This window comes from Atractosteus spatula, chromosome 27 (assembly GCF_055471065.1).
Source record: "Atractosteus spatula isolate fAtrSpa1 chromosome 27, fAtrSpa1.hap1, whole genome shotgun sequence".
Lineage (NCBI taxonomy): Eukaryota > Metazoa > Chordata > Actinopteri > Semionotiformes > Lepisosteidae > Atractosteus > Atractosteus spatula.
Genome location: NC_142732.1, coordinates 9,501,825 through 9,563,246, shown reverse-complemented (window position 1 = coordinate 9,563,246; position 61,422 = coordinate 9,501,825). Strand labels below are relative to the sequence as shown.

Genomic DNA, 61,422 nt, shown 5'->3' with positions numbered 1-61,422 from the left:
GCAGTCGATGGGGTATTAGGAAAATGTGTGAATAATAAAATAAGCGGAAAAACCAGTATTATATTTTGGGAAGCACTAAAAAACACCTATGAAGCGTTAGTGATTAAGACTTAAAATTGATGTTCTATTCACTCATTTAAAGTAAAACTGTGACGAACAGATTGAGGATGATTAAAACAAGGGTTTGGAAGTATCCCAGCCTCCCTGAGACCCCATTCCAAACTTGAAGCAGGATAAGGATAGAGTAGATCAGAGCCACGTCACCAAGGAGCTCCTGATGAGAGGAATGCAGTGACAGCAGGTGGGATACCCAGACACTCCAACACCGGGAATGATAATGTGCGATCATTTTCTCGTCTGAACATTGTGCATCACAATATAATCCCAAACCTCTCCTCATCTTCCATTCCTTAGGGAACATGGCAACCTTATGTTCTTCAATGGGTGCCACTACTTAGTACTACTATTACTTATTATAATAATTCCTCACACTTATACAGCGCTTTTCTGGACACTCCACTCAAAGCGCTTTACAGGTAATGGGGATCCCCTCCACCACCACCAGTGTGCAGCCCCACCTGGATGATGCACCAGTACTCTCCCCACACACCAGCTCTCAGTGGGGAGGAGAGCAGACTGATGAAGCCAGTTCAGAGATGGGGATTATTAGGAGGCCATGATTGGTAAAGGCCAGGGGGAAATTTGGCCAGGACACTGGGGTAACACCCCTACTCTTTTCAGAAACACCCTTGGATTTTTAATGACCACAGAGAGTCAGGACCTCGGTTTTACGTCTCATCCGAAGGACGGCGCCTGTTTACAGTATAGTGTCCCCGTCACTATACAGGGGCATTAGGACCCACATGGACTGCAGGGTGAGCACCCCCTGCTGGACCCACTAACACCTCTTCCAGCAGGGTAAACCAAAACTTTTTTCTCTTTAACCTCTCCTTAGTTTTTCCCAGGAGGTCTCCCATCCAGGTACTGACCAGACTCACACCTGCTGAGCTCCAGTGGGCTGCCAGCTGGGAGTTGCAGGGTGACATGCCTGCAGGCTACTATCCGTAAACCATAACAGAAATAAACTATAACAGACCACAAACCTTAACAGAAATACAGAGTGAACAAAGACAGAGCAAGGAGAAGGAGTAGCGAGTCTCTTTCTTAAAATCTTCCTCGCTTAGTTTCAGTGGTGCCAGAAAGGGACAGAAAGAACCCAGGTGACTCCTCAGCCAAACTGTTTAGTTTCAGACAGAGCCTTCCAGAGCCCTGTCACCACCATCAGCCCTGCACGTCCCAGGTCACGGTAGATGCATTCATCCCCTGCTTTACACAAGTGGTTCAAAAGTCAATATTGACTCTTGCTGTGGCCCCTACATCTGCCCGGCACTTTGTTTTCAGGAGCACAGTTATTTACTTTCCTAGCACAGAGCATTCAAGGCAGCACAACACTGTAACCCCTCTAGGATCAGGCAGGAGGTCAAGCAAACCCAATCTGGTGCCCAGTGCACATTACCCATGACTCCTTTTCAATGATCCTCCTGGACGTCAACAATGGAGAAATGTTTCGAGAGCTATCAAGACAAATGTGTAAAATGTACACCATTCCTGCTGTGTTTTGTTCTATTTGTTTTTACAATGATTTTAAACATTTTGGTGTGAGGGGACACCTACTGTACAGTGTCTAAGAGTATGAATGAACTCTATATAAGAGTACAAATTATTTTATGCATTGTGATGGGAGTCCGCTGTGATAGTTGTTTGCTCCCTCACTGCAGGATGAAGGGAAACCCTGGATTATTTGCTACTAAAGCAAAGGTCAATGATTAAACAGCCTTCACTGAGAGTAATACAATAACCATCATTTTTCTTTTGAGTTTTCAGTTTGAGCTAAACTTTGAAATCCTTTTGAGCACACAGTATTGATTAACACCTGGTCAAATGTTTTAGTATTTTTCCGAAAGGCACTTGGGAAAAATGTTCTGTTTTCTCAGATGCTTGGGTGCTTGCCTTCAAACGATCTTCAATACTCCTACAATGTTGAGTCTCATTTTTCAAGGCATGTGGAAAAAAGCACATAAGATCCCAGTTGAAGGCAAACTATGAAAAGCTTCTGATGTAGCTTAGCTACAGCAACAGTTTCAAAGGAGAAACCTGGGCTTTTGCTGCCACTTGCTTGAATTGATTTGATCTTTCCTCACAACACCACCTTAAAAATAATGATAACGGATTAACGTTGGTCTGCAGGCTTGATTACATTTTTTTTAAAGCAGAATTTCCATTTCCTCCAAAAAACAACAGGAGCACCTTGTGATTCACCATTTTATAGTTTACAGACAACAAAAAACATTGTTCTCCAGAAAAGCGGCTCGTTTGGTTCAAAACACTGTGACGCCCGCAATCGGTTAGTTGGGAGGTGATTAATGTGAAAAATAGAGAATCTCTTACTGTTTCACAGTAATCATGAATGGATGTAAAAGTACAGTTCCAATCATTCTATCATTTTGCTAGACACAACAGCCAGTTTTGGTCTGGTGATGGTAGTAATAATAATAATAATAATAATAATTGCTTACACTTATATAGCAGTTTTCTGGACCCTCCACTCAAAGCGCTTTACAGGTAATGGGGTCTCCCCTCCACCACCACAAATGTGCAGCATCCACCTGGATGATAGTGGTGTTCTTCAGGTTGCTCTCAAGTAGGTGAACCAGTAAAGGTATTACAGTAGGTCACAGTTAGAGTCTTATGCTCTTAAAGAGCTGCATCATTAGTCCTCCAATACGTGCCAAGACTGCTGCAGTGCTTGTAGTGTGTAAAGTGGCAAAGGGCCACGATTGTCCTTTTTGGAGGAGGGTGAACACAGTTCTCATCTTTCCCAATGGTGTTATCCCAAATTTATTGACAATTACTAATTGCAAATTCTAACTTTAAAAAGTCTTATAAAACTCCTACAGCAACATCACAGATCAAAATATAAAAAACAATATTTGAAAAACAAACGTTTTAAAATCAAGATTGATTTTACACTACAGTGCCTATAAAAAGTATTCACCGCCTTGGACTTCTGTTTTTTATTTTTAATTAATTGAGTAAAATGTCTGGATTTTTATCCACTTTGACATTATAGAGTACTTTGTGTTGATGAGTGGCAAAAATTCTCAGTTAAATATATCATGGTTTCACACTGTAACACAATAAAATGTGAAAAAGTCCAAGGGGGGTGAATACTTTTTATAGGCCCAGTATGTCATTGTGACGCACTGCCCCAGTGTCATTAAACTCAGTTCAAGGAAGTATGCCTTAGTGTAACATGGTGAGTGACAGCCTAACCTACAGAACTGGCTTGACATCCTCAACAAGCATTTTGCACTTACTTTGACCAGGAAGGTTACTCCTTCCTGGTGCTGCTGATATGTAACCATGCAACTTTCAAGCCTAAGCACACCCTGAATCTCAGTGAGATCACAATCAGCCCAATGCTACAGGATAACCCTGGACAGAAACAACGCTCTCATTTCCCTGCGCACCACAGCCACACTGTTTAACTGCAGTTACAGGGTGAGACCAACCCTGGTCCTGGAGAGCCACAGACTGGAAGACTGTCTAGATTTAACTAGGCAATTTCTACACCCTTTGCACATTTTTATTCTGTCCATCTAAGAAGATCATATGCTCAACTGAGCAGTTCAGACATCATCTGAAATGAAAATGCCCCAGTGCTCTCAAAGGCCACAGTTGACCATTCCCGTCTTAACTAAAAAAAAATGAACGTATCACATTAATCGAAATTCACATGTTTTCCTAGTCCATAAGGACTGGTGATTTCAGAGTGGCACTATGAGATCCATTGGACTGTGGCTCTTCAGGACCAGGGATGCACTTTTGTCATGAAAAGCTTCAGGACCACTATTTAATAATGGTACAATTTAGAAAAACAAACTAAACTGGAACTGAAATTAATTTCTGAGCATCATCATGAGAGTTCTAATGACTAAGGACATAACAAAGGCTACAAACAATGGGGAGCTATTTAGCCCAACCGGCTCATGTGAAATAATGATGACATGCATCATTTACCCTGGTGGTCTACAGAGTACCATATACCAGTACTGCATGAACATTTATTGTATTAATTTTGCAAACGTGACAGTGATAGTGTCAGTAACTCCATCTCTTTAGCAGCAAATACAGGTAAGTCGGAAAACACTTTTTTTTTTCTATCCGTACAAAAACACTATGGCAGAGCTGGACAAATGTTGTGACAACAAAGCTGTCTTGAAACACACTGTCAGGCAACAGCCTTGCATAATCTAACAGAGGCAGTTCATAAGGATATTTTCTTGGTCCTCAAGTCGGGATCTCTCTGGTTAGGAATGAGAGAACGAGTCAGCTCTGTACTCACTAAGATGGTCTGAAGGATCATCTGGGAGTACTCTCATCCAGAAATGCTGAAAGAAGGACAGAGTTATGATGAATTACTATGATAAATTAAATGTTGTCTCCAATGGAAGGATGCTATTTCAAATGCCCTTCTAATACAACAAGAACACAAACAAGATCTATAGTTACAAGTCAGTCAATGCAAGGAAACTGTTGTTTGCTGTAAGAATGCTTCAAAATACCTTTGAGTGAGGTGTTTTATATGACTGAGAGATCAGGCACTGGCTCTGAATAATGAAGAATGCATCTGTATCACACAAGACTTGTACCCCACATGAGCCCCTGCTAGAGGAAGAATGAAGAATGAAGTCTCTCACAGCAAGTTCCCTCTAGAGAGTCAAAGGGCAGGAAACACAACTGAGCTGTGTACTGCACTGCCAGAAGGATTATACATTTCTCTCTTACTGATTAGATTTTCCTTGTTTAATCTTTACGAAAGCTTTGGCTATTTTAAACGGGGGGGGGGGGATTTAATCCAGCCCTCATTTTGATGTACTGTCTATTGCAGGAGAAAAAAGCAGATGAGGAAGTATTGACTTGCCCTCGTTCTTTTCACACAGTCACATGCAAACACCCGAGAGGACTGTGATTTATCACAGACACACAGCCTTTCTGTATCCTGGCCCTTCTGAAACAGTACACATCTGTGTGTGCGCGTGGGACAGCACGCAGAACAGGGTAGACTAACACAGCAAGTGCTTGCAGCACAGCACCTGAGTGCAAGGGCTGAGAAATCATTACCCACTACAGAAAAAAACGTTAATTATGTACACAAAATTTTAAAAGATGATGCAACAGAGCGTCTTTTTTCTCCAAAACATCAAAGGCTCCCTCTTAGCTCAAAGCTGACATTTGTCTTTTGTAGGAGAGGAACAGCAAACCTGGATGAAAGGAGACCTCCCACTGTAGGCACTCATTCTGCCTTCTGTTTTAAGTGTCCAGGGACTGAGCGGAGGCTAGCCAGTGATGACTGTAGTGCGGTTTGTTTCTTCATGTTGTTGGTTGACCCCCTCCAGTTCCTTATGAGCTAAATAGTTGAACAGGAGCCCTGCTGCTCAGTTTATTGCTTCTTCAGAAGTTAATTAGTATTTTTAATGGAGGACCTGAGGCTGCTGGACAAAGGGACTGGCAAAGATGGGACACTAACGGCAGACCTGGACAGCAGCAACGAGTCAATCATTTAAAGTCATATGTTTAGTAGAAATTAGCTTTCCCCTTTTTTACCCTTTGTTACAAAAATACGATGTACTTTCTTACAGCTTTCCTATTGCATACTGCTAGATGAACACTCACTGCCAGAACACAAAGGCCTGTAGAACATTGTTGAACAAATTACTCAGAGTTTTCCTAGTTTTGCACTGACTCCTCTATTTTCTTTCGCAAAACTTTTTTTTTATTAAAGCAATCTACTAAAAACATACCCTCAGAAACAGCAACAACATCAAAGCTGGAAGTTTTCTCAACTCAATTTCACCCAGCCTCAAGCAGACATCATTAGCATCATTAAATGGAAATGGAAATTTTAAAATCCTTACTCCTCCCCACCCCCGGCCACCAAACACAAAACCTGGTGGATGGCAAAATGCAACCTTATGAATCCTCCCCAATAATATGAGAAAGATTCTTACGTTTGACGGCTAGCAGGGTGTTGCCATGACAACAGGCCACTGATGTCACCACGTAGGGATGGGCCTCATCAAGCTGCACCAGTTTGGGAATCCCAGAATCCTCTTCTTTTCTTCCTAGCCTGCCCCGGGCTCCTTTCCCCCAGGTGTACACCTCCCCCTCTGCAGAGAACACCCCAGAAAATGAGAAGGCTGTTTTTGCACCATTTAAATATCAGTGTTTATGTTTTCCCCCTTCTAACTTATTAATTAATAATGTCAGACCAGATAAACAGGATCTGAGGAAAACTAAAAGCTCTTTTAAAGGTTTCTTGTCAACTGCTGAATGAATTTGTTCCACAGACAAAAGTGGCAGCTTTAAGACTCAAGCCTCCATCTTAAGTGTTTTACAGTGTTTGCCATTCTAACTGCAGCCTGTAAGGCTGTTTGTCTTTTATTAGTCTATTTAATGAGGTTGTTTTTTTAGTGCACAGAAAGTATGTGTAAGGTCTCTTTTTTAGGAATGGTGCATTGTTCACTGTTTAGAATCCATCATCCTGAACCAACCATAAGGCTGTGAGGAATTCAAATAAGACACAAGCAGTCAAGCAATGAACACTGTATCCATAGTCCTGACAAAGGATTTGGAATGCTGTAACTGCTCCAATTGCCACCACAGATGGTATAGCTTTAGTTACTAGCAGCAGGTCCAAAATATGAGTAAATTAAATTAATTCAATCTAAAACTGCCTCTGTAATTACAGTAATGCGATCCCAAACCTATAATCAACAGCAGCAACACAGCCATGCCAACAATTCCAATGCAATAAAAATACTAACAACTATTGTAAAGATCTGTATCTGACTCAGAGTAGAACTGGAACGCCAGCAGTGGAGAATGCTATGCTTTGATATGCGGGACATGTGGGTTTTTTTTTTCCTGTAATGTAAATATACGACTACAACGCTGAATTAGAATGAGACTGAATTCATACTTGCCATATCAGGGCTTTGATTTACTCAAGTTCTTCCTTGATCCTGCTGCTAAAGAGCACGCCAGTAGCAATGGTTTAGTCAGAACACAGACGTGCAATGGAAGAGGCCAGTTTAGCTAGGCGTGTTGTACGCTCTCCTACAGCTCCAGTGGATACTTCAGTGCCGGCACCACTGTACCTGCTCCAATGACCACGGTAAAGGCATCTCCGCATGCTGCCATGGTGATGCCCTGCAGCCCCGGCACTAGGTATGGCACACGGCTGTTCCTGCGGGTACTGCAGCCCAGCTGGCCGTGCTGGTTACTGCCGAAGGTGAAGCACTGGCCCTTGTCTGTGAAACACGCAGAGAGGAACAGACTGGGCGTTTACAGGCAAACCCCAGTGGGCTATATAGAGTGTATTCCTTAACACAGTTCAAGCAGGGAGCTGCGTCAGCACGCGTAGGCTGCAAAGGAACAAGTCAAGGTTTATTCCCTGCTGAAAAGAGAAGAAAAGAAACACAACATTTCGGCTGTGGAGCCACACCCGAAGAAGGCTCCACAGCCGAAATGTTGTGTTTCTTTTCTTCTCTTTTCAGCAGGGAATAAACCTTGACTTGTTCCTTTCCTAAACAAAGGCCTGCTGAACAGACACTTTAATACACCTAATTTTAGGTTCCAGTTTCCAGCTTTTCTCCCACTGGAGGACATTACGTTAAAGGCTATTCTTTTGTGCTAGTCTGAACATCAGCAGCTTGTCTGGGTGTACATGCTGTCACACAAAGGTCACGCCTTTTCCGAAATGCGTATGAACGTCTCTCACCTGTGATGGCAGCAGAATGGGCTGTTCCGATGCTGACCTGAACAATTTTCTCCGCGTTAAAGGGAGCCGACTGGACGGGGGTGAAGACGTGCACTTCTTCGACCTGACCGGCAGGGGACGGCTCTTCCGCGCCGTCTATCTTGTCCAACCCCAGTTTGTTAAACCTGAACACGCAGGGCAGACAGTTTTATTGTTATTCAGTAAGGAGAAACCAACCAACTCTTTTTCAGAGGGCCGAAAAAAATTGAACCAGAGAGGCCAGCCTAGTAAATTAAATTAAAATGAACAGCAATTGAAAAGCTCATTTTAGAAAACATAAAAAAAAACATACGTCATCTCCACTGTCTGTGTAAGAAGAAATTGCGGTAGCAATGGGTTTAATTAATAGAATACCTAACTATAACATGTCGTTCACAGCTGCTTGTTTTTTAAATTAAATCCATGAGGGCTGGTTCAGAATTGAGCTATGCCAAAAGGGTTTTCATAAAGTACACGAAATTCACAAAGCCCTTTACACTGCAGTGCCGTTAGCTTTCCCTAAGGACGCCCTGAAGACAGCAACAGTCAGAGCCCCTGTGTAAAATACTCGTCGTGTGGCTATAAACTGTAAAGATGTGTTGTTAAGTTGGGTGTGTTCTGTTTTCTAGTTAAAGATGCTGACAGTGGGATCTAAACAAATACTGCCAAAAACATGCTGCTTGAGGGAAGCAGGAAGTTGAAATGCCACAGGAATGTCTGTGGCGTTCCCACCCCTATGCCCACCTCACTGAACTCTGTTCGCTGGCAGCACGCGGTGCTCCTGCCATTACTGGGCAAGACGTCAACCGCTTTTCTGGTTAAGGATCCGAGTGGCAGGGATGACACAGAGTGTGTCTGTGTGTCACGGCATGGGAATGCAACCTTACAGGATCAGACTTCCGAGGCACAAATTCACGACTTAATCCAGGATTTTCAGAACAATCTACTTCGATGCAAGGCAGCGTTTTGTTTTTTTTACCAGCAGAGCTCCCACAATCACGTACGTGAGATTAAATAGTTTCCCCTTTACCTAACCCAACAATTACAGTGGGTTTTCAAAAGGTGAGATCTAAAAAATGTATGTTTTAGATTTACAATTTTATTTCTTAATTCTATGAGCTGCCATAAACTATGTATCACTGCTGCTATTCCCTCTTGGTGGGTTTGTACAGTGCCCCTGGAGCAGTTGGGGTTAAGGGCCTTGCTCAGGGGCCCAACAGAGTAGGATTCCTCTGCCTGCTGTGGGACTCAAACCGGCAACCTTCCCGCCACAGGCACAGATCCTGTGATCCACCACTCCGCCCTGGCAGAGATGGCAGAATATGGCAGAAGTACAAAACTGTCCCATATTTCCAAGACGGGTATAATCCTCCAAGGCTTCCCCACAATTGCCTGAACAGGGTACCCAAGGTACTGAATGTTCCCTGCTTCGGCATCTGCTTTGTTCTGGACTTGGTGTCACAGCCCAGAAAGCACAGCACCTCCTGAAACGGCATGGCTGTGCAGGAGATCGCTGGGATGGTGACGTGTGACACGCGGGGCAGGATGTGGACCCACCTGTTGCTGCCGCAGGCCAGGATGTGGTGCCGCGTGCTGATGATCATGGAGCAGTCGACGCCGCAGAGCACCCTGTGAGCCTCAAACTCCGGGGGCACAAGCACCTGTTGCGGGGAATTGTGGGAATCCTGCGTGCCCAGGCCGAGGCGGCCTTCCAGGCAGAGAGAGAGGCGAAGATGAAGAGGAGGATAAATAAAGACTTGATGAGACAGCACAGTGATGAGAACACACTTACCATAGTTCTGAGCTTAAACATTTCTTTAAAAAAACAAGTCCTAAACATCAAAAAAATAAACTGGGAACTTGCCCACAGGGATACTAGATCATCTTTCAGAAAGACGTGACACTTTCTTACTTCAATGCTTTTGTCGTGTTCGAGGAAGACATGTTGAATGACGAGAGAAACAGATTTACAGCAGCGTCGAGACTCGGCAAAAAATCGGGCCACGTATTGTATAAGATGAAGGGAAAGCCAAACGGAACAGAAAAAGTACAAGAAGTTTGAAAAAACAACAACAGAAGATTTAGAAAAAAGGCGCGATTACCGTTGTCCCCTCTTCCCCAAGCGAACACCTCCCGCTCGTTAGTCACAGCGAGGACATGGGAAGCCCCGCACGACACCTGGACCAGCTCGTATCCCAGCAGCGCCTCCACTATCTTAGGCTGGAGACACACAGAACAGCACAGGCATGGACAGCGGTGCGATTGGGCATGTAGGGTGAGTCCTCCCATCTGACACCACACAGTACGGACACCTTAGCAGGAAGTCACTCTGGGGCAAATGTTGCGCCACAGAAGGCCTGGATAACTCCGATAACAGTGTCACGAGACAAGCTCATTTGTAGCCCCTGTTTTCTTACCACACTTGATTCTTATACCACAAGGGTTCAGGAGCTCTCTGCTCGAATTTAAACCCGAACGGCGAAGGTGCTGCCGTACAAGCTGTTACTTACCTGTGCGACGTCATTGAAGTTCCCATGTCCGAGACAGCCATTGCTCCCACTTCCGAAGGTCATGACGATGCCCCTGTCTGGCCAAGGACCAAGAAGAAACAAGTTAAGACACGCCCCATCCACCTTATCATTGTTACGGCACTATCTGCTGTCAAAGCCAAGAGCCTCAGTTCAGACAAATGAGTAACAGCCTCATTTCCAGCACATTAAGAGACAATGCAACTACTGTACCAGCTATGATAAGAGATTTTAACTCCTCAGCTGCCTTTGCTGATGAGCTACTGATAGCCACCCCCAGGCAAACAAAAGTATCAGGTCAGCATTGTTCTAACGAAACAATACCTAAATAAAAGACAATGGTGAATGTCACTGATGGAAAACTAGGCAGGTTAGCAGCTAATCGGATTGTGCAAACCCACTCTGGCCGGTCTTTATCCTGCTGCATGAAACCCTGAGAAGCAGCTGCACTATTATTTATTATAATTATTATGTAACCTAAATTTGTAACTTTAATTTTTTTTATTTTTACCCCAAAAGCCAGCAACTACTGCAGCACGCTGTATTGTTGTGCATTTGATAAATAAACTTTGACTGATTGGTTGATTGGTCACTTGCCTGTCATGCAGGTAGCGAAGAGATCCCCGCAGGACACAGACTTGATGGTGACCCCAGACTGGCCCTCCAGGAAGCGGGAGATGAACTGGGGCTGCAGCTGCTCCACGGAGCCAGGCAAGGTTGGCTCCCCGGACCCCACAGAGGGAGCCTGAAGACCAGGGGCAGCTGGTCAGAGCAGCCATCACAGCACCAAAAACCTTCTTATCTAAGAGGGCCTTTATTTAAGTGGTCCGCTATCCAGACTGTATATACAATAAAGCTGATTCCGATTCCGATTCCGATTCCGATTCCGATTCTTAATATGGATTAAAATCATCACAGGGTGGAGTCCCCCTTCCTTTTCGACAAGCCCCAGCAGGCATGGAACGGCACGCGACTCTCACCTCCCAGGTGATGAGGCGGCCGGACTTGGTGACGCCCATCTTCTGCGTCCGTCCCAGCGACACCTGCAGCACCTCGGTGTTGAGCATGGGCAGGCGGAGGGGCGTGGCGATGCCGCTGCCCCAGGTGTACACCGAGGACAGGGGAGGGGGGTGCACCGCCTTCCCAGTGCTAGAGCTGAGCAGCGCACCTGGGGGGCCGGGACACAGTGAGGACAGGAGACCTCAAGGACATTCGCCACAGTACATCGGGACAGTGTTCCCATGGTCTCACCCTGCTTTCAGCCTGCATTTACACTCAAGCAGCTGGTTTCCTGAGGCTGGTAACACACAGTATCATACATCTGTACCATTTATGTGTTTCCCATGATTTCCTGTTTCCCTACTGTTCATTTTCACAGGTTTAATTCAATAGACTTCATTGACAGAATCTGTTAACATATTTGAACATTTGTTCATTGCATCCAGCGCTATGTAAACTCCTGTGTTGCAGTGTGTAGAACTATGTTGCTTACTACAATTGGTCCTACTGACCATCTTTCTGCTCATATACTGTATATAGCAAAAAGATATAATGCCCTGTGTTGTGATCATTTGAAGTCCTGAAAGTCGCTGTGATCCAAGCTCATTACTGTGGGCTGTGCTGACCTCTGGACCGGCTTCTGGGCACTCGTCCTCCGGGCCGCCCGTGGGCACCTGCCGGGACTGTGGACAGGGGCTTCTCAATCCTGGAAGACAGCACTTGCAGTAGTGATACGGCCACAGGCAGGACACTGTCTTCACAGAGTATTTCCTCCCCTAATTGGTCTTAATACAGCAGTTTCCAGTCTGCAATCAACGGTGTTTTTATATTCTCCATAGTAACTGCAAGGTTGCGACTCTCCTGGACCAGAAGTGAGGATCACTGATCTAATAGGGCCTACTGGGGACTAAAGTTAGCTTTCTGATTCTGATTTTGTAATTCCATACAACATCACTGTGTAGTTCTCTTCTTAGGAAAAGAGGTATAAAGTGTAAAAACGGATATATTATTAGTATGTCCCAGGGTGTCCAGATGCACAGGCTATTTCTGTTTTCTTTCATTCTCAACATGCAGGGGACCTGAAACAATACAAATGTTTGTAAACTACTACGTATTATTGTTTGCTACCTCCACCAAACAATGCATGCAGGTCTCTCTCTATTCATGCAAGTCCCTTGACCCAAAGGAAACAAAGTGTGATCACGAGCCAGAATAACATATGAAATAATCTCGGAATGTTCTGCTGTGTACTTATACTTAATCCACATTTGTGCATCTAATCCTCCTTACTTCCGAGTGCACAGTCTTCGTCATGCAGGCACAACATTATTGAAAGCGCGTATAGGAATCCCAAAAGAAGGGACTTCAGAAAACACAGTGAAGATTCAACAAGAAGCATCCTGGCATTGGCAGAAGGAAAAGGCCCAGCACCATCCCTCGTTCCGCCCATCAGCTCGGCGCCCCGCCCACCTCGGCGACGCCCCACCCACCTCCGCATCCGGACGTTGCCGATGTCCGTGTGGAGGTTGAGCAGCGGGCGGATGCAGATGGGCTGGGCCATGATCTCGTTCAGCTGCGGCCGCTTGGACGGGTCCAGGTTGAGCATGTTCAGGATGAGCTGGCGCAGCTCGGGGCTGTACCGGTCCGAGATCGGAGCAAAGGTGCCGCTCATGATCTTCAGAACCAGGGCGGGCAAGTTCTGAGGAGAAAACGATGTGGTTACAAGCACCTGACAGACCACAGTAAGAATAACAATTATAACAGGGATTCAGATCAGTGCATGTGAGACACCATTTCTCATTGATCTACAATATATACAGTAGCTACGCAGCTATGCTGTGGGATCCTCTGTAGCAATGCTTACATCAGAAACAAATGCCATGGAAGAGCAGTAAGTAAGCAGCAAGCACCTCCAGAAAAGGCCCAGACAAATTTCCTCACTCTTATTTTAAATGTCACATCTACACGTGAGAAGAGGCTCTATGTGTAAATGCATGCCATGCTATTCCCCAAGTCACACTGAACTGAACTCCATCACTTCAACAAACTAATGGAGCAAAAAAAAAAACTACAAGTCTCTCCAATGAATTTATAAAGGGCAGTCTCTGGCACAGTGCTTCACAAGCAATACTACAGAAGAATTAGCACAAGACCAAAAAAAATCTTTCAAAGTCCTGGGCTTCAGTGGACTACACTGCAGCTATGCAACTCAAGCTGTATGTGTGGCCAGCAGTACAGTACAGTTCGTTAGACACCTGTAAACTAAACTACAAGGAGGTAGGTGGTAGATGAGATGAATATTTGTCATAACAGACCCAAGATCCAATATAATAAGTACAGCTCTTCTATCGCACCACACCAGGAGCATAAAGAGATTAAAATGGGGGCTATATGGGGAAAAGATTAAGTAAGTTCATACCGCAGCCTCAAAAGCCCTCTTTAGACTGGCCAGCTCGTACAGCACACATCCCAGGGCCCAGATGTCACTCTTCTGGTTGTAGGGTTTCCCTTCACACAGCTCGGGAGAAATGTAGCAGGGAGTCCCGACAACCTGTGGAAACCCAATCACAAAAGATAAGAAGAAAAAAAGATGACAATTTTCAGAATTTTATGAATGCAAATGATGTACTCTGCACGGCAGTAATAGTAGTGTCGAATCAATTTTGGTATTTTTGCCTCAGATCTTTTACATTGAGCTTTTAGAAAGGTGATGCAACACAGAAACGTTTATTACAAAATAGCTTTTGTAAGGGCAGAGCTGCTCTGAGTTGAGTCAATGTAAGTAAGTCATTCAACAACCATGTAAAAATAGAAAATGCAAGGTCAGAAGAGTCAAAATCTTTTTTGGGGTGGAGGCAATGTGGCAATAAATACCTAAGTGGTTTGCTCAAATTCTAATAAGAGCTAAACAAGCAGACAAATATGAAAACTGTCATGTTGTGGAAGTTTGTGTGTTTTCTTTTATTTGTATGAGAGAGGGGTTAAAGAGAAAAAAGTTTTGGTTTATCGAAAGGGATAGCATCCATAATACTTTGGCGTTAACTCGCCTGGCTGAGGAGGATCAGGGGTGTTTCAACCCCCCTCACTTGCGAGGAATGAGCCAGGGAGCTGCTTCATGAGAAAGCAGATGCATGCAGAGTATTTACATATAGGAGAGCAGAAGTGCAACATCAGAATATGACCTCCTCCTAGACCTCTAATAAATAACACCATTAATGATTTCTTTTGCTCTTTTTTTTATTAGCGGCACAGCCAACGGGTGTCGGACAGCCGCCCAGCACTCTGCAGGAATGCTCACAGTGTAGGCTTTGCTCTTGCTGACAAGGATCTTGGAGATGCCGAAGTCTCCGATCTTCACGATCATCTGGTGCTTGTCCAGCAGGATGTTCTGCGTCTTGAGGTCGCGGTGCAGGATGAGCTTGTTGTGCACATGGTGGAGCGCGAGGAGGATCTGGACGAAGAAGTGCAGGATGGTGTCCTCGTCCAGCAGGGAGTTACAGCGCTTCTGGATGAAGTCCGCCAGGGTGCCGCCTGGAGAGAACCAGAAAAACATATGGGAAGTATCCACCTCTGTCTGCTGTCCAGCTGTACCTGTGACTACTGTCCAGCTCCACCTCTGTCTGCTGTCAGACATGCTGGAGTGAAGGAGTGAAGGAGTGTGAAGGTGTGTGGATGTGTGTGGATGTGTGTGAAGTTGTGTGAAGGTGAGTGAAGGTGAGTGAAGGTGAGTGAAGGTGAGTGAAGGTGAGTGGATGTGTGTGGATGTGTGTGGATGTGTGTGGATGTGTGTGGATGTGTGTGAAGGTGTGTGGATGTGTGTGAAGGTGTGTTGATGTGTGTGAAGGTGTGTGAAGGTGTGTGAAGGTGTGTGGATGTGTGTGAAGGTGTGTGGATGTGTGTGGATGTGTGTGGATGTGTGTGAAGGTGTGTGAAGGTGTGTGAAGGTGTGTGAAGGTGTGTGGATGTGTGTGGATGTGTGTGAAGGTGTGTGAAGGTGTGTGGATGTGTGTGAAGGTGTGTGGATGTGTGTGAAGTTGTGTGAAGGTGAGTGAAGGTGTCCTCACTGCACAGGGACAGAACCTCCTGCCTCAGCCGGCAGCCGGTGCTCACCTGGGGCGTACTCCATGGCAATCATCAGGGCCTTGTCCTCCAGGAAGTTCTCGTAGTACTCGATGATGTTGGGGTGGCTGAGCAGTTTGAGGACCTGGCACTCGTTCTGGGCAGCCAGGCGCTCGTCCCGGGTCATCTGCTCCACGGGGATCTCCTTCAGGATCACCAGGTTCTGATCGCTCTTCCTCCGGCACAGGTGGACAATACTGTCATAGCAGGAAAGGGAGAGAACTGGTTACATTCCTGCTCTGGACAACTACACATCAATTACAGGAATCATTATTAGAACCATTACAATTCACTGTAATCTACTACAAGTATCTAATCTGGGGACAAGTAACAATGGCGATCTAAAAGTTTAACGAATCACATCACGCTTACTAAGTTATATTGCATTGACAGCGAAAAGCAATACTTACAATAATAAGCAGAATAATGTGAGCTTCAGTAACAACTATTTAAAATATATTATATTTTGCATAAAGTATTTTATAAAGTTACTGCATACAATGCAATTCGTAGTCACAATTAAGATGCCCCCAAGGGGTGGAAAAGACCTCGTGCCGTCGTCATGGTAATTAATCAGACGACGCCGGGGGGCCAACTTCCGGTGTTCACAAAGTTTTACCAGCCCTGTTACTTCTTACCAGACTTTTCAGAACAAAAAGAAGAAATATATATTTTGCACGGTTTTCTTTTCTGCCACCGACGGGAAAATAAACGGCGTTGCCGACCACAGTTAAACATCACAGCACCCACAATGCGCCTTTGAGTGTTAGTCACTGTAAAAACATTTTTAATCCTATGTTGTAGCCGGGAAAAAAAAAAAAACTTTTAAATACAGGCCGTTGCCTTCTGGCGGCGAGGAGATGAAATAATGCGCATTCTACCCCTCAGGAATCCCAGACCGCCCCCATCTTGCCCAGTTTGACTGAATTTGCAAAGTTTTGAAAATGTAAAACGAGAGATGATGAAATTTTAAAACAAGTTTGCTCTCAAGTGAGTTCAAATAAACGCATAGAAAGCCGCCGTCCAATGTTTACAAGTATATATAGAATTTTTATTACCCAAAAGCTCCTCTCCCCACTACTTTAATTTTTTCATACTTCTCCATCGCAGGACTGTCGGCGCCTGACAAACATCCAGCCCGTCTCTAGGCAACACTTCCTGCCTCGCTACAGGAAAACCGCTGGGACAAACATCTGGACAGAGAAAGTGCAAAGAAAAACGTGTTTTTTTTAATTCCGTCTTTCGCCCTGTCGAGTTTGTAACACGCTAGAAAAAAACTACAACACGGATGCAGTCATCTTAGTTTAGGTCTACTTTTCGGGTAGTATCGGGAACAATCAAAATGATTATTTCAAAGTTTTATAATGCCTGGAAGAATAAGGCACCTTTTTCTGAAGAACCAAAACAGCAGATACACATTATACAGAGCAGCAGCGGAGAGTCTAACAACCAGCAAATCTAAAAGTGAGATAAAATAACGATAATTGTGACTTTGTCTAGTGTCTTTCACGACGCTTCATCTTGAGGTAGATTACAACAAAACAAAGCAAATGCAAAGCCACTAGAAACCCGTGGCTGAACAATTGAAAACGATAAAATTAAACAGAACTAAAAGCTAGAGCACAAAAGCAAGTTTCAAGAGGGGATGAATACTTGCAAGAGCCAGTATAGGCTGGGAGATCAGTCCACAGCCTCAGAACAACAGGAAGCACAGTAGCTCTGTCTCCCGGAATCTCTCCCAGAATTTGGGGCCTAGTTTTGGGAGCTGAAAGATGCCCATAATCCAGGAATCACAACTGACGTGTTATTGAGAGATAACAGCTCACCAGTGTGGACAGGAGCCAAACCACCCTAGCCCTTTCAGGAGAGCAGCAAGCATCTTGAATTTTATCCAGAACTTCCCAGTGCGCGGAAACGAAAACAGGAGATATGCTCCACTATTTTCCTTTTACTCCAGAAGATCTGAGCAGCTGAGTTGTGAACAGATTGCATTGTGTCAAGGATGTGTTTGGATACACTATAATGTAGCCTAGAAAAGACACATGTGAGCATGATAATTACATTTATTCTAAGGCACTGCTGTGGAACCTCTGTACTGATTCCTGTGGTTTGCCCCACAGTGCAGTGGTCAACAGCAATGAGAAAACTGTATTTACCTCACCCTGCAGCTCACAGCTGGCAGCCCACTGAAGCCCAGCAGGTGTGTGTCTGGTCAGTACCTGGAAGGGAGACCTATTGGGAAAAACTAAGGTTGCTGCTGGAAGAGGTGTTGTTGGAGCCAGCAGGTGCAGCTCACTTTGTGGTCTGTGTGGGTCCTAATGCCCCAGTATAGTGACGGGGACACTATACTGTAAAAAGACACAGTTCTTTGGATGAAACATAAAACCAAGGTCCTGACTCTCCTTGGTCGTTAAAAATCCCAGGGCATTTCTCGAAAAGAGTAGGGGTGTTTCCCCGGCATCCCGGCCAAATCTCCCCCTGGCCTTTACCAATCATGGCCTCCTAATAATCCCCATCTCTGAACTGGCTTCATCACTCTGCTCTCCTCCCCACTGAGAGCTGGTGTGTGGGGAGTGTACTGGTGCACTATGGCTGCAGTCGCTCTATTGACTCAACATGTTTATTCTGTCAACGGGTTGCATGTATGTGGGACATTATTGCAGTCCAGCTGCTCCACTCATTCTCCTGTACATGCAGTGTTGTGTGTCAATGCCCAGAGGGGCTGGGGAAGGCTGTCTGGAGGGGCGCCCGATGTCTCTTATTAAAGTTCCCCATCAGGAATCTAATCATTCCTTCTGCTCTCACCACACTTGCATTAGTTACCCCAGCGTCTGCATTCTGACTCTGCTTCACTGCTCCCTGCTGGGACAGACTCCTGAATTACCCCAGTTAAGCACTGTCAGGGGTGATGGAGAGAGCAGGACCTTCTGGCAGTAAGCTTCTGCCCCACCCTTCTCCCCCGGCGATCATGCTTTCCAGCACACAGCTCCTATTTACCCATCTCCCTCTGGCATGGAGCAACCATATTGTTCTCTCCTCCAGTACTGAAGGAGAGCCACCTCGTTATAAACTCCTAACAGGATTTGCGATGGTGTTAAAACAGCCCCCCCGGAGAGCTGCAATCCTCATTATAGCTTCTGATCACAGCGACAGGCACTGGGGAGAGCTGGAGACACCACTTCTCTGGGATTCCTGAATAAGGCTTTCATTCCTCAGCTTGTTCTTCTACTCTTGTCTGTCTTAGAAAAAGTTACATGTTGTTGCTTTCCAAGAGCCTCACATTCCCCGGGTTTAAGTTCAATTCAAGAAGCTTTATTGGCATGACAAATGAAAAAATCAGTGTTGCCAAAGCATATACAATGAACATCAATTCGAATGACATTTTTACCATATAGACATCATCTGACATTTACCATACAGACATACAGAGCATTATTGCAAGACATTATTGCAAGACAGCCTCACAGGAGATCACATACTGGGCTGCCAGTTCGACTGAGACTGAGTTCCCTCCTCCCTCCCTCTCCCAGTAGGATTGGGAGTTGTTGTGATTCTGGGAGTTGTGGGAATTCTGGGATTAGATTTGAAAATCTGGGGAAGAATTTGTTTGTCTAATACCAGAATATTTGTCATTTCACTGATAAGAAACGTAACATCACAGATTATGCATGTGTTTTATTGGATGCAGCACTGATTTAAAAACAGGTTACACACAGTTCATGACACCTTTTGCTTACATACTGAACTGAACAAAACTGGGGTCCACTTTAATCCTACCATAACAGGAGCACGAATTGCTTCAGCTTGTTACAGACCGTTCTACAGCCTGGGATGGCAAGCATTTAAACCATTTCTTGTCCTTCTGACCTCCTGCTACTCCAATTACTCCAATCAATAACATGAGGAAGTCAATATCAGTCTGCTAATTTTATCTGTTCAACACTCCATCTGATTGAAGCTATTGATATCCACACTTGTATAATGTTTTCTTAGTTGCCTGATTAACATAACGGAAAAAAAAACATAGATCAAACATCTGATATCAGGCTTTGTTAAAAGGCCTCTTCTCTCGGCTCGTGATCCAAGCAGCTGGGGGAGTGATGCAATAACCTCCCGTCTAATTTGCATCCTGCCTGTTCCTGACTGCTGAGGCCAGGGCTGCCTGCAGAGCCCCAAACCACCCTCCTCACGTTGCTCGTTAGCACAGACGATGTGCGAAAGACCCTGATCAAGATGTCAGACTGGGTCTTTGGGTGCAGTTGGTAACTCCCTGATCTCTCACACTCTCTCTCTCACACACTGTGGAAGGTTTAAGCCACAAATGCCTGACAAGGAGACTTCTGCCAAGACCAGACGGCTGTGCTACACTGTGTGCGCCTTTCACACCTACAGGAGCTGCTGTGTTTTTGAACTCATGCCTGGATGTAAAACTTCTCTAAGCTGCAGGGAAAAAAAAAATCAGGTTCCTGAAGGAGAGGGTATCAGCTGAAAAACACAACCGCCAAATCTCTTTTACTGTCCTGCGGGCGTCTGCAATTAAGCTCGTGGTCACACACAACCCCACTCATCAGGGCAATGTTCTGCTCATAAAAAAGGCAAAATATGATCGATGTGAAATGATTTGCTCAGCTCTCCCACCTAATCTTTTCTAATGGTCAGTGCTGCTTAGAGACTGGCATGAACAGGGCAGATTACAGTGCTTGTTTTGCAAAACACAGTATGCTATTAGACCACTGGTATCAGCACCATTAATCAGGCTAAAACCAATGGACCAGTAAGCTTACCTCTTCACAGGGATTTATTCTGGCTCTATTCCCCCAGGCTCCCTGTGTAATTGCATTGCTGTAAGGTAAGAACAGCTTGGTAAGTAAAACAAAATACATGCGATAGCCTTACATGCACTAACTGCACAGCCAGAGGAGACACACACAGCAATCAAGTATTTTCTATTATTCCAGGCTTCTGCAGCCTGGTTTTCCCAGGAGAAAGACGCTCTGAGAAATGTGCCACAGGTTGATGTTGATTGTCCACAACTAGCAAAACCTTCTGCATAAAATCTCCTGTCCTGATTCAGGAATAAGCACACCAGTACTGAGCAGATCACGTATTTATTAGCAGCCGTGCATCAACGTCCCACACGCTTGGGTGAAGCGCTTAAGACTTTTCTGTAATCACAGTTTTTTACATTTTGCATTTGCAGGTGCAGAATTTAAAAAAACAAGTCCAACATGGGCTACTTTTCTGCTAAGAATCTAACACCCCATTCATTTCCCAGCAGTACTTTCATTTTCTGCTTGCCATCTTTAAAAATAGTCCACTCACTCAACTGCTTCAGAGACGGAGAAAGTGCACCAGCCCAGAATCTCAATCTGTCAGCTTGTGTTGACCACCTGCCACTGGGGGACAGCCTCCCTCTGGCTGTACAAGGACGAGAATTGATCTCGGCGCTGTAAAACCTTGACTGCAGGCTGTTGGAAGCAGCTGTGACAGGAGACAGACATACCCTGTGAGTGCTCCTTAACAGGGAGAGGAAAAGGTTTTAATGAATTTTGTGCCACTCTCCCGAGCCCTGGAATGGGTTGAACAAGGAGCATTGAAGGGAAAAATAAAGCAGACACATCTTTGAAAACCTTTTTTTGTAATCAGAGATTACAAAAGAGGAAAAATAAAGGGGCCCACTCATCGGAAATGCATTTTTACATCTACCTTGGCTTCCTGGTTACTTTTCTCTGTTTTGTATGTAAGGTCACGTCAGGCTCTGACTGCATCCATTCCACGGGCTGAAAAACAGAAACAAAGAATTGAAGTATTGGGAAAGGAGACTCTCCCCACTCAAGTCAGTGGGGTCCCCTGAAAAAGGACCCCAATATCTGATAACCCCCCAACCCCTCATGTCATGCAGAGGTCAGGGACAGGATCATGAAAGACAGTCAGACGAAGAAGGTTTTCCTTGCTTTGAATGCAGTGGGGCCTGACAGCTGGGCTGGTCTCCTTGATGAACTACAAACTACGACAGATCTATTAACTTACGTGTTTCCTCTCACTTCGGACCTGAGTTGTGGAAACGGGGGAGCGTGAGGGGTGGTCTGAGTTGCGCCCATTAGCGCCGTCACAGAGCAGAGTAGACACCCTTGCAAATAAACAGGCAGACAGGACCAACAGATAAATACCTCCTTAAAAAAACATCCTTTCTCCAGATTTTCATTTATTAGGGTTCTGTGCGTAAACCTTCACAAGCCTGCATGAATAAATAAGAAAATGAAGCACTCACAAGTGAAAACTTTAAGGTTTATAGTGTGTATCACAAGCATGAATTATGTGTACAAATATTAATTAGCTCTTGTTTTTTAGAGAGGGCAAAACCATATAGAGAAACGTCTAATTCCACAGCTTACATATATAAAAAACACAGCTGTGTAAAATAGCAGATCCTTTAAAGCATAGATCCTTTAAAACAATTCTTTCAGCAGATTTTCACTTATTAGTTAGTTAGCAGCTTTGCTCCCTTATTATGACACAATTCCTTTTAGACAACATCACCCCCCCTCAGCATGAAACAACAGAAGGTAACTAATATCCAAACCCATTATAGACAGACCAGGATCATCCTGAACCTGAAACATAAGGACAAAGGAACCCTTTTCTCTCTTGCAGTTCATGCTGGCTAAGGTCAGACCATCATCTCAGTGTTATGGATGCTCTGATCCCTAAACGTGCTTTGTCTGTTGCACACAAGAGATGATACCTGAATGCTGGGAAAATGATTACTAAACATCAAAGTTCTGATGCCCAACTTTCAGCTAAGATCTACTACCGCTCTCTGCCCACAGCGTCTGTGGCATCAAACATTTGTTGACGGCTTCAGACGAGAGTTTTGTCTGTAGACCTCTTTGGGCGAACAAGCCAAGTGATGGCTCTGGCAAAGGTCACTGGGCAAACAGACATACTGGGCCTTGGTGTCCTTGTCTCGGCCTGGCCAGAGTGACCACTCTGCGCCTGAACCTTGGAAAAACCCGTCGACGTCAGCAAAGCCTCAGACAGATGGAACCAGGCTGAATGCCAGAGAGGAATTTTTACCAGAGGGAACATGGGAGGTCGTTGGGGGGGGGCTGCCGTTAGCTCCAGCCTCTAGATAGAAGAGCAGGAGGCCACAGGGTGACATTGGAGCCACAGCTAAAGGCAATCTGAGTGTTAACATAAATAAAACGTTCCGCTATAAAAGGGAAAGACGTCACAGGCTGTTTTCCTTTCCAGGAGCCCTGAGCAATAAAACCAGCTAACACCATGGGATCTTCACAAGGGGTGCAAGTGGTCTAGGGACAGTGCAAAAGAGATCATGTGGCTATTTTCCCTTTGGGGTTTCTAGAAATACCCTTCTAGAAAATGTAGACAAGAAAGTAAAGTCTTGTTCTTATCTACAGGATTTTGGCCCTTTAAAAAAAGCTTGATTTTTTACTGAGGTCCTGACTCAGTATATATCACATATGACCCTGCAACACACGACTGGCAACCCACTGAAGCTCAGCAGGTGTGAGCCTGCTCAGTACCTAAATTGGAGACCTCCTGGGAAAAACTAAGGCTCCTGCCAGAAGAGGTATTAGAGGGGCCAGCAGGGGGCGCTCACCTTGTGGTCTGTGTGGGTCCTAATGCCCCAGTATAGTGACGGGGACACTACACTGTAAAGAGGCACCGTCCTTCGGGTGAGACGTAAAACCAAGGTCCTGACTCTCTGTGATCATTAAAAGTCCCAGGGTGTTTGTCAAAAAGAGTAGGGGTGTAACCATGTTGAATCATAGTGTGCCACAGCACGTGTTTCTGCACAGCTCAACCTACAGAGATGGACCTAAAAAAGCTCAAGACCTCAACTCGTCACACTGGTCTGGAAAGGCTCAGATCCAGGGCAGAGAAATAGGTGTCAGCATGTTTACTGCCTTCTGTATTTTTCTTCCTGTCTAATCATCAACCAGCCCAAAGAAGAACACACCCCCTGGCTGCACATGTGAGCTACCATCAGATTTATGAGCCATGAGACAGTTTCAGTGGTGCATTTTTTAGGCTTATCGTACAAACACAGGTTTCGATCACCAGCTTTCCCCTGAAGTGTTTCTCCGTCGTTTCCTACGTCCTGTGCCGTCACCCTGCAGAGGATTCTGTGAATTCCTGCAGGAGACAATGGGGGTTGTAGGAATGTGAACTGACCAGTCAGGGGAGTGGAGGAGGACTTGTGTTTGTGTGAGCAACACCAACTGATCCAGGTCAAGCTGTGCTCACACCAAGAGAGAAGAACACTACTGACTATTGTCTGAAACTCAGACGATCGGGGTCTGTTGACAAGAGAGGAGTCAGGTGTAAATTTTGCTAAATATGGAAACAGGACCTTCAGCATTTTTTTTGTCCTAGCTCAGGATGCTACAGGGAGCGGAGATGCTGAACAGACTTCACTATGGTAAATGCTGTATTTAGCGTCATGTAACAATATATTCCCTCCACTGGTCTATGGGTCGTGCAACCCCCTGTTCAAGTCATGAGCAAAGGCAGGTGCACGCTTTATACAAACAGCCCAGGTGCTTTTTAGAAACAGGCCACCAGTTTATTGAGCGTAGGGCGTTAGGCTGTCCATTTCATACTAGTCTGCACTGATTTCTTTTAGAAATTGTAGCTTTGTGCCTCCCACATTTGCAAAGGAACTGATAATATTTTAGGTCAGGTCTACAGTCAATGGGAATGCTTTTCCTTCCATTCTAGGCATGATGTTAGTAAACCACTCTCTCACTTCACCTAATCTGCTGTGCTGGAGGGCTCCTTGTCCACAATGGTGGAGAAGGAGAAGTCCCTAGGTGCTCTTGGATCCTTGGTGATGAAATTCATCAAGTGTAAATCTTCCTCTACAGAACACAAGGTAGAAAAACTTAATATTGGATACCTCAAGAGTGGCTTATGGGGCGGAGCGGTAGCTTTGTGGCAAAGGATCTATGCCCGTGACTAGAAGGGTGTGGGTTCAAATCCTGCAGCTGGCTGAGGAATCCTCTTCTGTTGGGCCCCTGAGCAAGGCCCTTAACCCCAACTGCTCCAGGGGAGCTGTACAATGGCTGACCCTGTGCTCTGACCCCAAGCTTCTCTCCCTGTCTGTGTGTCTCATGGAGAGCAAGCTGGGGTCTGTGTAAAGATGAATTCCTAATGCAAGAAATGTAATATGGCCAAGAAAGTGATCCTATCACACTCTCATTGAGAAGTAAATGAATTGTGCACAAAGTTTTACTTACTCAGGACATGAGCTGGACTGTTTTTCTGTCCCAAAGTGACAACAAGAAAGCACGCAGTATCTGTTGTCAGTGCTTTGTGTATAGGAGGCTGTGCTTTTGTCGAATCAATGTGGACGCACAGTCATGGCAACACAATTCATACCATCTTTGGCCTGCGTGCCTCCACTACAATTACCGAAGCTGTGCAAATTGTCGCAAGAACTATCATCACAAGCGTGTCCACGAGATAACAACGATGTCTCGGGAATATACCACTGTGCCACATTCTGTAGTGTTAGCCCGAAGGGAGGAGACCTGGCTCAGACAACGCAGTTAGTTTCGGTGATGACAGGGTGAAATGGCACTGGGAACACAATGCAGGTGACCGAATGCCAGAGCATTTAATCACAAGCTGTGAGAGGTGAGCTTGAGCAAAGAGGCTGAAGAAACATGCAGCTATGACAGCTCTAGCCAGGGCTCTTCACAATGAGTTTCATTACCGGGCAGAAAACAGCCTGTGTATAATTCCAGCAGACTTGAGCCGAGCTGTGTCGATTCTCGTGTGTCCCATTGAGCTCAAAGCTAAAAAATCCTGTTTGAAATGGACGTTTTTGAGCAAGACTGTGTGTAGAGCTTGAGGATGGCAAAAGAAGGTTTGTGAATCATGATTGCAATAAATATTCAGAAACACCAGTAAGCAATTAACACTATATTCTAATCTCATTGGGATAGCTAGTAGCTAGTAACCCCAAATATGAATTTAGCCAAAACAAATTAAAAATAAATATTGATGTAATAGAGTTTTACATGCTAGATTAAAACGCCATGAAAACGTTAGAAAAATGACAAAAGCCAACATCCAATCCAAAGGGATCATCTTAGCACAGCAGTAAGAGTAGACAACATTGTCTAACGTTAGACTAATTCATATCTGTTAACATCTGCACCTGATTAATAATTTGTGCTCCTCCGAGTGCTGGCTGCCCTGGATCACACACCGACAGTGCTCTTTGCTTCTCCCACCAAATTGTCTCCCAGCTGTTTTGACAGTTTTAATCAGGTCGGTACGTTAAGGAGGATAAAAAGTGATAAGTCCATTTGAAATGGGTCTGTTTTTTAAGGAAAAAACTGGCTATGCTGTGATGGAGTCCCATGAGTCATGTAAGAGCTTTTATCTTTGCCTTGAGGTGAAAAGGCTGCTGTAAATAGTTCTGCTTGAAGAACACACACAGCGGCTGACATCAGCTTCAGGCCCCACCTGCTGGGAGTTGGGTGTCTGTCAAAGGGCAGGCGTGCTGGCCTGTGCCCCTGGTTGTGTGCAAGGTCGGGGGGGGTGCAGGGCAGGGTGTTTATTGTTCGGGTTCGTTTTTTTTTGCAGATCTCTACACTCATTTCTGGAAAACAACACTTATGATTTCTGAACGGAAATGGAACAGGCGATCAGTGTGTCTTTCTGGCCCGCCAAGCCGAAAACCACAGGCCAGTTGCTAGCGGAAGACCTCCTCCTCCTGACTCAGCTGGAGCCCAGTACTCTCTCCCCCAGCTGGGAGAAAGTATCCTAGAGTTTTCTAATTAGTCTATTTCTAATTAGTAATAATAATTGCTTACTCTTATATAGCACTTTTCTGGACACTCCACTCAAAGCGCTTTACAGTTAATGAGGATCCCCTCCACCTCCACCAGTGTGCAGCCCCACCTGGATGATGCACCAGTACTCTCCCCACACACCAGCTCTCAGTGGGGAGGAGAGCAGAGTGATGAAGCCAGTTCAGAGATGGGGGTTATTAGGAGGCCATGACTGGTAAAGGCCAGGGGGAAATTTGGACAGGACCCCAGATAACACCCTAATATCCAGGACTTTGGCCACTTCTCCTTCGTCTGCTGGCACTGCCAGGTATGCCATCCCTAAGGAAATAGAGAAGCCTCCATAGCTGGTAAATCTACCATATCCTTGACCACCTGTCACGTCAAAAGGATAGGAAATAATTCTGTAATATTCTACCGCCATCTGCTGGTCATTGCCGGCAACTACATGAAATTATGTCTTCTAAGGATTTCATTCAAAACACAGGCTCAGGAAATGAACTGAAGTCTAATAGCTGTTACCATGTACACAGTCTGCTGGAAGCAAGGACGATCGATACCTTACAGAAGTAATTCTATGAAAACATACAAGGCGTGTCCGTTCTACTGTGAAACTGCAACTTCAACATTTTCAATACCGGTGAGGTTGTCACACATGTAGACTAGCAAAGACTGACCACGCACAGAGGCTGTGAGTGAAGCCGTTTAGGTAGCTTCACACACAACAGCCGTGCCCCTGCCATTGTCCCGACTAGACACACAGCAGCTGCACAATCCAGTTGAGATGATACCGTGTGACGTCTACAGTACATTCAGATTCTGAAGGGTTCTCTCCAGCCCTAAGCTCAGTTTCTAACATCGCACCCCACAGTCTATACTGGGTCTGTAAGCCTCCTGATAGGTGACTTCATGGCTGCTATGCAAATAGCCTTTGCTTCATTTCTATCCACAATGAAGTAGCTAAAATTCCTACACAAAGGAGCAGTACAGCTGCAGAACAGGCAGGGAGAGATCGGTGTGCTGAGCTAATTGATTTCTGCACTATGAAATGACATGGCAAAGGTAAGCTGCATTTTATGTAAATACGGTTCTGGTTCGTGGTTTGTGTTGGCCAGCTTCTCTTCTGCCCTTCCTGTTCTGCCCATGCCCATGCCCTCATTCACTGTGGTCAAACGCAATGGGGTTTCTACTCAAGTGAACGGTAAGTTCTCACATGCGTTGTCTCTGTCACACCTTTTCACACTCTTATCCCTTCATTAAAACATGCCTAACTGGATTCTGCAAGCAGGTGTGCTTTCATTTACCTTTTCACTTACCTCACCTTAACACACTGCTTGAATTCCTATATTTCTTCCAATGCATAAACCAGCTAGCATAAACCAGTTAGCTCCTGGTCCGGCAGTGTGCAGGGTGAGGAGTCCTCATGTGAGCCTGTGGAGTGGGTAAACCTCTAGGATGGGCTGCACAACTGTGCTGCAGGCTGTCACACCCTCGTGACAGGGTGTTCACAAGGATTTCATCAACAAGATAGGTATCTATCTATCTTGTTGATGAAATCCTCGTGAACACCCTGTCCGGAGTCATCTCCTCTCGTCCATCCACCCCTTGATCCCATGATCCTGATCCTTGGCGGGTGTCCTGTAGGGAGTGGCGGCGAGCTGGTTGATCATCGATACCCCACAGAGGAGATGCCTCAGTCTGGAATCAGACACAGAACGCAGTGCTAATTTATGTATTTAGCGAAAGCAGAGTCCCTGAGCCAAGCCATAGCTCCTGATCTGGCTGTGTGGAGGGTGAGGAGTCCTCATGTGAGTCTGTGGAGTGGGTAGACCTCTAGGATGGGCTGCACAGCTGGGTTCATCCCACTGGATCACCCATCTAGAGAGGCTGGGAAGACATGCAGCAATTCGGAGTGGACTCTTTCCCTAGGGGGGACGTGAAAGCCAGGAGGCTGTGGGGCTGGGCTTGTGATGAGGTGCTTGTTTGTTAAGTCCAGTGCTTCCCATCCTCGAGCCCAGGTGGAGTCTGCCTGGAAGTACGGATCTACACCACCTTGCTCATCGCCACCCAACCTTCGGGAGTCTTTTTAAATACGTGAGGGAAGGGCTTGGGACTGTCCAACTCTTTCTCAGCCCAAATTGGGATTTCTGCCTATTCTACTCTGTAGCACATGGAAGCATTGGCCCAAATATAAGCTGTCTTAGGATCTTCTCTTGCGCCCACTCCCCAGTTTCAACCTACACAATTTAGCGCTGGTGAAAAGTCATTACATCTCACTCTGCAGGCATGAATAAGGTGGTGCTCTTTTGGACTATCTCTTTCTTTTCACAGACAGCTGCACCAGCATCAAGCTTAGCGATCAGAGATGTCAGCTTGCGTGAGAAAATGAAAACCCTGTTTCTCGAAGGGGGTGGGGGCGTGCCCTGTGGTTCTGAGTAAAACAAGGACCTGACACGAGGCACGGGCACATCCACGCTAGAAAAATACTGTTTCACTATCTGTGAGCTCACATAAAGAGACAATTAATCAGGTGTCCTGGAGCAAATGGCAATAAAGAGGCTGATTGTCTGATGAGGAACAAACAACGTTCTGATAACCGATTTCATGTAGATTTTACTCTAACAATGCCCAGCATTCTGTCTTTTTCACAGAATGCCTGCCCTACCCAGAGTTAATTGTCTCTCTCTCTCTGGCCACACCCCTCTGCGCACACCCACTAGAAAACACAACCAATGAACTCCCCATGGCTCTCTGAGAGACCGGCCGGGTGAGCAACGACATACAAACCCACAGTTTCACAGACAGTCCAAAGGAGAGAGAAAAAAAAAAGAAGAAAAACCTTCAAGTCGAGTCCCGCCATGGGCTGTCCCAGAGCTGGGAGCGAGCCTACAGCTTGGGCTCAGGAAGTGGGAAATTTGATAGGAGCTTCTGTTGCTCAGACGGCCGCAGCTCACAGCTGGGAGAGAGCGGGACTCTGGAAAAACTGACACACTCCCTTTTCCTGCTGCCGCCCCCCGAGCCTGGACGCACAGACACACAGACACGCCGGAGGGGAGCAGGGAGAGGGACGGAGGCAGAGGAAGAGGGGGGGGAGAAGATGGAGGACTCCTTAGCGTTCCCGCAGAAGTACCCCACCCTGTCGGTGGTCCTGTTGTCCGTCGCGTTCAGGGCAGTCCACAGGTTGCTGCGGGTCGTGCCTCTGCCCAAAACCGTGGAAGTTGACCGGTTCAAAACCTGGAAGTGGAGAAACCTCTGTGTGTCTCTGGTGCACTCCCTGCTAACCGGGCCCTGGGCAGTGACATGGTAAGTCAGCCCTGCCTCTGTTATCAGTTCTGACCCTCACCGGAGGTGGCTTATGAGTTTGAGAATCTGGGATCTGCACCGCGAATCAGCCCTGCTTGCATGTAAGTACTTGTATAGACGGGGGGACAGACAGGGGAAGACGTCTCTAAAATTCCGGTGAAGAGCTGTGTTCCTGTTTCAATGATGAGCGACTCAGGGAGAGAGCACCGATTTCACGCTGTTTTGCAAATGTGCAATTTCAAACACCGGCCGGCAATCGATCAGCTTGTTGAAAAAAAGGGCAAAAACGCCCCTTGTTTTAATTGCATGTCACTTGTTTCAGCGTTTCCTTCTTCCTTTTCTTGCCCAACCTGTATCACCAGCATGGGCATCGCCCTGCCAACGCACGTTCATATTTATGGCTTTGCTAAGGCAACACAAGTAACTATCGAAGTGGGTGATGAAAGCCCAACCCCATGTCCTGCTAGACCACTGATCTGATAGCTAATTCCTCAGATTCAACCTGCAGTTACACTCCTGCTGCACCTGTACTATGATTAGTGTACACAATGTTCATATCAGCGCTCTCCTGGTGAACCTAATGCAGTGTAAGTCACTTAAGTATGTAATTATATACTACTTAAAATACTCTTATTTTTTTTCATTTGTTACCTGGCTGTCACTAAGCCAGGGCTGTATCGACACACACCTTCGACAACCCCTGAACAGCAGTTGAGACGCTTATATAACCAGGGGGTTCGGATTCCCTGCACCCTTTCCAAGAAACAGTGGTCTTTTAGTTTTAGGAATTTTGCAAGCGACAGGTGTGTTTACCTCCTTGGTGCGGGCTCTCCAAGCGTGCAGTAACAGATTTCGGTTAACGTAACAGAGGGGAAAAGCTGGCCAGCTGGAATAACCAGCTCTGCAGGCAGCACACTGTGTGTGTGTGAGAGAGAGAGAGGCAGAGGGGAAGGAGCAGACAGGTTGTTAGGCAGGTCATTATATCGGGGCCACGGTAACACAGCCTATACTCCAGCTTCACTTGGTAAGCACAGAGAACCACAAGGAGCTCATGACACTGGCTGGCCTGTTCAAGCCCCTGTTTTGTAACACGTGTTACAAACCCGACAACAGGAACCACATTCCAATGGATAATGACATGAGACAAATCAAAGGCCACAACCTTTGCTGTGCACAAGCCACCCTGGATGCACCATTGGCTAATGATACACCCCATGACCAGTGCTGCTACTGTCTACCAAAACATGACTCTCACAGTACCATTTGCAAATGCCAGATTCTGGTGCGACCGCAGCACAGTGCATTCAATCCACATCTGATTAGATCGACTCTGCACCCATCCATTATCCCACTGGGGTTTTCGAATTACGAGGAGTTAAGGGTGACAGCTGGGGCAGAGCTTGTGTGGTGCCTTGCCAGTGTATCATTTTCAGGTGGTTTCAATTATGAAACCAAGTGAAAACCAATGCAGAATGGTTCAGGACCAGCTGAGGATGAACGTGGAGGACAGTGTGAAGATTTTGTCTGACTCAATGGATCGGTTTCTTCCATTTTCTCGAGTGTTAAATGCAAGTTTGATCGAAAGACACTGTGGCACAAAGTTCAGACTCTTCCGGGATCATTGAAGTCGCTGCCTTATCAGAGGTATAGTGGAGTTTGGAAAAAGAGAAGGCGAGAGGAACTATATCCTACTTCCTATGAGACTATTTCTCCCTCTCCTTCAGCCGTTCGATTTCACACAGGAACAGAGAGCTTCGGCTCTCGTCAGCAGACAGACCAGCCCTGCATCCTTCTTCCCTCTCTAGGAGAGCCGAAGTCATCCCAAGTTAGGGTGCTGTCCTTCCGAGGTCCTGACACTCTGGTCATTAAAAATCCCGGGGTGTTTCTCGAAATGAGCAGGGGTGTAACCCAGGTATCCTGGCCAAATTTCCCATTGGCCCTTACCAATCAGGGCCTCCTAACAATCCCCGTCTCTGAATTTCTCAGAGGCTTCTCACTGATAGCTGATGTGTGGTGAGCGGACTGTGAGCTCTCTGGCTGCCATCACATTATCTAGGCGAGAGCTACACACTGGTGATGGTAAAGCGGTTTGACCAGAAAAACACGATGTAAGTGTAAGGATACTATTACTGTATATTATTCTGAAGCTCAACACAGGCAATGCAAGCAGCAGAGGCTCAGCAGCCGGGACTCTCTCATCAGAGCTCACAGATAAGAAACGTGTTCAATGTGTACGCATTCCTAGCCGGGCTCTAACCACTCTGTCTTCTGCCCCTGCAGCGTGGTGTGGTGGCCTGAGCTGCTGTACAAACTGCACTCCTTCTACACACCGGTCACCTACCTTCTCATCTGCGTCTCCACCGGTAAGTAACGGACCTTAATGACCTACAGGCGGTCTTCGGTTTTTCTCCCCCTCCCGGGGGGAAAAAAAAGGGCATTTTAACAGACAGGAGACAGTCACGGCTTGGAGGTTGATGTTACGCTCCGACGCGGCTGTGCTCGCCACCGCTACACACAACTACGGGCCAGGCAAACCCTTCAAGCCCGCCAGCAGAGGAGCAGAGCGCCGATCAACCAGTACCGAACACCCACAGCGTCTGTTCTCCCACAGGAGAGCTCCCTGCCCTGTGGGGCCCTTTTGAAATCCACTTGATTTCTCCTCTGGGCTACCTGTGCAGAACACCATAGTTCTCCCTCTTTATGACAACCCCATTAAGCATCAGCCCTGTTTTCAATGCCTGTCTGGACCTCGTGACAAATATGCAAGGTGGACTATGTTCTGTATGTGTATGCAAATCTGCCGTGAAATGCAGCAGAAGTAATGATCAGCAAATTCAGACGACGTCCCAGTCGGCTTTTACTCTTTGAGGTGCTCTTTAGCATGTTGGATTCGACTGGCTTTGCCTGGAGAAAGCCCTGCCTTTGCTCTGATTTGAAATCATTAACCCGCTGTTTGACTAGCCTGGAGCACAGTAAAGACACAGGCAGGCACAGGGTGTGGTCCTGAAAAGGCAATGTGTGTTTTTTTCTCCCGATAAGACTTCCAGCCCTGCCAGTTCCCCCAGATACAGCACCTCTCACCTACACACAAAACCAACAGGGATGCCAAACAACACAATAGCTCTGCCTCCTTCACTGGACATGCAGAAGGAGCATGCACCCTGGACAGGGTGCTTATAACACCATCTGATTGTTTCACAGGCCAGCACAGGGCCAGAGAACAAAGCCACTGAGGAGGTACTGCCTCTGGACAAAAGGGAAAAAATCTTGCAAGATTGTTATGTCTGCATGGTTACCACTGTGCTCCATGCTATTACGAGATCTGTTGGGACAACACAGGATTTAAGCCACCCCTGTGAGCTCCACAGAGCCGTCTACAATGACCTGCTGCTATGGTTATTGATGCCAAAAGCCTCACTGAATGAGAGAAGCTTTGTATTTAGGGAGAGGTGCCACATTTGACTTTGGTACTGTGTGTTGCGAGTCTCCGAGTCTGTCCGACTGCCTGTCAATGCCTGAGTTTGGTCTGATCTGGATCAGCTGAGAGATCCTCCGTCAGCTGAGGAGGAGTCGGAGGTCACCGTATACACAATCATCAGCTCTGTCTCAGCTGTCTTGCTTTTCCCAAAGCTGGGTGCATCTTCCAAAGAGACGTACGAGCAAGGCATCCTGTAGATCTGCGAACACTGCAGAGCAGCATGTAGAAAAAGGCTCCTAATGTGAACAGGCCAGGAAGCATCACAGAATTCCTGGCTAAACGAGATTCTGAATGCAATGTACAGAGCAATAAATTACCTGTAAAGCGCTTTGAGTGGAGTGTCCAGAAAAGCGCTATATATGTGTAATAAACTACTTATACTACTGCTGCTACAACTGCTACTGCTATTACTACTACATGTGATGCTGAGTCTGTAGCTGTTTAAGACTGAGCATGCTGACCTTCTCTTCCTGTGGCAGGGTATTTCATCCAGGATGCAGGGGACATCATTTTGAGTGGACAGGCTCGAGCATCCTGGGAATTCTTGCTCCATCATGCTCTGGTAAGCGTCACTGAAGGACATCCCCGTTTCCAGGTCACTCTGACCGGGACGTGCGCGCACTCACAGATCAAACCTTCAGAAAGACAGTTCACTCCGGCAGGCCAAGGCAAGCAGCGATAACTGCAATCTGAGATCTATAAACAGAAGCCTCACATTGTGTTTACATTATAGGGGTCCAACTGCAAAAACTAGCACTTAACATTGATTTCACAGTCCTGCGTTCACAATTGTCCCGTCCTCCCACATGGGAAATGCATCACTTTTCCCAGCGCTGGCTCACTCAAATATTTAAGCTGAGCAGCCCATGCATGTGCCCAGGCTTCGAAAACCGAACCCTGCTGTGGTCAGGCTGGGTCAATGAATCCTTAGAGCTTGCTGGGGACAATGGGAGCACCCTGTGGCTGGTCCTGCAGCCCTGATGACTTCCTATGCATCTGTCCCAGCCAGTGCATGTGAGCTGGCTCACAGGACAACACTGCCCTTGTGCAGGGGTTCAGGCTGTGGCAGGGCCGGGGGTTGTGCGAATGCATTGTGTTACAGTGCAGATAGAAGCCATCCAGAAGGAACTTCACAATAGAAAACAACTCATACACGTAAGCCTTGAAGATGGGACTAAGACACACACACACTCTCATCTACATGGGGGGTGAGATTTTATAGGGGGTAGTCTGACTGCTAAGTGACTCTCCACCCCCCCCCGTGTCCAGTCACAATCACTGGCCAGAATGGTCAAGCTGTTTGCACATGGGGAAGAGAATCGCAGGTTGAATGTGACAAGAAGCAGTGAGCTCCTCAATGCGTTTTTGGAGAAATATTACCAAAATATAAAACATACAGATTTAAAGGTGCCTGGGAGTCCTGTGGAAAACAACCACATAGAACTGGAAGAAACAGCTGGGAAACGGACTTGACTTTGTTTTCTAGCTATTGTGTGCTGAATGCTGGGTGGGGAACTTGACAACTATTTCTTGTAAAATGCTGTAAGCATGTGGAACGCATTCCTCAAGAATGAAGGCACCTCCTGACTGTCCGCCTGCGTTTCTGGCCAAGGCTCTTAGACAGGGTTTACTCAGAGCAGTGAGAAAAACAGTGTACAGAACCAGTACTCCTGAGAGAACTGTAATTAAGAGAGATATCACAGCATCTGGGGTGATTACAGCAGCAATCAAATTCCATTTGCTGTGACTCTGAACTAGATATTATTTTATTAATTTGCTAAAATTAATTAGAACAATTTTTCCCCAAGAACTAGACAGATTTGCAAATATTTTGATGCTAAAGGATTTGGTCTCCTTGTGTTATGGGTTTGCATGTTTGCAAAAATGATATCGTAATCGAGTACAGAGACAGCTCATTAACACTTTCAGATGTGACACGGGACAGCATATCAACATGTTGACCATGAGAAAGTACAAAATGCCTCTAGATATTGAAAAAAACAACAAAATGCTGTCAGCTCCAGGTACATTTGACATCCTAAAGTCTGCTCTATAATTTATCACTCTGTGGTCATTAAAAATCCCAGGGCGTTTCTCGAATAGAGTAGGGGTGTTACCCTGGTGTCTGATGTCCTGACCAAATTCCTCCCTAGTCTCTACCAATCAGACCTCCTAATAATCCCCATCTCTGAACTGGCTTCAGCACTCTGCTCTCCTCCCCACTGAGAGCTGGTGTGTGGGGAGAGTACTGGTGCATCATCCAGGTGGGGCTGCACATTGGTGATGGTGGAAGGGATCCCCGTTACCTGTAAGGCACTTTGAGTGGAGTGTCCAAAAAAGCACTATATAAGTATAAGCAATTATTATTATTACTAACAAGAAATAGCATGTAATTCCTAAAAAGCTCATTGCAATCTTGAGCACAAAGGTCTTGGCCTCCACGATGCAGTGCTGAAACACAGTGACTGTCTGTCCCAGGTGATCTGGTGCTTCCTGTACGCGCTCTACACGAGGATGTACGTGGCCGGCACAGTGGTGGCGCTCTTCGTGGAGGTGAACAGCGTCTTCCTGCACAGCCGGCTGCTGTTCAAACTGGCCGCCGCCCACTCCTCGCCGCTCTACGGCGTCATCAAGCTGCTCAACCTCCTCACCTACGTCTCCTTCCGCCTCGGCGCCCAGTTCTACCTCACCTGGTACATCCTGCGCCACTACGCCACCCTGGAGCACGCCGGCTACTTCCTGTCCTCCCTGCTGCTCATGAACGGCATGATGCTCGTCTACTTCTACCGCCTGCTCCGCGCGGACATCTTCCCCCAGGCCCGGCGGTGCGCCGATCAGAACGGCACGGCGAAGAGCCACAGCGGCAAGTTCGTGTACGACTGAACGCCGCCCGCGCGGGGGGGCACGGGTTCCCGGCCCCTCTCTCCAAGCCATCTCCTCCCTCCCCAGTCCAGCCTCAGCTCGGCAAAACCACAATCCCCAGGCTGCCGATGCCGGGACCGGATGACATTGCTCTATTTTACATTCCCCCGGCTAAACTGGGATTTTTATTCCATTCGGCGTTGTGCACCCAAGGGTTGGGACCTCTGAGCGGTCAACAGCCCTCCTCGCATCCTTTCCACTTCCTGTCTGTTCTTGACACCTGGCAAGCCCCGGCAGAAAAAGGCCTGTCCATTAAAGGGTGGAAAACTGCCTGCACTGTTTTTGCAAGCAACTGTTGCATGAAACCCATTAAGGATGGAGGGGCGATACCAGTTTCACGCATCAGACGGATTTCCTGGTCTGTGTATTAGCCACCATGCACTGTCTGAATATTTCACTTGATATGTCCATTCCTGCGAATGCACATGGAAAGGTACTAAAACTCTAATACATCTTAGCAGCTCCATGAACTCTCCCCATAGTATTTTTATAAAATAGGAGTAGCAAGCTTTTTTTTTTTAAAGAAAATGGCTGGACCAATCATATGAACATTGACAGTTTTAGGAATCTTGTACGGGGTTGTGGATGCATGAACCAGGGACTTCTAACCAGGGGTGTGGGGCCAAAAACAAAAAATAAAGTTTAACTTTTTACCCACGAGTCTAGTGTTAGCAGTGGGGAAAGTCTCCACACACACAGAGCCTCTGTTCCGACAGTGCTAGCAGGGTATCGGTTGACATACAGTTCTGTTTTATGAGCTTCCACTTGTTGTAGTCATCTGTATGCTTGCCCATGAATCTGGAAAGTACTTCTGTTCGTAGTCAGAGGGATATCTTAAAACAGGTTCCACTGAAAAAGGTTGAAGCCTCTCACCTAACCACAAACACCACGCCTGCCGAGCACGCTCAGTTAACAGTGCTGCTGGCGGCCAGAGGGAGGCGCTATCAGTGGATAGCGGGATACCCCAGGCCGCAGGGAGCACAGGTCAGTCAGGGTGCAACAGTGACCCTTGCACACTTCCTGGGTGCCCATGATGCCTCACTGTCCCACCCCTGTTATTTGAGGGCACTTACCACCAGGAGCAGCCATGCAGCCAGGGGTCAAAGGTCAAAGAGGCTTGATAGCAGAAAGCAGAGGAGGGGGCACATGTAATGGGCTAAAAATTGGAAGGGTATAAATGGAATGGAAACTTTAATTAACCAGATGGGAAACCTCTTTGACCAAGTTTGAATTTTGACTCCCGGAACAGGTCACTGCTCCATTTCCCCACAAAAGAGCGCTAAGCAAAACAGCAGAGGATAAAGCTCTACCAGCCATGTGGGTCACCTGGGACACCATGCCAGCAGGGGCAGATTTTTTCCTCCCCAGAACGATGGTAACCTTAAGGTGCCACCTTAAGAAACACAGTAGTAATTTACATCAAAGCAGTAGTAGCCAGTCAGCAGGCAAGTTAAAAGCACAAATACAGTCCATTCTCCTCTGGCTCGTGGGTGTTGACGCCACCACACACATACCATTACAGCTGGTGTCATCGCAGGGAGTCAATGCGACTCTCAGAAACCCTGCGTTAATGGACATCAGCTGAGCTCTCCAGCACCCAGAGAATTGTGCAAACTAAGGCAAACAGCCCCCCACAGTCAGGCTGACAAAGGCCTGACTGTCAGCAACGCTCGCATTGTTCAGCACACATCTCAATGCAAACACACACACACTGCTACACTTGTGATGTGCAACAGTGAGAAGTGAACTGAACTCCCACTGTATCAGAAAGGCTCAGTGGATTCTTCAACTTCTGCAGAGCGACAGCTTTATACATAAACCGATCAACAGACATTTCATCTTCAAAAACAATCTGGCCTTCTAGATAAACGGGCTGTGAGTTTGAACGCAATAGTTTAAAATACAAACAAGCCAAAACACTTGTTAGGATCTGCAAATGAAATGCCTGTGAAAAATTCAAACTGATTGATTTAGCGTGACAAACCAACAGTGAACATTTTCAAGAGAAGACTGCTCAAACTCTGGTGAGCTGCTTAATGGAGAAATGTTTTAGATTTAGTTTTATAAACCAGCTGGAGTCTGTACTTGTTCCAGTTTAACCAGTTTCACATTCTAGCAGAATTACTGTCACATTCCAAGGAACACAAACACAGATCAACGTTACAATTACAAATACATCTGATGTGGTAAACTGCAACTACATTTTACCACATCAGTCTTGGGAACAGTTTACAGACTTCAAAACATGATGGTGCCATTAAAAAGAACAGATCCTGCCAAAACTCAGTCATTCACTTCACACAATAGCACTAACTTAAGAGCTATTCTGATATTAAAGGACTATAAACCATGATTCTATAGAAAATGAATAAGCACATAGAGAAGTAGTGTTCAAGCTAACCCTAATCACTACTGTAGCTACAGATGCTTAAAGGTCTACAAAACCACTTGGCAGGTCCTGGGAAAGTCAGTCAGAAGAGAGAACTCCAGCTGATAAAATACTACCTTTTCACCAGCTGTAAGAGAACACTAAATAACAAACTGGATTATTTCACCATTTTTTAAAAAAATCTCAATTGGGTATTTTGTTTGGTTATTTTTGGGGGGTGCAGGGGGTTTCCATTAAAAATACCTACATCTTTAAAGACAATTTGTATAAATATCACTAATTGGTTCAACTTTAACAGATTGAATAGCACAAATGTCAACAAACTGTGTATTCCCTATGATTTTCAAATATGAAAATTCTGTCCTATTTCACAACTGCTGCTGTTTAAAACCGTAGCTGCCAGCCACTGTGAACAAGGTCATATGCAAAAATAACCCCATAACATTAGTAATCAAGTTGTTCAGAAAACTAGACTAAGAACAAGGGCTGTCTTTGGGTTCTTAAACCCCTGTATTTTAAATGTTCCAGTAAAATTTATAGAATATAACCTTTGTATTTCTCCATCTGGTATATTGGCTTCCATGAACTTCAATACCAATCAGCAACAGTGAACATGACAATGGAACTTTACCTTTTTACTTGCAAATGTAAAACACTCAGAAGAGAATCTGAGTTTTTCGGTGTATGGGACAGGCCAGTAAGACCTCCAAGTAAACCCAAAGCACAAGCTTTTCAAATGCAGTCTCTGCTGCCCTCTGCTGTAACATCAGAGAATTGCATCTTTGATGTAAACACCCCGGCATTCCTCCAGAAAAAGGGTAAATCACAGCAGCACCCTTCCTGCAGTGTTCAAGAGTAAAAAGGGTGCCCTCAAATAACAGGGCAGGTGCTGCGAAAGAAGAAATTGGATTTTTTTAAAAAGTGTTACTATCATGGAACAAGTAAAGGTTTATTCCATGCTGAAAAGAAAGAACAACGTTTCGGCTGTGGAGCCTTCTTGGGGTGTGAAACAGAAATGTTTCCTTTCTTCTCTTTTCAGCATGGAATAAACCTATTACTTGTTCCTTTGCAGCCTACGCATGCTGACGCAGCTCCCTACTTGTTACCATCATGGTTACATCCGAGATGAATCTTGGGAGAGGTAAAGGATTAGGAGTCCAGGCTACCTGCTTTAAATAAATGAGTCCGGTCTCCTACCTGGACCACACCACCACCCTGCTACTAGAGGCCCCATGCCAGCCTTGTTCAAACAGCTTGAATAGAAAGCATGAAAGACTACAAGACAATACAGTCTTAGTTTTTAAAAAGCTTTATTCTTTGTACATTTCATGATGAACAGGTTAGATGATGCCGATCTGAAAGAGAAAGAAAGATATTTAGTTCTGATCCTGAAGCCAGGAGAGTAAACTGACAGGCTTTCATCATTGTGCATCAGTGGTTCCTTTGAAAGCATCAACGTTCTTAATCAGATGCTGATAATCATTTCCATCATGTGCACATTGGCAACCCTTGTAAGAACATAGATTGACTGTTATAAACCAGTAATGTCAAGCCTAAATACATCATTCCACTGCAAAATACAACACACAGAAGCTGACATTATGTCACATTACCCAATTTCACAACTAAGGACCAATTATTCTGCATGAAAGTGGAAGAACACCTAGTCCCTTAACTGCAGAACTGAAAAAATGAAAATAATTCACACCTTGGGCAGTTAAGCTCTTAAGAACTTTACTGTTAAAACAGAAATCCTAAGTAATTTTAAAATAATTTACTTCCATTTTCCCCATTCTGAACATTTCAACTGATGAATTATATGAATGTTTTCACAAAATCCAGCAGTTTGCATGAACTCACACTGGAGGTTTAAAATTGCAACCAGAATTACAAACGAAAAAAAATGTAAGAGTCAGGAACAACAAATGATTTAATTACTTTTTTCATTCACTTTCAGAAGAATATTTCTGTCATCAATATCAAAATGTTCTACACTCCTTATTGGTCAATGTAAAAGCATGACTGCTTTGTCAGAGGAGACAACGAATCACAGCCCAGAACTCTGATGACCAAACTGGCCAAGACCGGCCCCAGAGCCCGCCTCCACATCCAGAATCTCTATTTGCTACATTACTTTGGGTTTTAAGTTATAGCAAAAAAGAAAACTGAGCAAATGCAAGAATTTATAAGTCTGCTCTTCATTTGTAAGGTACTGGCTTACACATCAGTTCTATAATGGGAAAAGTAAAGCTGTTTTCCAATTGAAAACTGCACCAGGGATTTTCTTACCCCAGTACCTGTTTACTGGGAGCTGACTGTGGATACTGATGAACAAGGTTTAATTCACTGTGACATGCAGAGGCAACGTAAATTTTCAAAAATACAACAAAAAGGTTAGTATAATAAAGTTAGTTTTTTGCACTTTTAAATGCAAAATGAACGATAACTACTTGTAACTGATTTGGAGATTTTTCAGCATGCTGTTAGTGCTAGGTATTGCAATAGTAAAACTGCAGACTGGGTTAAAAACATTCCGGTTCTGTCTAGAGCAGAACTAGACTGGAGAAAAACACCCAGTCTGAACGGCCGGTCCTCACCTTGTTTGCAACATCCAACGCGTCGTAGTCTGGCGCAAGACGGACGTATGCCTTCTTTTCACCATCAGGCCTGAGAGCACAAAGATTTCAGTAAGACTTTCACATGGCTGTCAGTGATTTCAAACTGAACCATCTTTCTGTGAATCAGTGGTTCCTTTGAAAGCATCATTGTTCAGACACGATAAAGTTTCCATCACTTTCACAAGTCGAATGAAGCCTTGGAGCTGCAGCTAGGTCTTGTTGGACTTTCTGGCACAGGAAAAGTCACAAAGTAGCAAAACAAATTCAAACCAATGAAATGCTAGGACACACTTCGGTACTGTGATTCATACAATTTGATGAATTGGCTCTATTGACAAATACAAATTTATTCTAACTCAAGTCAGGATTTAAGGCAAAATCGGAACAGCAGTTGCTCACAAACAGCATCTTATCATTTGGCATTAGCTGTCAGTACCCCCTACCAGCAGGGACCCTCAGTTGGAATTCAACTCCCAAGTCCACCAAACGTCTTTTTGAGCTTTAAGCTGTGTGCATGCCAATCACCCTGCAAGTGGTCAGGTCAATGGTTACCAGTCCTGGTCCTGGTAGCCCCCACGCCTGCTGGTCTGTGTTCCAGGTTATACCTTTACCTAATGAAGGCAGGATGGAATAAAAACCAGCTGGTGTGTGGGTCACCAGGCCCAAGACTGGGAACCACTTAGGCCATAGTACAGCTCCCCTTGTCTGCTTAAATGACAAGCTCTCTGCCCTGTTCCTCTCAGAACCATGCTTACCGGATCAGTGTGTTGACTTTAGCCACATCTATGTCGTACAGTTTCTTGACGGCATGCTTGATTTGATGCTTGTTAGCCTTGACATCTACGATGAAAACCAAGGTGTTGTTGTCCTCGATCTTCTTCATGGCAGACTCAGTGGTAAGAGGGAACTTGATGATGGCATAATGATCCAACCTGAGAGGAATGGAGAGAGTCAGTGGACTTTGTGCCTTCAGCGCAGCATGGCAAGCAGGACACATGTAGAGAACTGACTGTGAGAAAGCATGTGCAGCATTCATCCTCCAGCATTGATTTCCCAGCAAAGTCACCATGGAAAAAAATGGTTCTTAAGCTAACAAGCACATTTCTGTTTATATTTCACTGAAGTATCTTTAATGGGAGTATCATTATGAGGAAACTACACGAACTACAGCAAAATCAAAACTCATAATTTACATCTATGCGCAACTGATGTCGAAAATACAATGAAACAGTTTCTTCATTGGTAAACATGAGGATTGATAGGTGCATCAGTGTTTTAAAGCTGTAATCACTGCGAGATCATGCTTTGATCGCTAAAAAAACATCATCTGCACCACTCCAAAGGAGAGAGATGTACATATACTGCACGCACATGCTCACATAGTCCCACAGTATAGCAGAGTTCCATTTTGGGTTAGTACTTTACGTTACAGCTCCTAAACGGGAAGTAAAAGCTCACTTGTTCCTGCGAGGAGCGCTCTTCCTAGGGTACTTGGGCTGCCTCCTGAGTCTGAGGGTCTTGGGCCTCCGGAAGGTGGGGGAGGTCCTGATCTTCTTCTGCTTGTGGGTGTGCACCCCCTTCAGCACTGCCTTCTTCGCCTTCAAGGCCTTGGACTTGGCCTCGGTCTTGGCTGGGACAGCTGCAGCCCCAGAGAGGAGAGGAGAGGTGAGCAAGGCATTTTAAGCAAAGCAATCTTCACATTATAAGCTCTGAAGGAGCTTTCCCCACTGTGACATATGTGGAGCTCCTGATCTCCAGGACTATTGTAGATTAAAAAAGGGCTAAAAGCACAACAAGGGCACAAATGTTCCAGGACCTACAACACTTTAATTTATTCACAAGGGGGTTTCACACAGTGTGTGACAAACTGTCGCTACTGCAGTGTTCACTCTTGTATACATTAAGGATTCATCCAGGACTTCACCTTTGGATCACCACCTGTTTGACTTAGTCATTTTGACAATGAAGGAGTTTAACATCGCAGACAACTAAAGATCAGAGGCGGACATCAACGCCATCAGGACACCCCCACAAGAGCAGACAGCCACATCGTAGTTTCAGAACATGCACAACGAATATGGAAAAATATCTAGTTATTTGTAATATTGGTAAATGCTTAAACAATTTTTCGCGTGCAACCGACCCGGATAATGTGAAATAACATCGTACGTGTAGCGCTAACGTTAGCATGCTCCCAGTTAAGAATCACATTGGGAAAAAAACTTCCTCCATGTGTGTTGTAATGAACAATGGAGATCGTTCTGTAAATCTTAGCATTTGAAAATATTAAACATTTGTCTGTAGGCGTCAAGAGAGCTATAAGTTATCCTATATTCACTGGGACAGATGCTCCTTATGTGTCTGGGGGCTCTCGCGTCCTGACGGCGAAGTTACTCTTGAAATCGGCCCACAGCCATGGCGATCGAAAACCCCAGCTCTAGAGCAGTTTTGTAACCGTGTAACTCTTTCTGCAGTTTAAAGGCAGCGTTTGAGTGAAGACGACCATTCTAGAAGCCAGTTACCCACTACACTGTGGGACATGCTGTAAGATGTCTAGATTCTGAATCGCTAAAACCACAAGTAAAACAATAAGCACATATTAAACCAGACGTTACAAAAACCCTAAAGAGACGTAATTTGCTGTGGATTTTGGCACAATCTGCCTAGATTTAAAATGAAATAAAGATTAAATTAATTCTACGTTACATAGGGTTCCTGTGATGTCGACTGGGATACAGTCTGACCTGAACCCGCTGCCGGCCCTGAACCCTTGGTCTAACTTAAAAAAAAGCGCACTGCTCACCCATTACAACTATCCAAAAGATTTGGAAGTCCAATACATGTACACATTTCTAATATAAACTAAAACAAGCCGTTCCTGAACCTTAATGGGATATAACGAACGTACATTTCATGAACAAACCTACAAACGTGGTGGAGACTTCACACACGTTGCTCTGTCGAAAGCAGCTCAACGGCTAAAGGCCAATATCTCGCGAAGTACGGTGAATACACTCTTCATACTTTCACGCTTTTATAAAAATAAAAGTAACGTCTCAAAGCCTGTAACTGAAAACTCCCCTTAACGACATAATTTTACACCGTTTAAGAACATTTACTGTGAAGTGCTACCCACCTTCCTTCTTCGCCTTCGGAGCCATCTTGGGAAAGGGAGAGCACACGGGGTTCCTCACAGTATATCGCAGGGGCAGGAAGTGAGAGGTATCGCGAGACTCGTCCTCGCTGCCTCACGGGAGTTGTATTTTCAAAACGTTTTAACTGCTTTGGACTACATAAACCTTAAATCAGAAGAAAAAATGGTACAGTTATTTCAGAATATCGGAAAATGGATTATCATGCGTCTTCGACTCTCGTAATAGGTCTTAACAACGGCGATGTTTTTCTTGAATTTTACGGCGAATTACAATGCAACCTACAACGTTAATCAATGAAATGAAGAAATTTAACAGAGAATAAATGCTAGTTAGTTGTAGTTCATTTGGGTTACATTTCCAACCCATTAATATAGCGTAGCCTTTCATTCAATGCGCGTGATGTAGTATAATTCTTTATTATCACTTTAGGTGTTTGACTTCATCGCACCGCAAGCGCTTGATCGCAAACCGCGTCGTAACCGGGCAGCTGCGCACAGACTGAAATGACATGATGTGGCCAGCAGGTGGAGCCAACAGCTATGTCAGAAATCCCCACTAGGGTCTCGGAACGATTCCCGAACTCAGCAAATCCCGTTTTTGAATGGAAGAAGCATTGCAGACAGTCTGAGTCACCAGTTAGTTAATCCAAGACATCTGTGCGCGGCTTTCGGTATTCCCCTCCTCCGGAATCATTTGGGATTGAGGAAAGGGAAGAGCTTCTTTTTTTTTTGGAGCCTGATCTCTCTTAAATGAGCTACCTACTCTTCAATCACTTTTCACAAGCGATAAAAAAGTGCCTCACTTTACGGTGCCTTTACGGTACGACCGAGAGGTAGCAGAACTCGTAAAAACGAAACTTGATTCTCAATTTGTGCGTGTCGAGGTAAGTGTATAGCTTGCATTAGACTGTGAAAAACGGGGTTTTAACTCCTGCTTACAAACGTGAAGTTTTTTTTTTTAAACTCCGGAGCCATTTTTAACTTTTAATGTCTCTGCCCTTGTGTGCCTATCGATGGGTCTTCATCATCGGTTTTAAAGCTTTGGAGTGGGACAGCGCAAAATGTTACAGCGAGGTCTTTGCGTGAAAGAATCCCAGACAAAAGTTGTTTTTTTTGCACATTACCGTATTCTTTATATATCTTGTACGGTTCCTTTGAGCTACAGCTACCGAATTAGTTCATTGCAATAGAGATGGAAGATTAGAAAATAAAAGCACGTCTTTTTTTATCTTGAAAGAAAGTGTTTACAAGTTTTTTTTAAATGCGTCGAAAAGTAGTCTAAGCTCACTGCAAACTATCTGCTGTGATTTTTTTTTATCATAAAAAGCGGCCTTAGCTGTTTGGTCGCTGTAGATAGAACACACAGTTACTGTTTTTGTCTTTGTTCAGGGATTTACTGGAGAAACGGATTATTGGAGATTAGTCCGACATCGTCTGGAGTGTTTATTTTCTCTTAACTATAACTGAATGGCGTAATGTTTATTTCCCACGACACGTTTCTCTTTCAGTCTTATGTTAGTCACATGGCCTTGACATTCAGCTTTTTCGTCAGGTAAAACCTAAACACATTCTTGTTCTTCTGCAACGATTCATTTTCGAGTCCTGTTCAGGGGAGAGTCCGGCCTCATTGATCCGACACGACGCCCGATGTCACACCTCCAGATCGTCCGCGGTTACTGTATTGGCGAGCTGTAAACTGGGGTATTTCCAGTCTTTTCTCGCTAGATGGATAGAAATGAGCCATGCTAGCGTTCGGGCTGGTGTGGAGAACATGCCATTACCGACCGAGAAAGTAGGGACAGTCCTGGTTTTTGCTATTTGTCTTTTAAGCGCCTGAGAAATTTCTGAACTGCGGTACATCGTTGTACGAATCGGCTTTTGCACTTTTAATTTACACAAAAGCACGACGGGTATGGGTGCTCGGGGGCATTTATAATGATCACGGACAACGGTCTGTATCGTGTGTTAGCATCTTGCTGATGTCAAAGAGAGAGCAGACATTTTGAACATACAGTAGAACCATGACAAAAAACGTATTTTTTTTTAAAATGCACCTATTCCACTGTACAATAGGTGAGGAGAGTTGGATTGCTTTTGTTGTGGCGTTGTGTTCATAACCGTCTGCAGCAGCTGTTTTAAGTTTGCCGAAGGTGAGCCCATGCAAATCTGTATTGACACTGCTGTACTGTTGCTAAGCGGCCAGGAATAACTGGTGTTGCCAGAGACTCTGTATACAAGCCGGTGAAGACTGGGAGAGAAGAGCAGTCATATCTCTCCTGCTGGGGCTCCAGGCTGTAAACTCCGCAGTTCGTCAGTTCTAACAAAGCCAGGAGCCAAGTACAGAGGAGTTTTGTTATTGGCCTCCCGGTTGAAAGAGGAAGTGTAGTTGCATTTCAAGAAAAGGTCATGAGGCGGAGTGTTTGTTTCCAGATTAGTTTTTTTTTTATAATTCAGTGGTACCACTTCCTGGACCTAGGAGGGGGTCTCCTGGAAAGTTAATCTAAAGCACCGGTGCTTTAGAAGCTATCGCTCAACTGATGCCGTTCAGCCCATAACGAGCTCGTCGAGGTTGTAAAGAGCACAGCGGTGTTGAAGCGCAGACGCCCCAGTCTTCCAGGATCAGTAACCCCCTGGTCTAACCTGAACTTTCCTCCTTGTCTCCTCTGCGTTTCCCGACACAGGCCTCCCGAGTTCTCGCCTCCGTGCCCACGGGTCCGCCATGAGTGTCCTGCCTCCCGTCAGGAGAGACCGGGTTATCCCAGCCCTCCCCCAGGTATCCGCTGGCAAACGATCTGGGCGCTTTCGCAGTTGACACCCTGGTTTGATCCGGCGGCCTGCTAGCAAATCACGCTTGTTCTGGGTTCCCGGTAGTGTCCGAGAGATTATAAAAACCCAGAGGTTGTCGCAGCACGACTATAACCCACTGTCCAATGGGAATATTTATTTGTCGGAGCCGTATTTTAAATTGGAAAAAAAAATCCTACTGCAGTTTAATATGCCTTATTGTACAGGGACCGTAGTCTGATTTTATTAAAGGTCAATTGACTGGTATAAAAAATGAAAAGAACGACAAAAAAACTAAAAATCCCGGCCCTCAGCATCTTGTCAGACATTAGTGGCATTTCAGTTTCAAACAAAGCCCTTCCTTCCTATGTTAATGGAATTACAGAAGTAAACAGAAAAATGTGCCTTGTGATCCATCAGTTTTGTTATCCCGATAGAATGTGTTTTTTTCTTCACAGGAGGTATTAAAATAAGTGAACTGACGTATCCTCCCCCCCCCCTCCCTCTGGGATGGCTTTGATGTTTCATTGTTGCAATGGATTCAGACCCAGGAAAGAAGAGCTTATTTCTAGCCCAGGCTTGCAGAGTGCCTTTGCCTGCCTTTTCTAACCTCAGACGGAACAGCCAGCCTTCTCCAGGCCTGCTGGCAGCCCCGGGCCCTGCTGTTTCTGACCCAGACAGGCTGGTTTCCTGCAGCTACCAGACACGCTCTCTGTGTGGTCTGCTCTTGGCATGCTGGGAACTGAATCCTGACTACCTTGATTGCAGGCCCGTGCATGCCAGTTCCTTGCTCTGTCCCTGCTCTCAGCTGGGTCTCCGGCCTTCGCTGGTTTTGACCCTTGTGAGCGGACCTGCGGACCTACACGTGTGGATTCGCTCAGTTGATCAGCTAAATTTACTGTGAAACTGGCTGCTTCACAAGGCTGAAACAAGGGTAGGGGAACTGTAAAGACCGGTAACTCAGAGTGATTGGATTTCCAAGAAATGTGCCTTTGTTTTCTTCACAATTTTAATATCTGCATTAATGGATAAGACGGGTAGGATTATGAGGTATTATGTTCTGGCTCATTTAAACGAGGGCCAAAGGAGCCCATTGTGATACACAAAGCAGAAAAATGCCATCCTGTAAAGCATATCAAGTAACTGCTCATTTCCGATTTTAAAATAATCGATAATAATTCCCTAAACTGACTTCTGTTTGTTAACAGGACTTTCATATTTGCTCTTACCTGTACAATTAAGTTTGTGCAATTAAGATCAACAGTATCTTTCCTTTATTTGTTTTTATTTCCATAGTGCAGGGATTTCCAATCCTAAACAGCAGGTGTGTGGATGCTTAGGATGAAGATTGGGAACCCCCTGACACCATGTGGATTAAATTCCATTTCCACGGGAGTGAGAATGTGTTGTATTTATGGGTTGCCTGGTATAACACGAGGGTCCACACCCCCCCGTTTCTTCCTCCACACAAGTGTAAGCAAGAGACAGGGCGCCTCTCCAGGGGCATTCTGGGATTTGTCCAGCGAGCGCTCAATTGCTTCGTGCTGCGCTGGTTGATCAGGGCAGGGAGTGCAGTTAGTTCACACGCGCTCGGCTGTGTGTAGCGTCTCCTGGCTGGCGGTGCCAGCCAGCTGGAATGTCCTGGCGCTGGGCAGTTCGGAATAAGAGGAGCTCCACCTTTCCAATGGGTTTGTTTTTGCCTGTGGTGGCTAAATTGCCGTCTTCACACTGCCGTTCCAGTGTTTCTCCAAAGACGCCGCCCTGCACACCAAGGACAGCTTCCACCCCAAAGTGAAGACCGCCTGCCAGGAGCAGCGCACCGGCACAGTGGGGTGAGCTGAACCTCCAGCCCGCCTGCTCCTTTCATCTCGCTTTGAAATCCCGTCGGCATTCCCGTGAGTACAGTTGCCTTGGGAGTGAGCTACGTTCCCCGGGATCTTCCAGGCTCTGCGTTGGTATGCGTGGCATGTTTTAATTTTCTCCACGAGGGAAGAGGGGAGACTGCTGGGACTTTTGTGTTGAGACAATTCCGCATCTCCTTTTCTGACCCAACTGTCGCGAACAGCATCCTTGTGTGGACCGGCACATGAGAGTGCATGGTTTCAATAGGGGTCGCAGATCAGTCTGACAGTTTCCTCCTTCTTTCTCTCCCAGCAGGTTTAAGATCTCTAAGGTCATTGTGGTTGGAGATCTGGCAGTGGGAAAAACCTGCTTAATTAATAGGTGAGCAAAGTATTCGTGATTTAGTGTTTGACGTTGCCAAGGGAACCTCCTAGTGCCAGAGCAAAGGGCAACATTCTCTTAAATCCCTTCTTGGTTTGGAGAAAAACATGCATGACCTCATTGTGCTTTCCTGATGAGGAATCCAAGAGCGTTCCTGTTGTGTCTGGTGTATAGCACATCGTAGCCCACATACTAACTCATACACAGTGTGACTCTTCTCCTTCCTCTGCTACCACGACAACAGGGTGCCTCAGTGCGCTAATGGAGAGACACAAAAGCCTTCTTCTTGGTCTTTAATTAATTTCTTAATTAATTCAGATTAACTGGAACCCAGAAGGGCAGCGTTGCCCAAAGCTCCTTTGTGGGGTCCACTTAGTTGACTGTCTAAATTTAAGACTAGGCAGGATTTCAGGCGAGAAATGAATGCAGAATTTTTTTTGTCTTTTGTGCCATAAGGTCTAAGTGAGACGTGAAATCCCAGCCCTTAGCCCCCTCATCATTTCCTGTGCATCAGATATGAAGGCTAGATAGGTGTGTGGGTTCAGATCCACTCTGACTTTCCTCCATCCATCCATCAGTTAGGAAGTGCCAGCTGTAGAGTTGCTGTTATCCCAAAGAGCAGTGGAACTGTGGTTGGTTGACAACACAAGAACGGAGACGTCTAGGAGGACAGAGAAGTCATCGGCTCTTCCGTCCTGTAGATATAGAAGTGACTCTCTTCCAGGCCAAAACCACATTTCGGAAGATCGGGTTGAAACTCAATAGCCCACAAGTTGACAGAAATTCCTCCCCTTCGTTTCCAGGTTCTGTAAGGACACGTTCGACAAGAACTACAAAGCGACCATCGGGGTGGACTTTGAGATGGAGAGGTTCGAGGTTCTGGGCGTGCCCTTCAGCCTGCAGCTGTGAGTCCCGCCGCGGAGCGTGCCGTTGATGGCACCGCGCGGCAGCACGCTAACTCCTCTTCCTGTGCCCCACAGGTGGGACACGGCCGGGCAGGAGAGGTTCAAATGCATAGCATCCACCTACTACAGAGGAGCACAAGGTACCTGCGCAATACCGCACAGATCAGGAGCGATAAGGCGGTGTAGAAGAGGGCCAGCACTGCATGTAAACGTTTTGTCGCAGTAACCAAGATCAAAGATCAAAATAAATCAAGGAAAGTACAGCCTCTAGGCTGCTAGTAGTACTGACCCCTGTCTGAGTTCTGTGGTTTGGGCCTACAAACCTGTGTAGGGAGAACAATGTCCCAGAGTCTTTTTACTAACCTCGTGCTGTGGCGTGTTTGATGATCATCAGCCTCCACCATGTTTCTTCCCCCCCTCCAGCGATCATAATCGTGTTTGACGTGAACGATGTGGCCTCCTTGGAGCATGCAAAGTAAGTGCGCGTGGCGCTCCCTTTCCTGAATGACACTCTCGCCCAGTTTGAGAATACAGACTTGTACCACTGGTGCATTTTCAAAGCCTCACCCGAGTGCTTGCTTTCAGGCAGTGGCTCGAAGACGCGCTGAAGGAGAATGACCCCGCCACTGTGCTACTCTTCCTCGTCGGGACGAAGAAAGATTTAAGCGTAAGTGCAGCTGCCGCACTCCGGCGTGACGCCCGCAGCACCAAAACGCGGGCGAGGGTCCTGTTGCTAACGGTGTTCTGCTTCTTCCTTTCAGTCCCCTGCCCAGTACTTGCTGATCGAGCAGGATGCCATCCGACTGGCCAAAGAGATCAAGGCGGAATACTGGGCAGTGTCCGCGCTAACTGGTGGGTGCAGAGTGAATAATCATCATCATCATCATCATAATCATTAATGATGATGGCACAACCAGGCCTCAGTTACCCATGAACTGCAGGCAGGAGATAATGTTGTGGGAGACTGCACTAGGGACTGCAGAGGTCACGCCTGGGTCTTTTTGAATAAAGCCAGGTCGTACTGGTTTCCTGCAGTATTGCACAAGCATGGAAAGTGATTTTAAATAAGAAGGGAAAGGTCCACTAACCAGATGAAGCAGTGAAAGCACAGGTTGTAGTTCCCAGTTCAAATCTGGGCTGTGCCACTAGTCAGCAGTGACTGGGCATCTCCAAGCAGCGATTGCTGATGGAAGGACTCTGGCCAGGTTGTGGGCATCGGCGTGTGCACTCAGGCCAGCTGGAGCTCTTCCTGTTGTGCTCGGCCTCTTGGGGAAATTGTGGCGACAGTCGAACGTAGGTCAGACGTGGAAATAGCTGCTTATTCAGTTAGACAAATTACATTTTTGATTTGTTACCTCCTGCTAGGTCCTCATGTGGAAGTCTTTATAGTTTCTTTCATGGAGATGTAGTGGTAGAGCCAACTGTTTAAAAGGCCTCCTGTTGATGACTCTGATCACCTTTGCCGCAGGGGAGAACGTGAAGGAGTTTTTCTTCCGCGTGGCATCGCTGACATTTGAAGCGAACGTGCTAGCCGAGCTGGAGAAGTCGGGGTCCCGTCGGATCGGAGATGTAGTTCGTGAGTATCCCTGGAACTGGGATTCCATCATCCCAAATTCCAAATCCTTTAATTCCATCATCCCAAATTTTTACAAAAACCTTGGAAGGGGCGCATCTCATTTTAGAAAGCACAAGCTTGTTAGAAGACTTTTATATGCAAATTAGCAGAAGTATTGATTAAAATCACAAGAATCCAGTCTCATGTTTAAAGCCCAGATTTCAAAGTTAATGATTAAGGATTGTGAGAAGAATTGTTCCTTAGATCTGAAGGCAGTGAATTATGTAAATGTTGCTTCTGATTTACAAAGTAGCATTGACCCATAGATGATCATTAAGGTGTCAGAGTGAGCAAACCTATCTATTAAAAAAAAAAGGGTGGTGATGTGATCTGCAGTATTTCCACTGGGCTCCCTGTGAACTACACTCAAGACATGAACAATTCTTCCTTTCACTTCTGTCCTGGACTGGAGCGAATACTCTGTACGTGATCGGTACCCAGTCTGGTTCCTAGACCCAGGTGGGGGCAGAGTCTGCGTTAGAAGAGCTGTCCAATCATAGCAGTTCTCCTAGTATGTCATAGCTGCACCCGTTAACATTAGCCTGTGGTTATAGCAGAAATGATTTGAAACAAAATGATTTAAGTAAAAAAGTTTTAAACAGAAGAGTACCCGTTTAATAGGACTAACAATTTAGTTGAATTTAGGGTGCAAGTTCGCCATCTTCTGGTAGTGTGAAATACTGCTGGAAGCTTTAACTATGAACTTCAAAGTTAATAAAGCTGCACAAACAGCTGGATGAAGATAGTATAACGTACTTATCTAGTTTTGTGTCCTCCTCGCAGGGATAAACAGCAGTTCCAGCAACACGTACGTGAGCTCGAAGAAGAAGCAGGCGAGCTGCTGCCAGTGAAGATGAAGACGCAGGAGCCAAAGATCCGCTTCAAACAACCCTCAGCCCGGGAGAATAGTCCCACCAAAGACGCGTTGTACACAGGGAACAAGTCTCACTCACCGCTCATATCGTACGAATGAATTGTTTTTCAGATTGAAATGTAGTCGCCAGACCCATTTCGATCAAAGTTGGAAATGATTTAGCATTTAAAAACCTGCCTGATGTCCGCACCCAAACCCAGTCCGCTCGTCTTCAAAGTGAGACTCTTTTTGATTCGGGTGAACTGAGTGCATTTCATCCTCCTTGAGATTTTGTTCCCAGTTCTGACATTGTTGATGATCTCCAGGACTGACTCTGCTTCGATAAGGGATTAAAGTCTGTTTGATCATTTCAGCTGGACCTGAAAGCTGATCAGGAGCACCAGGAAGTGGTCGGAATTGGTCCTTCTCTCAGTAATGAGCTTTTCCTTTGTGTCACTGCCATTGACATGTAAATATCATATGTCCTGTTTGATCGAGAGATTTATGCAAAATTATGCAATTATACAAGTTACCGCTTATGCATGTCGATGACAATCACTCCTAGTATTAAAGAAAATACTTCATATTTAGGAAGAAAAATGTTTAATCTTCATATGCTGCAGGAGACCTGTAGCCCTTGTGTGGTGTTGCATTGTATTCCTGATGGTTTGGTATATTTACAAAATCAAGTTAATTGTAGCCTGAGAGGAAATATACCTTCAGTGTACTAAAGCCTAATTTATTTTATTGGGTGATTTGTCTCATTGTATAAAAGAGCATTTCTCTCATTTACCATGTGTAATTGGAATGAATCATCTTAAATCTTCAGACACGGATTCTATCAGATTCTTAACAGACACACAAATTCATATTTCTGTTTATTGCTTAACTGTGCTTTAATGTTCTGTGCTGTGGGTGAAGGGGAGAGCTGGTAAACAGTGCCCCCTAATGGATTATTGGAGCTTTTCAAGCAGCCTGTACAAACTAGGGACTGGCCCACTACATTACCAACTTCAACGTCGGGATAAAAAGGTGAAATTAATCCATCCTTCCATGTTCAAACCACTCTATCAAATAGAGGGTTGTGGAGGAGCTGAAACCTACCTCAGCATGCAGTGGGCACAAGGCGAGACGCCAGTCCACCGCAGGGCGGACACAAACACGCACACACTCGCACTAGGGGAACTTGTTCCAGAATGTTTTTGGACCGGGGGAGGAAACCCACCAGTATAATTTTGGACTGGGGGAGGAAACCCACTCCAACAGGGGAAGAACATACAAACTCCACGCACTGCGAGGCAGCAACGCCAACCACTGCGCCACCGTGCCGCCTCTAATGAATCCAACAAAGACAAAAGGGGATCAATTAGCAAACGGAAGCTCTTTGAGTCATTTCAGCCTGAGAGACCTGGTGTTCCTCCAGGACACAGCTGGAGAAACACCAATATCAGGGCTTCCTTTCATACAACCCAGTGGTCACAGCAGCACACCTCAAATCAGCTAAAGTGCCTTAAAAGTCCCCCCCCCCTCCCCCCCACGATTACAAGGAAACTTATAATCACACCCTGTTTCGTACCAGGGAGGCCAATTAAGGGCTCAAGCAGACGGAGGTGGCGCCCTCTCGATCTTACTCTTGAGTTAAACACAAGGCGGCTGGATTGGAGATCTCCTGCATGAAGTGGGCCTGGAGGCTCGCCCCCCCCTCCTCTCAGCCCGATCAGGGGGCCTGGTTGCTGAGGTTCGGGAAGGACGGCAGGCGGTGCTGGTCGATCTGCGGCTGCAGCTCCTCTGGGATGCAGTGTGAGCACTTGTAATGCTCCTTGATCCACCTCCCTCCCGCGCTGTTCTCCACGGCGATGGCGGCCACCCCTGCCATGAGCTCGGCGTCAGCCTTGCACAGTGTAGTATGATCACAATTGCTCACGTATATACATCCTAAAGCACTTTGCTTATAAGAGGGGAGTCCACTCCATCCACTACTGAAGTGGAGCCCCACCAGGGTGATGTGCAGGAGCCATCACTGCCCTGCTGAGCAGGAGGAGGAGTGAGAAACTCAACGGCTGAGTTGAAGAGGAAATCCTGTGCAAACCCAGTTCAGAATTTGACCAGTACACCAGGGTGCTCACCCCTACTCCCACAAACACCGCCCTGGGGTCCTCTGACCAGGCAGTCAGGACCTCAGCTGAATATTTCATCTCAAGTCTGTGTCCACAGTCAACACACAGGGACAGTGGATTGGAAGGTTCAAGGGGAAATAGCACTACCTACTGGTCCTCCAACACCACCTACAGCAGCAGCCTGTTTTTTCTTGGAGACCTTTGCCTTGGGGAGAAATGAAAATATGCTGCTACTGATGATGTGATGCAATGTAACCAGAAACAATAGCATGAAGGTTAAGGCAGAGAACACTTGGCTTTTATTTTTGTTAGTCAGCATATCCTTGCTGCACAGGCAGACTCTACAGTGCTGTGTTTTCTCCCACCCATAGAAGGCATGTGGTGAGAATGTGATGCTCACCCACTACGGTGGCTCCCTGCTGCTCCACCAGGCGAATGGCAGCCATCATGGTTCCCCCAGTCTCGATCCACTGGTCCACAATCAGCACCCGTACCCCTGTGCGCACAGAAACAGGCATGGGGTTCTGTTAATGGCATCCATTCAAATTCGATAACCGCTTAGTCCAATAGGGTCGCGGACAGCTGGAGCCTAACCCAACAGACGACTGGTACGGAGCAGGATATGCCCCAGATGAGATGCCAGTGCAATGACACGCCTACGTACAGCTGTCACGTGTTCCCAGCAGGGGAAAAAAGCTGAATTTTTATTTTACAAATCATTCACAGTTCTTAGAGAACCAGAAAATGGCTTTCCACTGATCAGAAGTACGCTCTTCCCTCGACTGCATGGGAATTTCGACATCCTGTGCAGATCCAGTTCCCCTGAAGGAGTGCTGGTAGTGGGAATGAGATCTCCGTGTGCGGTGTGTGGAAGTTGTACTCTGTGCAGCCCGAACAGCTTTACGGAATATGCATGAGTTCCAGAAGGCTTTGCAATATTAGCTGGCCAGTCCCATCCCCTTTCCCCTACCACAGTGTGTGGCACTGAATGGCTCCAGGCTCCAGCCGGACATTGTGCTGGCTGATGGGGGTCCCACGGGACAGCGACGCACTGCGGACACAAGCCGTTGGATTTCGACCAGGTTTGCAGATCAGCACTGGGGCGCAGGGCTTTCCTGCAATGTGTTCCTGGGTCTGCCGGGCGCTGGCTACGGCGCAGACGGCTTACCTGGTTTTAAGACGTCAACCCGGACCTCCATGAGCTTCTCCTGGCCGGAGTAGTCGCTGTAGACCTGGCTCTGCGTCTCCACGCACAGGTGCCCTGCTTTGCGGATGGTGAGGAACCCCCTGCCCAGAGAGGTGGCCACAGCAGAGCCTGCCGGCAGAAGCCACACGAACATCCTCCCTGAGAGCTCTGCCGCTATCCTCTCTCATATCAGGTTCGGACTGTTTTACTGGCATGGCTCTTTAACACTATCCGTCCGTCTTCGAACTGCTTTTTCCAGATCAGGGTCACAGGGGAGCCAAAGCCTATCCCAGCAAGCAACGGGTGTGAGGCAGGGTACACCCTGGATGGGACGCTAGACACAGACACCCACACACTCACACCAGGGTCAGATTTCCCCCAGACTCCAATTAACCTTTCTAGCTTTGTGACTGCAAACTCCGGCTCCTGTATAAAGAATTCCCCATCGTCTGGGAGCTTCAGGTACTTCCCATGCTATTGAGTCCTGGGCAGCTGATGAGCTGTGGTCAAAACATGGACGCCCAGGCTTGCCGAGAGTTAACCTTTGGCGAAATGTTTGGACGCACAGCTGCAGGATTTTGCCAAACAGCAAGAGCGCTTTTCATTCTGCACAAGCCGCCTGCTGGCCCTCAGCAGCACCGCACAGAGAATCCATTATGCTAAAAGAGAGGCTCTTCCCACCCACCACAGCTGTCACTCGGGCCTCAGCGCAAACCTAACCTCTGACATAGTGCGAGTTAAAAATGAGAAACTCAAGGTCAATTTTCCCAGTAACGTGCATGACAGAAATGACTGCGATGGGACAGCACGTTCGTCTTTGCTCCTCCTTTTTGTGGCACCAGCCAGAAAACTTGCTGAATGCCAGAGCTTCTCCGAACTGAAATACAGTGTCTTCCTCTGATGATTATATTTCCTGCTTAGTCAGCTCCCTTTGAGATATAATTAGCATGCTTTTTATGTGGAGTATGGATCCAGTCACTCAAAACTTTACTGGTGCCACTCATAGGGTATTCTGCCTTTCGGTCTTTTTCCTACCTAGAATAAATCCCATTGCATCAATGCCAGCCACCAGGTCAATGGGCTCATTCTGGAATGGCTGGAGCAGGTCTTTCACGCAGTCAGCCAGTGCCTAGCAGAGAGAAGAAACAAGTCAGTACACAATGGATTTGGAGAGACTAACAAGGGTAAAGAAATGAATCCAACATTTCATCTACAGAGTCTGAAAAAGAAACACACACATCCCAGCAGAGGCTGCAGACATTGTCAAGGCCTCTCTGCACACTTAACACGGTGCAATAAGGGTTGCAGAACATATATGAACGTTCATCTGTTCATATATTTCATATATATCATATAGTTCAGTCAATATCGGTTTAAAACTGCCACAGCATTTACAATTTGGCTGTTTCCTCTAAAACCAAAGGCCCTTTATTTGGCACCTGAAGCTGCGGTCCCTGCCCGCTCGCTGCCCTCTGCCCTGTCCAGCTGGCACAGGAGGCAGCGCTGAGCAGGCTCAGCCGAGCTGTCTCCGTACCTGGTGGCTGCAGTAGAGCCTGGAAGGGTCCAGCCAGGCATATTTTGGCCCCTTTGTGTTTGGAGCCATTAGGGACAGGTACCAGGCTCGGCTCTTCTCCTGCGGGACGGCCCACACGTCCATTTTAAAGGAAGCGCTGATCCACACGGACCCTCTCTCTCTCTCTCTTGCTCGCTCGCTCATACAAATGCTTGGAGAGTGTAAGGCTGTGTGCAAGGCAGGTCCTCAGTGATCATGTTCTTAAAGGGGCATGCACATGTGACTGTGTGGCTTGCCAAAAATGTAGCCCTGTGCTCTGGGCTTCTGGGTAGCAACACTACACTTAACGCTTTTCAGCACTGCTTTTAGGTTCAGATGCTGTCTTAAGTTATCAGATGGATGTTGAGACAAACTTTTTTATCTGCTGTGTATAAGGGCCATCCTGTATATCCAGTGTGGTGTATTAGCCATGTTCCATGTAACTGAATAGCAGTCAACCAATAGTCTACTAAATGCTGTACGGTTTAAATCAAAATCAAAGCTCACTTTGCAGAAAATAAAAAAAAGGCTTCAATCTAGGCACTAGGCAGGCTGGGCTGTACAATACACAAGCTGATGAAACAGGCAAAGAGAGAAAGAGACTCACCACGGCGCCCTGGGAGAGCAGTCGGTTGTGTTCAGGGTAACGAAGGGTTGGAGAAGACAGCCTTCGGCCCAGCGATGACTGCTCGTTCACCGAGAGAGAGAGAGAGAGAGAGAGAGGGGGAGGTCTCCAGCTCCAGATCAGATCGCGATCCGCCTCACACCCCTCCTGCGCCTTCCAGACTCCATTGGACCCAGACCCAGACTGCGCCGCCCTCTTTAACCACTCAGGTTTATTTCCAGTTGCTTTCACCTAGAACGAGAGGAGCAAGAGAAACTTTTTTTTTAGAAAAAAAAGCAGTTCAGTGTATAATTTCTAATGACTATACTGTAATAAAGGACTAAGAACTCTAGTGACTAAAGAAAGGCTAGAGCAGCGAATCTGGAAGAGGGGACTGAGTGGTCATCCATCATCCGTCCTTTGGGATCTTTCCATTGTGGGAGACAAACATACAATTTAGATGCACTAATTAACAGGGACAACGTGTCTCCGTACTGCAGGAGGAAATTGAAGGACCCAGAGACAACCCATGCAAATCTGGTGAGGACAGGCTGAGAGAACTCCACACAGACTGATCCAGATACAAACCCTTTGAGTCAACAAAGTTCAAACGAAATACCGTTGTGAACATTTTGAAGACATTTAGAAAATTATTAATCGCGGTATAAGAAAAAAAAACTTTTTATTTTATTTTAGCGGATATTCAGCAGTCTTCTCTGTCGTCCGACAGCGCAGTCTCTAAGTAGTCACACGTCTTTTTTTTTTTTACCGTAACAGCAAAAATGCATACAATACAAGCTAACAAGAGTACATATAAGATCGATAACGTCGTCAGGGGTACATACTGTGATATAGTTACACTTTATGTAAAAGATTAAACAAGGTTAATAAAGATCCGCGCAGCTTTTAAATACGCCTTTACATCTATCTTGAACTGTTCAAACATAGGACTCTTCCCAGACCATTTCACTTCATGTATTTAATAACGTGCGAGTACAATAATGAAGTCAATTACAAAATATATTGTCATATTATTTTCAATGGGATTAAAATGGAATGTAACGTCTATTTTTTTTATTTAATGTCATTATTAGACTCTTTCTTTGTATAACTTTGCAGATCAATGCAGAATAACATGAAGAAAGGTGTGCGGCTACTTTTAAGCTCAAATTGAGTCTCTTGGCCAACAGACTAAATATACTTCAAATAACACGACGTGTTCCGGCAACAGCACAACGCTTGTTGTAAAAATGGTGCTAATTATTTAAAATGCTTGTGCTGGTTATTTTTATACTCCGAGCCCTTACTGCGCCCCGAGCACGGTGTCGAGAGCTCATGGCCACCGGGAGAAGGAACTGGACTATTTTAAAGAGCCGCGGCGCGTTCGAAAGACCTCAAGCTGCGGGAGTGTATGCGCGTCATGAAAATGAAAGACGCCACCTACACACCAGAACTTTTTCTTTTACCAGGGGTACAAAGCTTTAAAGCTTTAATTCGTACGCTAAATACAGGTAAACCTGAAGGTAAAATTAAATTGAGCAAGCGACTTCCAAGGTTTCCATTTAAATATATATTTTTTTAGATATTTTGGCGCTGCTTTTTAAGGACCGCAGCCATATAGTAGAAAGAAAATTTGAGATCATGATTGAAGACGTTCAAGTCCCGAGACAGTCTCGACTGCTCCAGGATTTTCCTCGGGTTTTTTTTTTTAAAACAGAATGAAAAGGCTGAAACGGTGCTCCCTGGGATGTCTCTGCACGTGTGTGCCGATCTCTGTACAGCCAGAACAAAGTCAGATTCCATTTCTCCCAGACCTTTACGACTTCCCTCGTTGGGAAAGGTTCTGCAGCTAACGGCAGCCAAGACGGAGCAGAAGCAGAGACGGGCTCGTTAAAGGAGAGGAGCGCGCTTCTTGGGGGGGGGCTATCATATTTGCCCACGTGTCATACGGCTCAATGAAGTGTATCACGCTGCCGGGCTTGTTTATAAACAGTCTGGCGGAAAACGAAAGAGATCTTCTCTTCAGCCGGACCCAGCAAGGGCTTTCCGATCTACCGTACTTGACTGGCGTCTTGAAATTCAATTCAATTCGATGTCTTTTTTATATAGCGCCTTTCACGACAAGGTCGCCCCAAGGCGCTTAACAAAGGACGTGACCCTACATGTTGTGAATACAGAACAGAAAAGACCAGAAGACAACGGAGGAGAGGAACCAAGAACTCCTCAGTAAGGAGAAAAAAAACCTCTAGGGGTCCAAGGTCAACTGGCTGCCCAACCCCTCATGCTAACATTATATAATTTTAAGAAAAGGAAATAAATGAATGGGGGTATTAATCCATCCATCGTGTCTTCTGTATGTCAGTAGTCCATGCAGATCTCTGTAGACCAGCAAAATCCTCCTAAACGACAGCTATATCCACGATGTCCCTCTTGGATCCATGGCAGTGATCCAGCATCCAACTCAGATGGGGCCCAGCCCGGGCTCCGTCCAGACAGGTGGGGAGGAGAATAGGATAGTCTGGTCAGAACAGATGTATCTACCAGGTGGGCCAGCACAGAGACACACAGTGGCAGGGACAGCAGCACCAGCAGCCATGGTTGCAGCAGGCTGTGATGTGAGGTGTGAGTAGGCTAGGCTGCAGTAATAGGTCTTCAATCCGGATATGAATCCTGAGATTGACTCGGCAGCCCGAACATGGGCTGGGAGACTGTTCCATAAACTAGGGGCCCTGGAACTAAAGGCTTTACCGCCAACTGTTTTTATTAATTAATGCGTGAAATCGTGCTGTAGACAACGGATCTTATAATACGTCCACGCTTTCTAGAATTAATGATTGACATTTATTACTGCTGCTTTTATTTTTCGAAAACCTTTAAAAATAATTGCTCCGAGAGGGTTTAACGAAATTCCAGAGCAGCTTAATGTGAAACGAGTGCTAACGCGCAGCGTTGCCGACAGCAGCAGGCTTCAATCTAATATCGATAACCAGCGAGCACATCGTCGCAGAAGTGCCCAGAAGAAGACAGAAAGCTTTTTTATGCGATATTTGAACACCAAGTGAACTCGGACGCGAGGGGGAGATTTTGCCCACAGATCAGGGGGTCACATGATCCGACGGGGAGGCCGGTGCTGGGAATTTTAAACAGAGCCGCTCAGTCAAATCCATTGTCCTGTTGTGTATGTTTTTCCCAGGAACCCGAGGGCATCCGTCACCGGAGCCTCATTGCACTTGCTGCGGGCAGTTCGCTGGCTGCTGCGCCCTCGCTTCTCCCCCGGCTCGTTCAGGCAGAAGCGGGGCTAACCTTCATTCACCCAAGTAATCGTGAAATTTAACTTCAACTGCAACGACAACCCAAAGGTCACACCAGTACGCGCTGGTGCGCGT

At 46.0% G+C, this 61,422-nt stretch overlaps 5 protein-coding genes and 3 non-coding genes across 10 annotated transcripts; 2 read left to right on the top strand and 6 right to left on the bottom strand.

Moving 5' to 3' along the window:
* Positions 1-2,304: 2,304 nt before the first annotated feature.
* nek8 (NIMA-related kinase 8) lies at positions 2,305-18,477 on the bottom strand. Its single transcript, XM_088907222.1, has 15 exons — positions 18,458-18,477; positions 15,499-15,704; positions 14,687-14,919; positions 13,808-13,939; positions 12,879-13,087; positions 12,015-12,094; positions 11,370-11,557; positions 10,987-11,134; positions 10,372-10,448; positions 9,964-10,081; positions 9,419-9,569; positions 7,844-8,007; positions 7,221-7,373; positions 6,072-6,230; positions 2,305-4,451 (listed from the first exon to the last, which is right to left on the bottom strand). Exons 1-15 carry the CDS (start codon positions 18,475-18,477, stop codon positions 4,423-4,425), a joined length of 2,067 nt encoding a protein of 688 aa, XP_088763348.1. The 3' UTR covers positions 2,305-4,422.
* Positions 18,478-29,076: 10,599 nt separating this feature from the next.
* Positions 29,077-36,800, top strand: tlcd1 (TLC domain containing 1). The gene is made up of 4 exons (XM_088907025.1): positions 29,077-29,636; positions 31,917-31,999; positions 33,594-33,676; positions 35,593-36,800. Exons 1-4 carry the CDS (start codon positions 29,431-29,433, stop codon positions 35,995-35,997), a joined length of 777 nt encoding a protein of 258 aa, XP_088763151.1. The 5' UTR covers positions 29,077-29,430; the 3' UTR covers positions 35,998-36,800.
* A 2,918-nt stretch (positions 36,801-39,718) lies between these two features.
* rpl23a (ribosomal protein L23a) lies at positions 39,719-44,260 on the bottom strand. Its single transcript, XM_088907026.1, has 5 exons — positions 44,180-44,260; positions 42,502-42,682; positions 41,799-41,975; positions 41,023-41,092; positions 39,719-39,780 (listed from the first exon to the last, which is right to left on the bottom strand). Exons 1-5 carry the CDS (start codon positions 44,202-44,204, stop codon positions 39,766-39,768), a joined length of 468 nt encoding a protein of 155 aa, XP_088763152.1. The 5' UTR covers positions 44,205-44,260; the 3' UTR covers positions 39,719-39,765.
* LOC148814365 (small nucleolar RNA SNORD42) lies at positions 39,852-39,923 on the bottom strand. Its single transcript, XR_016086154.1, has one exon. It is a non-coding gene; the product is annotated as a small nucleolar RNA SNORD42 (small nucleolar RNA).
* On the bottom strand, positions 41,162-41,225 carry LOC148814364 (small nucleolar RNA SNORD42). The gene has a single exon (XR_016086155.1). It is a non-coding gene; the product is annotated as a small nucleolar RNA SNORD42 (small nucleolar RNA).
* On the bottom strand, positions 42,305-42,377 carry LOC148814363 (small nucleolar RNA Z17). Its single transcript, XR_016086156.1, has one exon. It is a non-coding gene; the product is annotated as a small nucleolar RNA Z17 (small nucleolar RNA).
* Positions 44,261-44,913: 653 nt separating the features above from the next.
* On the top strand, positions 44,914-53,368 carry rab34a (RAB34, member RAS oncogene family a). 3 transcript variants are annotated; one of them, XM_088906872.1, is made up of 12 exons: positions 45,064-45,081; positions 46,271-46,347; positions 46,879-46,970; positions 48,722-48,813; positions 49,136-49,204; positions 50,008-50,109; positions 50,185-50,249; positions 50,533-50,584; positions 50,695-50,776; positions 50,871-50,961; positions 51,578-51,685; positions 52,508-53,368. In XM_088906872.1, exons 3-12 carry the CDS (start codon positions 46,917-46,919, stop codon positions 52,573-52,575), a joined length of 783 nt encoding a protein of 260 aa, XP_088762998.1. In that variant the 5' UTR covers positions 45,064-45,081; positions 46,271-46,347; positions 46,879-46,916; the 3' UTR covers positions 52,576-53,368. The 3 variants fall into 3 exon arrangements, with proteins under 3 accessions (XP_088762999.1, XP_088762996.1, XP_088762998.1); XM_088906873.1 differs by lacking the exon at positions 46,271-46,347 and having other exon boundaries at positions 44,914-45,081; positions 49,139-49,204; XM_088906870.1 differs by lacking the exon at positions 46,271-46,347 and having other exon boundaries at positions 44,971-45,081.
* A 797-nt stretch (positions 53,369-54,165) lies between these two features.
* LOC148814360 (uncharacterized) lies at positions 54,166-57,597 on the bottom strand. The gene is made up of 5 exons (XM_088907162.1): positions 57,415-57,597; positions 56,916-57,009; positions 55,863-56,009; positions 55,095-55,190; positions 54,166-54,446 (listed from the first exon to the last, which is right to left on the bottom strand). The coding sequence occupies exons 1-5, from the start codon at positions 57,595-57,597 to the stop codon at positions 54,295-54,297; spliced, it is 672 nt and encodes a 223-aa protein (XP_088763288.1). The 3' UTR covers positions 54,166-54,294.
* Between the last annotated feature and the right edge of the window lie 3,825 nt (positions 57,598-61,422).

Excerpts from the sequence above, each read along its gene's own strand:
- tlcd1 (XM_088907025.1), top strand. The coding sequence starts at position 29,431 with ATGGAGGACTCCTTAGCGTTCCCGCAGAAGTACCCCACCCTGTCGGTG. Across the intron at positions 32,000-33,593 it reads TCTCATCTGCGTCTCCACCG|GGTATTTCATCCAGGATGCA; the intron begins GTAAGTAACGGA and ends TTCCTGTGGCAG. Across the intron at positions 33,677-35,592 it reads TCTTGCTCCATCATGCTCTG|GTGATCTGGTGCTTCCTGTA; the intron begins GTAAGCGTCACT and ends TGTCTGTCCCAG.
- rab34a (XM_088906870.1), top strand. The coding sequence starts at position 46,917 with ATGAGTGTCCTGCCTCCCGTCAGGAGAGACCGGGTTATCCCAGCCCTC. Across the intron at positions 50,250-50,532 it reads CTACTACAGAGGAGCACAAG|CGATCATAATCGTGTTTGAC; the intron begins GTACCTGCGCAA and ends CCCCCCCTCCAG. Across the intron at positions 50,777-50,870 it reads GGACGAAGAAAGATTTAAGC|TCCCCTGCCCAGTACTTGCT; the intron begins GTAAGTGCAGCT and ends TCTTCCTTTCAG.
- rpl23a (XM_088907026.1), bottom strand. The coding sequence starts at position 44,204 with ATGGCTCCGAAGGCGAAGAAGGAAG. Across the intron at positions 41,976-42,501 it reads AGCGCTCCTCGCAGGAACAA|GTTGGATCATTATGCCATCA; the intron begins GTGAGCTTTTAC and ends CATTCCTCTCAG. Across the intron at positions 41,093-41,798 it reads AAAGTCAACACACTGATCCG|GCCTGATGGTGAAAAGAAGG; the intron begins GTAAGCATGGTT and ends TTGTGCTCTCAG.
- LOC148814360 (XM_088907162.1), bottom strand. The coding sequence starts at position 57,597 with ATGAGCGAGCGAGCAAGAGAGAGAGAGAGAGGGTCCGTGTGGATCAGC. Across the intron at positions 56,010-56,915 it reads TGCAATGGGATTTATTCTAG|GCTCTGCTGTGGCCACCTCT; the intron begins GTAGGAAAAAGA and ends TTCTGCCGGCAG. Across the intron at positions 55,191-55,862 it reads GGTTGACGTCTTAAAACCAG|GGGTACGGGTGCTGATTGTG; the intron begins GTAAGCCGTCTG and ends CTGTGCGCACAG.
- nek8 (XM_088907222.1), bottom strand. The coding sequence starts at position 18,477 with ATGATCGCCGGGGGAGAAGG. Across the intron at positions 6,231-7,220 it reads TACCGTGGTCATTGGAGCAG|AGGGGGAGGTGTACACCTGG; the intron begins GTACAGTGGTGC and ends TGTTCTCTGCAG. Across the intron at positions 4,452-6,071 it reads CACCCTGCTAGCCGTCAAAC|CATTTCTGGATGAGAGTACT; the intron begins GTAAGAATCTTT and ends TCCTTCTTTCAG.